This window comes from Alosa sapidissima, chromosome 17, assembly GCF_018492685.1.
Source record: "Alosa sapidissima isolate fAloSap1 chromosome 17, fAloSap1.pri, whole genome shotgun sequence".
Classification (NCBI taxonomy): Eukaryota; Metazoa; Chordata; class Actinopteri; order Clupeiformes; family Clupeidae; genus Alosa; species Alosa sapidissima.
Genome location: NC_055973.1, coordinates 16959132 through 17021817, shown reverse-complemented (window position 1 = coordinate 17021817; position 62686 = coordinate 16959132). Strand labels below are relative to the sequence as shown.

Below are 62686 nucleotides of genomic sequence, written 5' to 3'. Positions count from 1 at the left end.
GTTTACTTTACAGAAAATTGTAAACAGGCTACTGTCATGCAGTTAATGGGATATTGTGCAGAGTTGGGAAGTTATGGTGGGCTAAGTTGATGTGAGTACACACACAGGAGAAATTATCTCTGTTGAGTAGCCTGATGGTACACACAGTGCACGGCCGTACACCTGCAGGAGCGCCTGTATGTGTTTCATGACAGTTGTCAAACTGCCTGAAACTTGCATAATTACACTACCAGAGATTTGTTGTTTATACATCTGCCAGACTTGTACCACTATACACTATCTAAATATATAATACATATTTGGACAATACAAAGCATGAGTATAGCCAGCTGCGGATGAGCACTAGCGGGTGTGACACCTAATAGTAGGGGGTCATATTGTGAATTCTATCCTAGGTCTTCTGTTAATCCTTGCAGGGGACAAATGAGCATGCATCAATCACTAGTGCCAGCATTCCCTGTGGTTATGAGACAAACATTAACCTTGTCATGGCCCCTGGTGTACTCAGGTCTATACCTAAAAGGAAAAGTGTATACTGTTTATTTCTTTATATTAAATATGTAATTTTTCCCCCACAAGGCATTCATGACTACACTAAGATACTTAAGGTTATTGTTGAAATAAAACATGTACAAATCATGTATTTCTGTGCCTGTTTGGGCTACTATAAGGAAGCTAGTTATTTTCAGACACTTGCTGCTGCTTTTGTGATCTTTACTTTACAACACAGCAATAGCTATTGTATACCTCTTTATAGCACTTTCAGCTATAGCTAACACTTTTCCAAACAATATGGGATGCATTGGTTACTGAGTATGACATGTGGAAATGTATGCCACAGTACTACAGACTCAAACCCTGATTGTTTAGTCAACATGGACACGATCACTAATAAAAAGCCTTGGTAATGTCTTCCATTCTAAATGTGGTGTAAATATGATATCATATCACTCTGAAGCATAGGTCAAGAATTAATCCTAATTCACTGATAATATTTGCTAGCTAAACACAGATGTGCTACTTTCTAAATATGGAATACTGTTGTTGTCAGCAGTCTCCCTCAGCCACACCAACACAGCTCCACAAGATGTAATCATGCTGCCTCGACATCTGATAAGTTCCACGTTATCAGTGGAACAAGGAAACAAAAAAATCACTTCAAATGCCCTAAGCAAGAATAAAAGCGAGAGTAATTTTGTGGCCGTAATCAACAGCAACATTTGTAGAGATACAGGCATGGAAAAAGAGGAACAAGGGAAAAATAGTGAGTTGTGAATGAGGAATAATGGAACACTTAGAAGCTTTCAGCACCAGGGAAAGCCAAAATGAGAGAACACAGCAAGTATGGAGGAGAGATAAGACAAAACACGGTCTAAATCTACTCTAGATGTCAAACCTTCGTTCTTGAATGTATATACATTCTCTTTCCTTCACAATTCACAATCAGACAATTGGTTTTGAACGTTTTTACAGCAAGTTTTTACATGGCACATTTTAGAAAGTCACCTACACGTACAGAGAAGCTACCTATAGAGAAGTCTAGGAAACCCTAGGAAAATATTTAGTTGAGGACTGTGATCATTTATATTTATGATGTATCTGTATATGTGATTCATGCATTTTGAAAACATTTACCACAGAAACCTTCTCAAACATATTCAGCACTGTTTTACTGATTTTGAGAAGCAAGCACAATCCTATGTCAGTTCTTAGACTGTTAAGTGTTCTAGATGTTCAATTACACTTTTGATGTGAGGAAAAAGTATAAACAGAACATAGGCTATCTGACTTTATAGGAAACATGAAAATGATCCAACTCATAGGCCTATGCATCATTTCTGCTAATGGTCAACATTTGTGGGCCTAATCTTTGAAAATAAACGTATATGAGTAAAACAATTGTAGCCTAAACTGAGAAAACCTTAAGACATCATTCCTTTACAACCACTCAGTAGGATGCTTTCCTATCCCTGAGGACAGCAAAAAAAGTTTTCACCTGTTTCTCCAAAACACCAGAAGAAATAGGGTGATTCTGTGTCAAATCATATAAGGTTGTTGCTGCACCATCTCAGATTTTGTTAAATTCTTGTCTATGGGTCCCAAAACCAAGGCCTGTAAAATATTTCTGTTCAAATCCATTGTGACATTTAGGGTACTATAAACTTTTTTGTGCGCTTTTGGTATCAGTCATTATTTTTTTCTTTCCATACTATGTACTAAGGGATAACGGCCGCCAAGGTGTCCTGTTATACGGAATTAATGGACAAGGGCGAGGGGCAAAAAACTCCCCGACGCGCAGCGGAAGGGAGTTGCCTCCGCCCCAGTCCATTAATTCCGTATAACTGGACACACCTCGAAAGCCGTTATCCTGCTTATCACCCGGTTGGCACTTTAAAGCAAAGGAAACACGCGGTTCCGTTTAAAAAGAAGCTCACTAGTTCAGCTTGTTGTACAACTTTCGTTGGCCCTATAACAGCGATAGCATGGACAGTTGGTTTATTTACAGTTGATTCCATTGTTGCGAAGCTTGCAACCAAAGATTCTAGAGCGCTGCAACCGTCGTCCTACTATGGTTGTTATAGTTACCATTCATAAGCATTGATATGGAACGGTGTCCTGTTATTCAGAATTAATAGCCACCCCACCAGCCAATCAGAAAAGAGTATTTCTTCGCTCCGGGTGATGCATTTTATTAATGTTGTACCAATATTTGAGCTTTCCGCATACAATGGCATTGAAGATTTTAAGGATCAAACAAGGAGAGGTTGTATTTTTCAGTAATTTTTATAGTTTTTTTTTTTAATGGTCCACTCATACCGAAAACATTTTGGGTAGGCCTAGGCCAGAGCCATAGAAAAAGATTTTATCTACCGCTCTGGCCTAGGATAAGGCATGATAAGATCATTTCCGAAAGGGTCAAACAATCAAGGGTGAAAAACTGTATTAACATTGGAATTTAACAAAAATATTGTACAGGTCTTAGTTTTAGGTTTTAACTAATTGATCTGAATTGGTTGATGTTTCTCCTATAGCCTGTGCTCACCTGTGCTGCGTGCATATACCTCGGCCATAAGGCTGTCGCGGTCGTGGGCGCGCGTGCATGTTACTCCCCGGCCCAGAATAAGGTAGGAACGGCCCTGTCTAAAATCAAAAGATTATATCACTGTGCGTGTGTGGTAACGTTAACTTCTGATCTTGACTCACTGCAGAATGCAGCGGCTTGTTCACTGCACTGGAGAATCCAGCTAAACAAGTTAAAGAAAGTCAATATCTCGCAAAAGAAACTCGAGATCTCATCTCGCAAAAGAAAGATCTCGCAAAAGAAAGTCGAGATCTCACAAACCTACAGTAGTCAGTGTTTGTCCCCAGTAGCCTACATACCTTTTCTCAGTTTTTTTTTTACCTTCGTTTTTTTTTTTCATGTCACCTCCCGGGCTCCACTAAATATTAGGTAGACAAACGTTGAGCAAAATCTGACACGGTGTCGCAACATAGATTGTGTCTGGTGGTTTGACATGGAATAACCCAATGGAGTAACGAGGATAGATTGAGAAGAAAAATAGTGTATTTTAGAGATCTTCAGCTTAATTTAAATCGGATTTAGGCTAGAGGCAAGGAGGCTAGCCTAGCCTACTTCGCAGTTGGTGAGGTAGGCTAAAAGGTCAGAAGTGGCGCTAATATCCCGCACAGAAAAGAAGCGGAAAACTCAGAGGGTATTGTTGTGCCTTTTTATGATAACTGCTATTAAACATAGAGGAGAAGAGGAGAATGATCTGTTGTGCAAAGTTACAGGAATAGCATATAATATAGACTAGCCTACTTTTCAAACCAAATTGACGCTCGTATAGCCTACAGGCCGTGCTAGAATAGCCGACCTAGCTCTGATTTTAAGTTCATTTCTACGAGACAGCCTGTCATGGACGCTACCAGACGAATAGATGAAGGATGGACGATTGCTGTTAGAAGAGGCCTACTAGGCTACACTAACCCTGTCATCACTGGGATTCGACAACCCCCCGTGGTCACTGGAGATTCTGCGCCGGCTTTGCAGCGGACCACAGGTAGGCTGCATGTTGTTCAGCCTCACCTAACGTTATCATTGTTTATGTTTTCCGACTACGTTTAGAAATGCTTTTGTAGTTGCAGGTGTGGGCTTATAATTGATATGAAAGTTATCAACTAATAGGTCTAGTTTAGTTTAGCCTATCTGTAATGTGGAAGGGAAAGATCTGAATTCACAGTTATTTTTGTTGGTAAGGTAATGAACTTTAGGCTACTCCTTCATTTTGGTGATTTTGCCTACACTCTATTAACATATACAATAAGAACTTTAGGCCTACGTCTAGGCCCCTACTTGTTTTAATATAGGCAATGCTACGATACAACCTTTAGTAGGCTACACGTGATGCTCTACCAAATGGTTATTAAAGGCACACTTCACCATTCTTATTTAATGTCACATTTAGAAATGAAATTAAGCTGTAAGGTCCATTCACACTGAGCTGGTGCTTAGACTCTGTCCTGGGTCAAGTGTCTCACCATGCCATAAACAACTTAAGCCAATCAACTGTTGCATTGTATAGGTATAGATGTTGAGCTAAAATATCAACAACCTTTCACCTATTTAAAATGACTGCTAGGCCTATTTTATTTTTTTCTAAATGAGCTTTAATTAATGAATTAATTAACTTTAATTAGTGTGTTAATTAAAAATAATCAGCATACCATTTTCCACTTTGTCCATCTTTAAATTCATATGTGGCACTAGCATGCAACTGAGAATCAATCACACCTCACCCACAGCACCACAAGCACTAGCATGTAAATAAGAGCCAATCACACCTCACCCACAGTACAACAACATAGTTGCATTCAAAAGTAGCAAAGAAACTGGACAAATACTAAAGATCTCTGGACATTAACATGAGTCACCCCCTTTCTGCGAAAAAAGAAAAACAAAACAGTGAGTAACAGACAGATAGCTCAATAATCAATACATGCCCTAAGGCTATGAGTTCATGCATATGTTTCATGCTGAAACCAAAAAAACTCTATAAAGATAAAGATCACTAGAGCTAGATTCCCAGTTAAACAATATAGTTATCAATATTCTTAACTAATTATTAAAATGTAGAAATATATTATGATTAGATGACTAATTTATTAATAGTGTGACTAACAACTTGTAGTAGAGGACTGCCAATCATACCAATGAATGACTATCCTAAATCTATCAGTTGGCTAAAATAATCCAAAGAAATGTTTGCAGTGGGAATAACCAGTGTACACACACACACAGAGACAAACACACACACACACACACACACACACACTTTTGAAGTCAACCTTTGCTCTGAGTTATCGTTCGTGTGCAGCCCTGGCTTCATAGTGAATCAAAGGAGAGGGGTAAATAAATGTGGAAGGCTTTCACTTCCAATCATGTCCTTGCTCTACGAGATCCAGCCAACAGGCCTAGTGGATTTACAGGCCTCTGAGCTGAGGAAGCAGAGGCTTGGAGCTAATATGCAGTTTCCCAGAACTCCTCAGTTGATATGTTTTTGTGTATCTGTGGTCTGCACAAGGTAAGCTTTACAGAAACAAGTGAAATAATGATACTTGTCACATTAGAACATTTTCCGCTGCTTCTGAATTATTTTAAAGAATTCCGATTCACATTCATTTCAGTGTAAGAGGGTATGCTACAAAACATGGCCTGGTTGCCAGCTATATTTTACCTTGCCATAGGTTAAAATAAGGTGACGCCTTATTCTTTGTCAGCAGAAACATGTTTACCAGTACCATTGTAGTTTCTCTGTTGTCTCTTCACATCACAAGATGCTGTCAACTAAATGGTCCCACTGTCACTGCAGCCAGGTGGAATACAAATCCTCTGAAGAAGTCAGCGCTAGATTTATTTGCAGATTTTTATAAATAGCCAAGCATATGTGTGCACTGTAAACAGCAGATCAAATTTTTTATGATCTCTAGTGACGTATTTACTGCATACTGTCTCATCATTTTAAAAGTCCAACACTGCAACGACACAGGAGCCTTGATCTTCAGGGGTGTCTGACATCAAAAGGATTAATAAGTCGCATTAAGACAAGGAGCTGTATGTAATGGTTTGATGCGTCCCAATGTGCTTATTGATTAATAAACGCTTGCCCGAGTTTCATTTTGCAGATATACTACTACACGTCAACAGTATTCTGCTGCTGAAGCTACTTTTCTGGACAAATGCCTTTCGCCTTCGGTGCTCCAATCTCCTTGCCATTGTTTTTATGTACTTGTGGGTACCTCACCCCCCGTGCTCTCTGCTTCTTCCTGATTACCTGTCTCTCCACTAGTATGTAAACATAAATCACCCTTGTTAGAGGTGGGGGTTTCCATAAATTCTCAGGGGAAAAAGACAGTGTGAAGGGAATTATGTATTAGCTGCATTTCTTGAAAGGAGGTGCTATTAGGGAGGCATTATCTGTGCTATCAAAGTCAATCCACAGCAGTAAGAAAAACTGGATCTGTCAGCTGGTCACAGTTTTACACACAGGTTGAAATGTGCCTTTTATTTTATTTTAACATATAGATCAGTTATGTGACCACATAAATTGTTGTACACTTGTGTTGATTTTCAAAAACAGATCATTTTTTATTTTTGTCTATAGGTTTTTAGACACTTGCATGAGGAAGTGTTAATTATAATATACTCTAGAAACATTTAACTTGATTATTTTTATTCAGTACAATTAGCATAACTTAGCACTTAAACATAACAGTCATAATATAAGGGAGACCAGGAGAACATTGCATTAGTATTATTTTCTCAAATGCCACAGCCTTTTAATTTTTTTTTACTTTACTTCTTACAATAGCAACCAATCTATTGGATGAGTGATAGCCATGGGTCATGTAAAATGTGGTGTATATATCAGTAATACATAATTTATATTCACCATGGTCAGGGAGGAAAGAACAAATGAAACCCTCATAGCCTTGCATTGCTTATAGCTAGCTAGTCAGCCAACTGTGATATCATTACAATGCAGTGTCACATACCTAATGTCTTAGTGCTATTGTCGTTTCAACTGTAGTGTGTTGCTTCACAAGATATACATGATGTTACACTACATGCAAGTGAAGTTTTCAAATCATAGAAACTAATACTTTACAATGCATATTACGTCAGTGTTGCTAATTTTTGCAGATGCTTGGAATAAATTAGCTTTCAAACTATCACAGTACACCCCTGATTTAAATATATTTTATGCCTGATGAGGTGTTTCCTGAGGTTCTATTGATTGCCATGGCCCATTTTACATTTCCCTTTACAAATATTGCACAGAGCACTGTCTGTGACAGTCACACCACTGACTGCTCTTGGCTTGTCATGCTTCTTCTCAACTTATTCCACACTTCTCTTTCACCATGCATGGCTCAGTGGAGTGAAAGCATGCATTACACATGTCCTTGTGTTCTAGTCTACTGGCAGGGGTATACTTTAGGGTGAAATGTGTTTATTGCTTTCTTTCTTTTTTTGGAAGACGCACATGCCAAGTCACTTGGATTAACATTACTGGCTGATGCATAGTGTAATAAAAGACTGAATGATGTTGACTGTAAAGCCCTCCTACAAAGAAACTGATAGCACACAGAGACCAATCAGGAGGCGATCCCTATCATTTTCTCTTGCCACATCTGTCAGTTGTTCTCTCTGTCTCTTACACTCTTAAAGGAATTTGTGGGATTGCGTGATTTGTAGGAGGTTGTATATAGGCGGGAATCATGGAGCTGCTATCAGTGTGTATAAGACTCCGAGAGCTTCTTTGAGAGGTGGGATGTCTGAGGTCTACTTTCTTCAGGATGTATATAAAGCACTCAATGAGAAGTAGTTTTGGCTGTAGTGATGTAGGGCTAGGTGCATTTATCACAATTTAAAGAACCACTGCTGTCCAGTGCTAGCAAACCCTCATTTGCTCATACACATAATTCACTGTCTTCGTATGCTCTATTGGTTAACAACGATTGACCTTTGTGCTTCGTCTACACTTAGAATCTATGTTCTAGATGGTCAGACCCATTTGTCCCTTCACTGCACACCAGTGGGAAAGATAATTAGACTTCAAATGAAGCTCTGTCTACTGTGTCCAAGATAGAACACTATCTAGAATAGGAGGTCAATGACATTGTCTATCTCTTATTTACAAGATTCTTTTTGAGGTTTGAGATTATGATTTTAGGTCATTGAAAGTAGATTATAGCAATACAAAACTACAAGCTATGAGCAGCATGGTCAATTACTGTATATCTGAAGTTTAGCTGAAATCATTACCATCAACTGAAACAATACTGAAATGGAATAGTTTAGAACTAACACAGTCTTCTTCTATTTATATCTCAGTCAGTTTGGTCCAAGCAACTGTAGGCCTACACCAGGGGTTTTCAATGTTTTTCAGGCTGAGGACCCATTGGCTGAGTGAGACACTGTGACTCTATTGTTATATATTATAATAATAATAAATGTATATCATACTTTGCTTATTTAATCTAGTCAGTGACACACACACACACACACACATACACACAAGGATTAAGGCCCTTTCACACCATGTCGAAATCACGCTGGTAGTTAAATACAAGTGTTGGATGAAATTTGTTGTGATGAAAAATTAATCAAGGGTGAATAAATATTGTCCTCGGTGTGAAAAGACTATACAATTTAGAGTCCGACCGATTTATCGGCATTGATCGATTAATTAGGCATTTTCCAAACTATCGGAATCGGCATTTATAACGGCCAATATTTTAAAATCCAGTAAATGAAAACCGCATATTGAGCCTTCATTTTCAGTATTGGCTTTATGTGGTTTGTCCAGCAGAAAACGACATTTCTACCACTGACATTTCTACGCTACTCAGACCACCATCATGTGAGGAAGAGCAACCTAGTCTGTCAATCATCGCGCCTCTTCGAGTTAAATTGTTGGATCATTTCCAAACGGCAGAAACTGACTGCTCTTTGATCACAGAAATTAAACAAACCATGGCTAGGGATCTTGACCAGTGGTATGTGGACGTGCAACAAGTCTTAAAACAGAGCCTCTGCTTTCGATTCACAATTCAAGGAGCTTCCCGTCCTTTGTGAAGATGAGAGAAATTCAGCTTTCCGCTGTCAGCTTTCCACTGCCTCTCACTCAAGAGGCTTCACAGCTGATGGATCAGAGGGTAAGTCAATCTTTTTGTCTGTTTATGGTGATGTATTTAAAAATCTAAAAACATAGCCTAGGCCTACTGCATGTCTGTTAGCTATAATGTGTTATACTGTGCGGGTGTGTGTGTCCACAGAATGACCCAATGGTCCAGCAACACCTCCTCACTTATCTCATGACCATACTCCTGATAGGCCAATTGATCCTAATGATGCGTGCAAGGCTGAAAAATGCTCAAGGTATGTAGCTTACATATTAAAAGTAGGCCTACTTTTGATTTAATTATATCTATAATTATGTTCTTTTGTACAACCTAATCAAGTCTTGTTATTATTATTATTATTATTATTATTATTATTATCAAAGGTGCTAGAAGATCTGTTTGGTGATACTTTCTGCAATCAGAGAATCAAAACATCCAGAGAGCAAGCCCATGATGAAATAAGTAAGTATAAGTATATGTATACTCTTTTGATCCCTTGAGGCAAAGTTGGTGTCTGCCTGTATCCCAATCTGTGAATTAGTGAAACACACACAGCACACAGAGAGGTGAAGCACACACTAACCCAGAGCAGTGAGCTGCCTGCTACAGTGGTGCTCGGGGAGCAGTGAGGGGTTAGGTGCCTTGCTCATGGGCACTTCAGCCGTGGATGTGGGCATAGGAGAGCAGTGCTCAACCACTTTCCCAGCCCTACCTGTAGCTTAGGGAAGCTAACAGCTTTCTATTAGGATCTAGTTTGTTAGTTACCGTTTTGTCATAACTCCCTGATGCATTTTTGCATTTAGAATAGCCAGAGCGTGTATATCTCAATCGGAAAATTAAACAATATGGGGTGCCTATGGACTAGGCTGGGTGAACCCAGCCTGATCTGCCCGCTATTTATTTTTTGATTTCTTAAAAGATTGAGCTTGGTCTGATGAAAGCCAGACTAGCCATGGACCTCAGTTAAACAATGCAAGGGAACATGAATCAGCCTATATTTGCACGAACAATAACGGACAAAAGCTCTTCAACTTTGGCCCGTTAAAATGTGTATGAACAGTCTAGCGACGCATTTCATCAAGGCCCATTTGGACATGTCAGTTATTTGCACCACTGGTTAGATGTAAAACAGCATTTCGTTTCAGACTAGGCTACTGTTACTTAATTTGTGCATTAACAATAACGTTTCAGACTACTGTTACTTAATTTGTGCATTGACAATAAAGTATTACATGAACTAAAGATGACACAAATCTTATGTAGAAGAAGAAACATTCACAAAAAATCCATCCATCCAAAAATGACCTTTGTTTTTGATAGCTGTTGAAAACGGCATGGAACTGACAGAGATGTTTTTGTTTATAAATACATAAAAAATAAATAAATAAATAAATAAATAACATTATGCTGATACCTTTTGCTTTTCCCAAATACAATGTAGCCTACAGGTGTACTGTAAGTGACCTTTCATCAATCTAGTTGCAATGGATGAACTGTGATGAACTGCCCTACTTGTGATTGTTTAGAGATTTTAAAGGTTTTATAACAATGCTACATCTTCTTTGGCTATTCTACAATCTATTCACCTTTTCAGCACCAGTAGGCTACTTTCTGTGTAGCCGCACACACACACTCAGGCATGCCAAACAAGCATACACAAAAGTTTCAAGAGTGGGGGATGGAGTAAAATATGGAGACAAATTGGAAGTGTGATTTATTTTCGCGGAACGGATGTACAGGACTGAGCGGCGGTCATATTTTGTACCGCTATGCGGTACATCTAGTCCTTTTTAATAAGCATCAAGATCAGTGCAATTTTAGTCATACTAACCTTAATTACCCTCAATTAAAAAATGATTAAAAAAAAAAAATCGCAACTATTTTTGCAATTTTCACTACCTCTCGCAATTTCTTCGCAACAAACAGCTAAAAACACCGCAACTTCCATCGCAATTTTTTAGAAAAGTTGTCGCGAAATCAGCCATTTTAGATCGCAACAATCACAAAAAATCCTCGCGAAATCCTGGAGGGACTGTGTATTGTGATTGCAGTGATTTACACCCCTACGCTAAAATGTAGAAGTGGCGGTACTATGTACTGGTGAGTACCGGCCCACTTCGAGCGTCAAAGTTTTACCTTTTGTATTTTCACAGTTTATATGACTCTTAAGACTGTAAGCTGACATGACTTGTGGCTGAGAAAACTGTTATGTGTGAATAGTACTATTTTCATATTGTCATGTATATCGTTATTGCAAAAAATATCAGGATATATCATGATATTGTTTTAAGTCTATATCCCCCACCTTTACCAAGGGTACAGATTTCAGTGGTACAGCATCACTTTGTCCCTGTGGTAATCAATGCCAAAGAGGGAGCTAATGTGACATGATGGCAGCAGACGGGCTTGTGTCCTGTAGACCTGATCTGACGGTCTAGATGTATTCTACTATATGATGGGTACTGGCAAGCTGGATCTAACTGTAGACAGCAAAGGCATACCATACAAATATCACTATCATACCATACAAGAGGCGTTTTATTTTTGAACATGCTCACGCACGTTATCATCACCCATATTGACAAACAGGGTTGCTTCAAGGTCAGATTGCAAAGCACCAAATCTGTCATTGTTTCTCACATGATGTCTAAAAGAGCTAAGGGACAATTTAGTAGTGTATTCATAGAATTTAAGTTATATCCAGTATTACTTGACTGTTGTATTCTTGGAATTGACCCGAAAGAAGCTCAGATCAAAAATTCAAAATCAACGTTTTTTTTTTTCCTTTTCTGTGTAAAAAAGGTTTTAAGCATCTTTAATAGTCTTTAATATGCAAGTGAAAGTGCAGACAGAAACATTTGGAGAGAGAGGCTATGAATCATGTAGAGTGTGCTGCCAGTGGCACAGCTACCTCCACCACCATTATTAGATACTGCACCTACTTCTGTGTCTTTGCTTGACATACACCTTGATTCTGAATAGTAATGAAGAGGAGAATACTGAGGATCTGATCTTATCAACAACCAAGTGCAGGATGGAATCCAGGCAGGAGATACTAGTCTGGGACATGATAATTCACTAATGTTGCCCTCGGACAGAAGAAATCAGGTCAATCAGCCACGAGAGGGGAAGATGAAACCGAAACTTATTGTGAAAAACAGTAGCAGCAACACCTGCAAGCATCAGAAAATGCAGTTGGAAAAATGCAGAAATTTACAGCAAAGGTAGACCCACATACTTTGTTTCCTTACTGTTGATGCTGTTTATTGTCAGTTTGTAAAGTTTAGGCAAAGTAGGAAGTAACGTTAGGAATCTCTGATAAATGTGATTGATAAGGCTGAACCAATGATTTCAAAGTTAGTGCCCGTAGCGATGCAAGTGTTGGAAGGGAATCCCAATCATGAGTCACTAGACTCTATTCAGTTTGTGAATGAGTTTGGATTTTTCCAGGCTACTTAATTCATCAATCACAAAATAATTGACAGATTAACTGACTTAGAGAAGCCATTTGTTGCAGCTCTACATACATTGTGAAAGACACAATTATGTTCTATACAATGTTTGCGTTTTTGTCCTCATGTACACCTAAGCAAATTTAAGTCCATACTGATGCTCATCCATTCAAACCAGGGTTGTTTCTTGTTAATGTTTTCATTTCCTGATCAAGGGAATTCCATTTCAAATTGAAAGGAGGCCTCTCTGGAGAGACAGAAAATTCTTAATTCAATAATTTGAGTAAGACGGTACAATAATAATTGTAGAACATTGGGACAGAAACATTCTCAGTCAAGAAAATGCTAAAATATTTTTTTTAGGCACAACTGAATGTTTTAATTAAGCCTGTTAAACACAATGAAACCAGCCTACCTCAGAGAATGCACAAGAAAATACAAAAAATAAGACGATACAAAGAAACCGTGAGGTTGGCAGAGTGCTTGAAACATGATGCTTCAAACATTCTGAAACATTGCAGGCTATAACCTTGCTCAGGTATTACATCAGTCATCCTTCCCCCAATGTGTGTGTGAGAGAGAGAGAGAGGTGCTCAGCCAGCTCAGCAGGACAAATCATCCCAGTCCTCCACTGACATGCTTTCAGGCGTGACTGAGCAGCGGACAGCCCTCAGTGACCTGGTTAAACGTGTGGGTCTCCATATCAAGCCTCAGCTCCACATTAAGGGCTCTATCGTGCACTCGGCGCAATGTGGCGCAAAGCGCAACACAAGTCTTATTCATATTGTACACCCAGTCAGTGATGAATTTTTCGCTATGCGCTCCACTTTTATTAAACCTTGCGCCCAGGGGTGTGGCTATTAACGACATAAGGTGTGGTCTGGTGCATGAAAACGCTATCTTACACCCTCTAAAAATAATTACGTTTACGTAAATCATAATGAATTACTTTTAACATTGCTATGCACAGCCGTACGCAAGTGTTATTGTTAAATAAAGATAAAGAAACATCATCATCATCATCATTATAGAATTCATAGCAGTTACATACTTAACGACAAAGCTGTTAAGGAATTGCACAGATCCTAACATCGATCCTAACATTGTTGTGGTCCACATTTGATTTTTGATTCACATCATGCAACAATTATATTTGTAAGAAAAAAAATAGAGGGCTCTAACTTGTAAGACACACAATGCACCAGGTAATGTGATTATACTGGCGCGCACAAACTATTGCTAATTTGATTATTAGGCAAAATTAACCCCATGCAAATGATCTTACACATTAGAAGGTCAGGAGTTCTCAGTTACTGGATTCCTTTGAATTACCATTGAGTTACCATTTAGACTCCAGTTAGAATACATTTTACTGTGTTTTGTAACATCCATACTTATGGTTTCTCTGATTACTGAAGTGAGGTGTTGAACAAACAAACCAACAATATGAGGACTGGCCTGGTTGTATTTCTGTACATTTATATAGATTCTTACCCAAGTGAGTACTTGCTCTTGAAACTGCATCTCCACAGTAAGAGAAAATGGCGTCAATGAGGTGAAATAAATCTGGGCTCTTTGCTTTGACAAGAGGTCCACCCCCTGAAGGACACACAGGGGGTCTCTGAGGTGATAAACTCTTCTGATGATTAATACCAAAGCTTCATCACGGTCAGTAATGAACCTAGGCCTTTCATCTTCATAGCCACAAATAAGTGTGACACCTCATAGAAATCCATCATGTGCACCCACAGAGAATTCCGTGACAGGATGATCATATTAGATAAGCAAATCAATAATGTTCATTTTTGTGAATTACGGCTGCATCATCACCATGAACAACAATATAACAAGATCAGATTTCTTGCCATCATGCCATTACGGACTAGTGTAATTTGCACTGGAGAGAGCTGAAAAATGCAATCAAGTGAGAAACTTATGTGGTTACACCTTTGGCCTGATACAGTAGTATCTTACTGAGTTTATCATCTCACTAAATTGCAATATTCACAGAAGCTGGGTTTAAGTCCCGGTCATTTGCATATTCTAAGGGGGCGCTGTGGCACAACTGGTTACAGCACTCATACCATATTTTTGTAAATTTGTATTTTTGTAAAGGTTTTTAGTCAAAGGCTGCCATTGACATAATGCTTTTGATGTTGACATAGCCTACCTAGGAGAGAAGACATTTTCTGCCTCTGCTTCCAATGCCCATCTCACAACATTTCGAAACCAAATTCCGCAGGTTAAAGAGAAGGGGGTCGCAAGACTTGGCCTATGTTTTTTGGGGGGTCGCCAGACAAAAAGTTTAAGAACCACTACTCTACAGTGTGTTCACTCAAGCACAGGTCCCACAGCGACTTGTTGGGATTGATTTCAGGGTTGGGGTTGTTCAGTTTCTGAGTTTTAATAATCATACATATGGTATGTGTGATACAGACATACAATACTGTGCAAAAGTCTCAGCCAACCATTAGGTTTGTTATGATAACCACGTAAATGTATTTATCAATCTCTTCATTAGAATACAGAATGTAGAAACAAACAAACAGAAAACAAAATTGTTCATGTCTATCAGAAAACTTTTAGTTCTTAACTTGATATCAAGACATGTATCGCAAAAATAGCATAGAGCCATTCTTGAGCTCCACATTCCGCTTGATAGATGAATATTAAAATTGCACGTACCTTTTTTAATGGCACATTTAACTTCCTTCATTGCCCACACTGAAAAGGATTTCCATATATACTTCTCAAGCTTGTAATTACCATTAGAAAATATTCATGTGATGGGCACTGAGATTCAGACAACCTGTGGTTAAACTGTATGCTGTGTTCAAAGGGAACCGTGAAGCGCTCAATTACGATTCAATGAACAGGCCACAGTGTCTCTTCAGTCTGACTGGTGAATCACTGGATAACAGATTATTTGATTATCCTGGAGGGCTAAATGTGCCCAAATACATTCTTGTTCGTCTCCTTGTTTGAAATGTTTAATGGCTTATTTAGGAATGTGAACACAGTGATACAATATAGAGGTATTTGCGGAGTGGTTGGACATTTTAATTGGAGGGTTTAGACTTGGTGGTACAGTGAAAGTCTTCATCAACAAAATTCAAAGTAACTGTACTCAGATGAACATGCAGAGATAGCATCTGATGTTTGTTCTGCTAATACCCGCTCTTTAATAGTTAGATTGTGCTAGAAGTGCAGTTGATTAAACTTTGCATTGTGTGCTCTGAAAAAAGTGCTTAAGATTAACATAAATGCTACAGTATGACATTAACAAGAATATTATGTGATCTTACGTTAGCTAACAAACTAAAAAATGGACTGCACTGTGCATAAATCACACCAGACGCTATTGATGGTGATATGATGTCATAATCAGATATTACAGTGTCTATTTCTCACAATCTATAAAATATCAAAGAGAATATATATATATATATATATATATATATATATATATATATATATATATATATACACACACACATTAATATATACAATAAGCAGCAGTCAGCAGTTTCATCTGCCATCTTTTCAGAGCTATTTGAGACAGTTACATATGGCTAGTGGGCATCATAAAGGATACAGAGAAGTTGCCTTCAGAGTCTGCAAGCATGGTGGAGAAGCAGTAGTGTTGGTTTACCACAATAGCAGACAGAAAAAGAGACGTTTGATCCGTTTTAAAATGGCACTTGGTGCCATGATGCCCTGTTAGACACCTAGCATTTTATCCCATTTTGAGTCAAGGACTGTACATTATATCATTGAGAGACAGAAACTCCTTAGAAAATGAGGAGAAGGCATGAGATAAAAGGCAGTTTTGATTAATTATAATTTATAAGTGACGTGCTAATTATATGTTTTTTGACAAACGGCATTAAAACTGCATTGTAATTATAAACAACACTGTGCAAAAGAGTAAGTGGACTGGACAAACTCAAAGCTTGTGGGGTCATTAAAACATCAAGGGCTTCATTTGGAGACCTTGTTTACATCCTCTTACTGTGGGCATCTAACGAGGCACTGTATGATGCAGGCAGGCTGATGATGCTCCTCATTAAGCGTGTGGCTTACATGGATTTGAATGGACACAGTGGTCAAACCAAATTATGACATAAGGTTAAAGGGTATTTAATCAAGTATGCCGACAGTATTTCCACTGTTTACTGCAGAATTTTAGTTAAAAACATTGACGGTCGTGTGAATGTGTGGGTTTTTGTGTTTGTCTTTTAGTCTTTGAGAGCAAGTCATTGTTAAACTTGAGCTCATTAGGGAGCTCAAGCAGCAGATCATGAATGCAGAACAAGTGAGGTTATAACATCTGTTTCTCCCATATTATAATTTTGGTACTAATCCATTGGATAGGCATTTGATTGGAAAATCTTATTTAAGTATTCACTTTTTAGTCAGAAAAGAAAGAGGATTTCTTACATGACAATGGTCAAACTTTCTTTGAAGTATCAAAGGAAGAAAACTTTTAATTAAATGTTTTGCTTTTTAAGTACATACATATCTATGATCTCTCCACTAGCTGTAGAGATGATTGTCAGAAAATGTATATTCTGCTTGGTTTGGCAGCTGTCAGATACTACCATTACACACCCCATAGTGCAGAAAGTAAACATTAAAAGCTGTTTTTCCACGCTGCTACAGTATGAAAGTTTACTTAACTTTACTTTCACTTTTACTTTGTCATAGTGTAAAACATGGCTGGACCATGAGGAGCTTTAGGAAGAGCATAAGATATGTTTTAGTTATTAAAAATAGTGGGGGGAACTGTCCCTGTCTCCAGCTGTCGAGATTGAGTTTTGTATTATGTGTTAAAACATGTCAGTAAAAAAACAGTGTTTTTGGCTGTATATGAGAATTTGATTATCAGATAGATTCTACAACCATGTGAGTTTAAGGGAGGAATTGATCTTTGTATATAGGATAGTGGCTATGTCACATTGGCAAGGCTCACTCCCTAGCACAATTTGTATGCGATAATACCATTTATCAAGGCCAAATTTCCCTCAAGGTCATTGCATACAATGGGCTATATTTCAAGCATCAACTAATTAGGACAGCAGTGATCATTTGAAGGGAGTAATGAAGTATAGAAAATGCTGACGTCAGAACTTATTAGGGGCCAGCAAGGACAGTTTCAGGACTGATGATCCATCAGGAATAATAAGAAGAAGATACAATTAAATGAGTAACTAATTAGCAGTTTAAAATAATCTAATAAACTAAATGGGATAATAATTATAGTTATATTTTGAACAAATAATAAATAGTTAAGCGTCCTCCTTCATTTGTCAACTGCTGCACTCTTGGCTTTCATCCTTAATGTCCAAAAGAAGAGTCACAATGTTTTAATTTTAGGTAGGTCTAGACTATGTTGTTTATTTACAAAACATTATCTTGGATTACCTTTTTTAGAATTGCTTTGTATTGGACCATATGAAATTGCCTGTGCTTAATAGAAGATATTTTTTATAAATGTTTAATTATGTTGCTATGGTGTGCTCACAGAGAAATATAGCTTTTTGTACTTTATCTAATTTATGCATCTCATGAATGCACAACTCTAAATTTATTCTCACTGGGCTAATGGCATTCATTAACCTACTGAACAGTAAATGTTTGATTCGAATGTGAAATTTATTTCTTCAAAGGTGGTTTCATTTCTTTTGCAAATCACATACTTCAAATAAGCCATTAAATGCTATTTCACTTCAAAAAGTACAGTTTACATATGCTAATGAAGTCCTTAATCAGAGAAGCCTTATGGAAAATGCCTCCCTGCTGATTTGATTGGTGAGAGATACTGAGTGACATTTACTGGGCGGGATGCAAGGGGCTCACACTTGGAAGAGACAGCTGTGTAATTGCAACTCAGAGGGAATCAGCCTTCAAAACTCCAAAGTGACATCGAGTAAAATGCTATAGTTCCCAAGTTTTCATTCAGATGTATTAGAATTGACTGGCATATCCATAAAAGGTATGAACAGTGGAGAAAATGTTATCTGGTGATCTTGCATGGACATTTTTTGACATGTCGATGTGATTATTGGAATCAGCAAATAAATTAGACTTGCAACCTGCCTTTATTTCAGTTATTCAAATTGTTTGGAGAGAGTGTGGTTCAGTTCTTACTCTTTCAAGGATTAAAGGTTGTATCAGCGATTTCAGGCCCAAAAAAGGCCCAAACATAAATGATCACATTCATCTAATCTTTCCTAACGTTCCGCTAGCTGTCTGCCCCTTAAGCAGACCGTCATAAAAACGTGTCTCTGTAGGCAGCCTTGGCTCCGAGATCTGTACACAAAAACAATTGCTACCAACAAGGGTTGGCAACCCACTCAAAGGAAAAATAAAGTGTTTCAACCAATAACCGACGAGATGTGTGCTTAGGAGAGTTTTAATTGCACGAGAGGGAGGGGGAGGGAGTAGCGAGCTAGCTCTCTGTTTTGTTTGAACATCGACAGAAGTGACGTATCCCTGCTATCGCTAATGCATCCTTTAAGTACTGCCATGTGTACTGAGGAATTCATGAGAATAACTTCAAATTGTTATCATCCATTTTGTTTAACATTAACAGCACTTGGAGCTGGTCACGTCAGCTTCAGAATTGAAAAATAAAATCCTTCACAACATTGACAGCAATGGATTTGACCTGACAAAGTGTCCATCGTATCCTTGTCCTCGAAACTTTGTCACAAGTACATCTACACTATTGTAGAGAAATGTAGCGAGTTCTTTGTCCTTTTCCTTCTCATTTCCCCTGCCCCACTTGTTCCGTGCACCTTTGCTCCTGGTGTTTGCCCTCCTCCTCTCCCTTCCCTCACTCCGCTCTTGCTGGAACCCACACTCTGGTACACACCGTAATGCATATGTCATGATTCAAAACATCATGATGGTTATGAAAATAACGGAGGAAGGGAGGTGCGCTTGATTAGCCTGACGAGCCAGACCCACATTAAGATGTAGGGTCTGGGTACTCACCATTCGCAGTGCTCAGTCCGAGGGGGCGGGATAATCGGTTGTCTTTCAAATTCCCTCTGCACGCAATAGGAGTGCTGAGTCTTATGCGTTTTCCCACCAGCGGAGCTGAGTCTTATGCGTTTTCCCACCAGCGGAGCTAGTTGGCTAGTTCAAACTTTTGCCAACTTAAAACAAGCTTAACTCGTGTCACACTGTTGGCCAACAGCATCATCCATCTTCTTTGTTTTCAAGTAGCAGGGAATTTAAGCCAAACCGTTGCAACTCTGCCATCAATCATTATGTTAAGCCCGCCTAACGACTCTATACACGATTTGATTGGCCTGATAGAAGTTTAATTTTTTGAGCTCACAAGCCAACGGAGAGTTGCTAGACTAGCCCTGGAAGCAAATGTAATTTGCTGCCGCTAGGGTGCGTCTAGATTTCTAGGCTGGCGCTTGATTGGTGTTAGTGGCAAATAGCAAATGTGAGGTTCTGATGGTTTTTAACTGGCAATGTTGTGCTATAGAAGCTGTTCTGACATTAGGAGATTAGCATGCAGTAGCCAGAAAAATTGTGGGTTCAATTCTTGGCTTCCACCGTTGTGCACTTGAGCAAGGCACTTAACCCCAAATTGCTCCAGGGACAATGGAATTTGTAATATAATTGACATATGTAAGTCACTTTGGATGAAAGTGTCTGCTAAATTAATAAATGTAAATAAATGTAAATTTAGGTCTGGAAAGTCAGGAAAAATATGCAGGCCTAATTATTAAATACTGTTTTCCAGATTAAACCTTAAATGTGGTTACTGTTTTCCAGATTAGCAAAATTATGGAAACTCTGGAGGTTTGCTCAATACATTTTCAGAAAAGGCTATAATACTAAAATTAGACACTTGTTTTAAAACTAAAGTAGCTTATGAATGATTTATCAGTTTGAGAAAAGGGATTTATTTTTTTGGACCCTGTTACCATTTAAAAATAAACCTTAAATGTGGTTATTTGTAACATGCTATTGTTTTAAAGCCAAATCACTATGGACATCAATGAGGGGTTTGAGGAGGAAGATCCTCCATACAGTAATTATGACCGCCGCGCAGCGAAGCGGCGGTCATATAGGTTTAGTCAGATTTTTATTTTATTTTTTTCGCATGTCCAAATTTCCGTTAAGGATTCCCGGGACACTGAAAGACCGGGGTAGACGAAACTTGGTGGGCATGTAACCCCACATGGATAGCATGGAACCATCGTTTTTCGTTTTGATCTGTAGCCCCCCCGCTGGACTGCACCCCCCGAAAGGAGGGTAGGGCATACACAGTTTTCTGTGAATATCTAAAGAACCGTAAGGTTTAGGAGGACCATTTTTTCAAGGGGCCATGTCAACCCATTCCATAACCACTCATTTCATGTATAGCGCCACCTAGTTAAACACAAAAAAGTAAAAATGAGGTGTTGTAATCGCAGGTATCTGTGACCTAACATAGTCAAAACTGCACAAAATTGGAAGTGTAGGATCATTATGACACCCTTTGAATGCACGCCAAGTTTCGTGGAATTCCGTTCATGGGGGGCCACACAATAAATTAATTTATGTTACTATACACCAACTGGCCTGTAGGTGGCCGGAGACAGTTTTCTGTGAATATCTCGAGAACCGTAGGGCCTAGGAGGTCCACCTTTTTTTTGTATGTTGGTCTTAAGGGGACATGTCAACCCATCCCATTACCACTTATTTCATGTATAGCGCCACCTAGTTAAAAATTAAAAAGCAAAAAATTAGGTGTTTTCATCACAATATCTCTGGCTGACATGGTCAAAACTACACAAAATTGAAAGTGTAGGATCATTATGACACCCTCCGAATGCATGCCAAGTTTTGTGAACTTTCATTCATGGGGGGCCTTACAATAAAATAATTTATGTGTACATTTAGTGACCGTACACCAACAAGGATTCCCGGGACACTGAAAGACCGGGGTACACGAAACTTGGTGGGCATGTAACCCCACATGGATAGCATGGAACCATCGTTTTTTGTTTTGATCTGTAGCCCCCCTGCTGTACTGGACCCCCCGAAAGGAGGGTAGGGCAGACACAGTTTTCTGTGAATATCTTGAGAACCGTAGGGCCTAGGATGACCAATTTTTTCTGTATGTTTGCCTCCAGGGGCAACCCAGTACCCAGGCAACCCAGGCAACCCATAAAGTTAACCCATTCCATGTGCACACATGTGCATAAACAGATACACACGCACACACACATACATTCACAGTAATCATACATATGACACATACTCACACAGTAGACATATGTACGCATGCATGCACATGCACAAACACACATACGCAGGCAAACACACAAGCACGCACACACACACACACACACACACACACACACACACACACACATAAACATGTACACGCACACATGCACACAATTCAAGAATTTCTCAGAATTATGAACAGGCAAGATGGGGGTGGGGTTGTATAAAATGAATTTTACATGTGAAATCTATGAACTAATCATCTTTTGGTACTTGTTGTCTAGCAGATACCAGTGAGAATTGAGTGTGGATAATGCAAGTTAGTTAGAATCATATAGGCCTTTCAGCGTGATTTATTTTTGTGGAAAAATTGTGCTGGACTGGGCGGCGGTCATATTTTTTACCGCTCTGCGGTACATCTAGTTTTCAATTGTGATAGGGGGTGCTATTGGCATTTTGACCCAGGGGAACGATTTTCGTTTGTTCAAAGTGTTCAAATAGTAATCTTAACAGTGATTTACCAGATTAGCAATTCACTTTATCTATTTGTTATTTTTCTTTTAAGTTTTAGGGAGGTTGTTCCTCCCTTTCCTCAATGGAGGAGCCTCCTCTGACCAGCCAGTGGCGTAGTTCAGTTGTCCACACCATCTCGACCCATCCCTGTGCGACAAACATAAATCCTCTTCTCATAGGGACTACCTCTACAGCCCAAGGCCCAAAAACAAAAAAAGGACAATCACTATTATAACCATGCACAGTGACAACTAGCATTCCTACATATCTCAACACACACACCGACCAAGCAGAGAGGGAAAGAAGAACTTACACACGACACAATCATTATTACCATGGACAGTGACTATTTGCGTAATGCACACAGCCTAGTACGATCAAAAACAGAACGCAAACATATCCATTCAACTGAACACACCACGTTCCCTTGCAGAACAACAATGGCCTCATCAATGAGCCAACAGACACATAAGTTACATGATGGCACAGCGGCCATTTAACCACAACCTGATAAGCCGATCGTTTGCCGTAATAAGCAAAAAACAAAACTTGCCCGTCAGAAGTGAACTTGCGTGCCTTCTGCTCAGCAAACTCGTTCACTATTGTGGTGAAATCCAGTTTCCTTGCTCTGTTATTTTCGATGGAGAGTATGGCCAATCCACTCAGTCGCTCCTGACCCATGGCACTCCTTAGATAGGTCTTTATCAATTTTAGTTGGCTCGGGAAATGTGGACTTAAGTCCCTGTTGTAATGGTCAGCAAGGCGCTGTGCATGCTCATACAGGGCATCATCAGTTGCATTGTTCAGAACTGAGGGATGGATATCCTGGAAAAGTTTACTGGTTTCACGGAGAGAAACGAACCTCTGCAGTAGCTGATTGATGATTATGTCCAGGCTGGCATTAAAGACATTGACCCTGAAGTGGCTCTCGGGGTCACTGAGCCTCTCATCCTTGCACAGCTAATCGTAATGCCATTTCACTCTCCTGGCTCGAACTTGCCTGAACTCACAGCGCACTCCCCACTTTTGCAGCATCTTTGCATTGCAACATCTGTGAAACTGCATGAATGTTTTCAAGTACCTTTGTTTGTTGCACAACAAGCAGGATAAAACTGAAATTCTCTTGAATTTCTGAAAATCTTTGCCTTTAAGGGCAAAGATTTCTTCTCATTTACCAAGGCAATTTTGGTTAGGGCTTTCAAAAAGTCCACAAATCGATACCTCAGAGCAGAGAGAGCATCATACCTTGAGGACCATTGCCTGGGGCAAAGCCACTTCAGGGTAACATCTGAGTCAGACAGGAGTGACCACCTCTTAATACTTTGGCTGAAAAATAAATAAAGTGACTCAACTGTGTCGTAAAATGTGCTCATTTCCATAATCTCTTTAACGGAGTAATTTAGTGCCAAATTGAGGTTATGGGCAGCGCAATGTACATATATGGCAAGTGGCTCTATCTCCTTTATCCGAGCCTGGACGCCTGAATAGATGCCACTAATATTAGCCGCACCATCGTATCCTTGTCCTCGACACTCTGTCAGGTCAAATCCATTGCTGTCAATGTTGTGAAGGATTTTATTTTTCAATTCTGAAGCTGACGTGTCCAGTGTTTCTTCGAACCCCAGAAAGGCTTCCCTAATCAAAATATCTGTGGTTACATTGTTGTCATCTCTCTCGATAAAGACACATCTATACACCCGACTCAACTGATCTTTTTTCAATATGTCCTGCGTGGTATTCATAATTATGGAAAAAAATGGCGCACTCGTATTTTCTCTTGGATGTTGGTCTGCACTCGTTTGGCCGTTAATTGAATGATCTCATTTTGGATTGTAGGGCTTAAATATTTCAAAGAGCCTTCTGGTCGCTCAACTAGTTTTCTCAACACTGGGTCATAATGTGCCAACAGTTCTGTTATACTAAGAAAATTCCCACAATTGGGATCTCCACATTTCTCCCTATGCCCACTGAAAGGCAAGTTGCAAGTGGCCAGAGTGATGGTCACATTAACAATGCTTTCTAGCACTTGCCTCCAATGATTGGCAACATTTCTCATTTCCCTCTCCATATCTTGATCAAATTGGGCAGTCGTGGCCCACTGGTTAGCACTCTGGACTTGTAACCGGAGGGTTGCTGGTTCGAGCCCCGACCAGTGGGCTGCGGCTGAAGTGCCCTTGAGCAAGGCACCTAACCCCTTACAGCTCCCCGAGCGCCGTCGTTGAAGCAGGCAGCTCACTGCGCCGGGATTAGCGTGTGCTTCACCTCACTGTGTGTACACTGTGTGCTGTTTGTGTTTCACTAATTCACCGATTGGGTTAAATGCAGAGACCAAATTTCCCTCACGGGATCAAAAAAGTATATATACTTACTTATACTTAATTCTCATGTTTTTCTTCCATTGATCATATATCACACATGCTTCAACATGAAACTTGCATTGAGCGTGTGACTCTATTCTGTCGCTCAAATGTTGCCAGTCTCGCACACCTGTGACCCATGCATTATTGTAGAAAGCATTTCTTTATTCCATATCTCATCGCTCTACCACTCATTTCGGTCGAGTCACCACTGTCCTGTCAATAAAGGCTAGATAAACTCAACTTGGACTACCTGAAATTCCCATATAACATCACTAGTGAAATATAAAAAGTTCAAACATTCTGAAGTTTGCCATGAACAATGTTGTCTTTTAAGAATGCTAAGACAGGAACTAAAACACATATTGCTGCAACAGTTAAGATCAGTCAGAACTGATTGAACGTATTGTAGGCGGGCTACACTAACTGAAGCTTTCAGTTTGCAGATCTTAGACATGTCATCTGCTGGAAACATTAGGCCTATTTTTTGGTCAAAGTTTTCTCCATGGATTCCTGGTCAGAACCCCTATTGGAACAGATTAAAACTTGGGGCATGTTGAATTTTGTCCAAAAATCCAATATGGCCGCCGTATTCCAAAATGGCACATTTTTACACCCTATTCCAATGCTATGGGGACATTTCCAGTAAAAACAGTGTCATTTTAGCAAAATACATATTTACAGAGGTTAACTGATGGTTTTAAAACCCTAAGTATTTTTCTAACCATTTTAAATCATTAAAAAAAATCATAATTTTGTCAGATATTTGTCAAATATCAGAAATCATCAAATTTCCTTCAAACATAAACCTCTTACAGGTTAAATACAGTTCAAATAAATTGGGTACCTTAACTTAAACAGATTAAAACATATGGCATTTAGACATTTTCTCAAAAACTCAATATAAATTCAATAATATCCCCAAAATGGTGAATTTTTGGGTCTACACTATTTTATACTATTGTATCACTCGGCTAGATATATTGTTACTTTTGCTATATTAATAATAGTAATATAGTAAATATATTAAAATAGTAAATAGTAGAGCTGCTGAGAGAAAATGATGTAAATCCAGAGATGGAAATTATCTTAGTAACTATCATCTTTTTCATTCACTGTTACACTTGCAAAAAAGACATTCTATCAGAGCAAGATTGAGAGCGAAACTGACAGTAGAAAACTTTTTTCAACTTTCAAGTCTCTTCTCAATCCTCCACCACTGCCATCAGCTACTTCACTGTCAGTAGATGAAAGTGAAAGTTGCTTAACCCTCCTGTTGTGTTTGTTTTATGTTTACTAGTTTTGTATTCCCGGTCAAAAATGACCGCTGCATTATAACTTGTTATAAATCCACAGTAACACACATATTATCATCTAATGTTGTGATAGACCTTGGTATCAACTTGTGTTCTATTGGATATAACCAGTTTTAAACTTCCATTTGGTATTTATGGCCTGCAGGCCTCACTGACCTGAGCTCATGCAAGTCAGAAAGGGGAAGATTCCATTGGGGAAAGGTTCCAATGCGGGGCTGGCATAGAAGTGTGTGTGTTTAAATCTACAGAAGCACATACTGTATACAGTCCATCTGATCAATAAGTATGTGCCTGGACTCAATTTTATACACTGACCATTTTTTCACCCATTCATTTGTAATGGCCGGTCATTTTTGACCGGAAATACACATGGGTGTTCTATAAAACAGTTTAAAAAAGTTAAATAAAAACACTCATTGTACACAAAATTACAAAATATCAGAATTTGTGTGTTCAGATGCCCTTTGTTAACAAAGCCAAGAAACCTCACGGTAGTGAGAATAAGTTGACAATGTTTTTTAGAGAGAAGAATTGTCAATCGGTCATATTTTACCGCAAACACAACAACTGTGAATTGTTGGACTCTTTCTCTCCTCTTGAAGAGGTTTCTCTACTGCTTCAGCAAAGTCATCCAACAACATGCCCTTTGGATCCTGTCCCGTCTATTCTTCTGCAATCTATCACACCTGCTGTTCTGCCAGCAGTCATGCATGTGTTCAATACTACTACACTCAGTTCTGGAATAGTTATGTCTTTGCTAAAAAAAACGAACTACAGACCTGTCTCCCTTCTTCCTTTCTGGTTGGGTTTGGAGTAGAGCCCGACCGATAAAGGATTTTGAAGGCCGATACCGATACAAATATTTGTTGATTTAAAAATCCGATATTCCGATATATCGGCCAATATATATATATATATATATATATATATTTGTTTTTTTTTTCAGAAACGCGCAACAAAATTTCCCTAACATTAGTTATTTGTAGTTATTTATGAGTATTGACTAAAATAATATGATGCAAACTTGCAAACATGTTTATTTTTAAATAATATTGTCACAGTGGAACAGAGGAACATCGAAATATAGGCTATTAAAGTTTTGATAAATAAAATGTATAAAAATAGAAACTTAAGATATGAAACTTAGTCTTTTGAACAAAAACACAATAACAACAACAACCAAATCAAAGTTACCAGTATTAAAAGACTTGGTACCCAGTAAACAAAATAAAGTCCTGGTGACGTCCCCTAAAGATTCCCTGGCGAACGTCACCTCCTCGACATTGTGTAGGGTTCCCTTTACGTCCCGCGGACCTCTGTTCGGGAGGTCTAAAAGACGTCCACGAGACTTTAAGAGGACGTCCTGTAATGGTCATTTAGTTGGACGTTATTTATACATTAACGTTAAACTCAAAATGTATGTGCTACATAATTCGCAGACATGCTGAATTATGTAGCACATACATTTTGAGTTTAACGTTAACAACCCTTTTCCCAATATGTCTACTTTGCTCATAGACGCACAACTTCATAAACTGTATGATATGTTGCCTTAGACTACGGTAGGCTAATGCAGCTACTGCTAGAGACTAGATAGATAGATACTTTAGTCATCCCCAGATGTGTAACGTGAAGTTGTGCATGGATGTGATGTCTCCGTCCTGCAGGCGGTAGCCAGAGCGCTCTCAACTCCGCTGCCATGTGTGAATAAACAAACGTCCCCCCCATGTCCCCGGTATAACGTTATTTTCCGGTCCTTAGGAGGTATTTGAAATGACCAAATGCAAATGTCATCCGAGGGACCTGACGGTGACGTCCCCAGAAAGTCCTGCACCGGACGTCACGCAATAACCAAACGATAACTTGCTCCAGACGTCAATAAGGTCACCGGAACGTCCGCTAGAGAACATGACATTCGGGACCAATCGGGGACGTCGTGAATGTCGGCATAAGGTCCGGGGGACGTCCCGTGTTTGTCGGGTAAGCTTCACAAATATAACTTTGAACTAAGACTTAATAATTACAAAAAATAATGATGACATTATTACTATCATCATTTGTATTATCATTAAACAAGATAAAGGTCACTCCTAAATGTTTGAGTGTGCGTGTGTAATATTTGACCTGTCGCTAAGCCCCGCCCCCCATTGTTACCGTGTAAAAAACTCAGACAAACAAACCAGACTTGATTAGAAATACATTGTGGACAATGGCAGCTGACAGTATATGAAAGCAGGCTTTGAGGACGTTTTGATCGATAAAAGGATTTGCTTTCCTCCAAAAGCTATTAAAAGGGACTTAATTATGCTATGGAGGGGTGTATTCAAAACGTTAGAATACATACAAGGTGACAAGCAGTTGTGGCGAGTAGCCGTGCAAATCACCGTGCAAAACCCACTGAAGTTAATGCTAGCTAGCTAGCTAGTGGAAGACTGATACTAAGATATGTTAGGTTACGTTAATATTTAATGTAGTAAGACTATAGTAGTTGGTTAATGAACATTTTCATCTTGGGATTTAAGAGGGAACCTGTGCCCACGTTGTTGGCTTAGTAACCTACATTACGTCGAGCTGTTGCAAATGCGAGAGACGTCCTGTAGGCTACTGTTGGTGAAAATATACCCCGTTTTCTAGCCTCTCGGGGTACCGGCTAGTGTAGTTAATAAACCCCATAAATAACCATTAATTTGTCATTTTATGCCTGCTCCCTGTTGTTTCCTATGGAGTTGTCCGAACAGATGTCCGAGTCCCGTTGAGGCTGGCCTGTCATTGGCTCATCAGCGTTCTAAGGGTGGCGCTTAGCAACAAGTCAATTAGTCCCTATTGCCTTATAAGCTACCTTATAATTACAATGTCAGCTTGCTTATCCCTTTACCTGCACTTTTAAAATTATTTCCATCAAGCTACATCAAACCATTTTCAATCATCAGTTGCTGCCTGCCTTCTAAAACCTACTATTTAGTGATCTAAATCCATTATGTAACTCGTTAATGCTACGGCTGAACGACAGTCTGAAAGGCACACTTGGCGTCATTGGATTTCACACGTGTAAAAGAAAAGCTAACTTTTATGCACAAGCTACGTTTTGCACAAGCTACGTTTGATACTTTTTCTCTATGTCTAAATGTTCACTCCTCGCACGTCTAACTTGCATTTTACAATGCAGGGACTGTTACTACAGTTATACTAGTTATAAATACAGTAATCATTACTTTATTTAGGCAGAATAAGTTGTGGTTTCCAAGCTCATTAATGTTAACGTTAGCGGTCTTCATGATATTCATGGCATAGCTAGCTTTGTGGTTAGCTAGTCTATGATGAGCCATAATTTAGCAATGGATAACGTCATATTGCAAATTGTAAAACATACACTTTCAAAATAACAGGCCGGGGAGAGATGATATGTCTCACTGCTATAACTGTCACGCTATTAAAGAAATACATCTTCAGTCACATTGTCAAAAGTTAAAAGGACAGACAGTCAACTACACTGTAACAACGTAACATAATTCCTAGCTAATTCCGCTTCACTCTCGACTTATTTAGCAAAACTGGACATTGTTTTCACGAATTTTGTCATGCTTATTTGAGTTAAGAGAACTGATGGGGATGTTCTTTTAATTGTTATTCAAGCAATGTATGTGACCAAATCACCATGAACACACTTCACTGATGATCTCACTCGCGGATAACTGGTTCTCTCTGCCCGACTCTGGCTGGATCAGCAGGTTGCAGGATGTGTGGCACGTTATACACGAGTGTTGCCAGCAGGGACGGTGTAGAGTTCCCTCTGGTGGACAAACTATACAACGCCAACACTCATGACATGGTTGAAGGGTGTTTCGTCCGTTTTTATTTTATTTTTAAAATATTCATTTATCGGCCATTATAAATGCCGATACCGATAGTTTGCCTAATGCCTAATATCGGCCGATAATATCGGCCCGCCGATAAATCGGTCGGGCTCTAGTTTGGAGGAAGTGTTCTTCAAGCAAGTCTATGACTTCCTGTATCAGAACAAACTGCTAGACCGTATGCAGTCTGGTTTCAAGAGTGGTCATTCTACTGAAATTGCTCTGTCTGTGACTGAAGCATTGAGAGTAGCTAATGTAACCTATTTATATTTACTGTTACTGTTTAATCTGCATAGTTCAGCCCTGCACACACCCGGACTCAATCCTGTAAACAGCAGCACCTCAAATCAGGAGTCTGCTCAGTCATCAGTATTAATTCTACTAGACTTACCTGCAGCCTTTGATACTGTAAACCATGACATTCTCCTTTCTACACTGTCTGAACAGGGAATTTCTGGAGGATCTTGACTGGTTTGAATCCTACCTTAAAGGGCGTTCTTTCAGTGTGTCTTGTATCAAAGTATCATGACCTCACCACAGGTGTGCCATAAGGATCAGTATTAGGGCACTATTTACACCACTTCCATGGGTGAGACCATTTGTTCCCATGGATTTGACTCACTGCTATGCGGACGACTTTACCTGTCTTTACCACCTGAGGACTGTTTCCCATCAGATTTCTGCATGCCTGATATTTCAGTCTGGATGACAGACCGACCAGGGGCGGTTCTAGGGGCAGGGCCCCATCTGAAATCTCATTGGCCCCTGACTGGCCCCTGTACCGTCAATCATCAATAAGTGTCAAACTTGTTGAGAACGACGATCAGAGATGCAATTCCATTCCCAAACAACTGGTGGCAGTAATGCACCTATGAAGCTTGAAAGCTGAAGCACACAGTGAACTGTAAAGGAAAGAATACATTTGGCTAACGGAAGTATCAGCTAGAATTCTAACATGAAGAACCCATAGCAGCGTTTCATGCTCCATAGAAGTTTCTTGGTGAGTCACAAATCTCTATGTTGGTTATCATCATTATGTGAAAGGGACGTTTATTTGTTGCTGTCACAATATGTTAAGTTTGTCAATTAAATTACGAAGCAGCAGCAAGCTTGTAGTGAACTGTTAACTGACTTAGTCAGTGAACTGTTAACATTAACTTAACGTTAGGTTACTTGAGTTGAGGTTTGATTGTTATTCATTGTTAGCATGCTGATAGATTTTATGTATGGAAAGGTAATGTATGAAGTGTTTGAAATGGTGTTATATGAAACGCAGAGAAATTGACATCCTGTTTGTTTGGGTCCGAAATTAATAATATTACATGCACTAGTGCGCCTTACCAAATGTAAATAACGTTCGATTTTTTTGCTTGAGGAAAAAGTTTGGCAGCTGCTAACATGAACATGAGAATACATGCCTAATAGCTAACGCTACGTTTTTGTAGTTAATGTGAGCTATCATTGCAAAGTTATTAACCACTATTCTGAGTGTTTGATTCATGGGCTTCGCATGAATTCTGTCTCAAAGTGTTAGGACAAGGAGAGTTTCATTCAGATAAATTGGTTACATTTTCTACTCTATTCACTCAAGCTTTATATGATTTAAAAAATAATAATAACTGGTTTTACAGTTGCCAGACGACATGCTGAATACAAGCATGGATTTTGTGAAACATGTTTGTGTTTTACCTACAGACTGGGATGGCGCAGGAGCTGGTGACTTCAACCCACAGTCACCAGGCATAGCTGCTCCTAATGGTATGATGCCATTTCCTATTGCCACTATAGTGAGCATATTTTGTCATTCATTTTAGAAACGCCAGGTTGACAGTGGGTTATGAAAGTTAATAACAATTAAGTTACTCAAACTTGTTTCATTTTCTTCTCTCCGGTCATTTCCCATTCTAGAGCAGATGGTTCTGTGCAACCTCTCCTAAACTGGTATTCCGCAAGATGCAGCACGGAAATAGGAAGAGGCCACTCAATGACTTCTGATACAAAGACTTCAAATGGTAGGAATATTCCATCTTTAGTGTTTTGCTACCCCTTCCGTAGTTTTTTCGCTTTCAAATGACCCATCGTCAGTCTTCAAAGCAGAATCAGGCTTTTCTAACTGGAAGCAAGACGGTGGCTTCAAAGACCATTCCAAATCAGACCATTGTAAAAATAGTTGTTGAAAAAATTGTGTAAATATGATGTAGTTGTTGCTCACATGCTGTGTGTGTGTGTGTACTGTGTGTGTGTGTTTGTTTTAATGTACACAAACTGTCAGTGAAGGTGGTTTCTCTTTTCAACAAAAGGGGAAAGAGTTAAAGTAAAACTTGTTTAATTGAACAAAAAATGTGTGTATGATGATGTATGATTTCTGTTTAAAATATCAATGTATTTCCACTGAAGTGTCTGTTATATTTTAGATTTATATTGTGTTTTCAATGCACATTATAAATAAATGGGAAAATTGTTAAGAATTGTATTGGCTTTTTTGTTTTTTAGCATTTAGCATTCAAGTATTTGAACAAGGTAACACTGGTGAAATGTATGCACCTTACTGCTGTGGTGTAGTCTAGTTAGCTGTAGTGGGTATACTGTGATCAACCCTAAATATTAATACCTATCCTTGTCTGTTTTAAGTGGGTATACTGAGATGGTGATGCTTTTTAAGTGGGTATACCAGAGACTTCTAATGAGGAGACACAGCACTCAAAAAATCCTTAATAGAAATGCATAGGGGCTAGTTTGTAACGGCCGTTGTCTACAAATATCCCACCCCTTCCTCGGCAAAACGTCAACATGTGAATACATTGAGTCTATCATGTGGTGTGATGTGAATACATTGAGACAATCATATGGTGTGTTGTGAACTTGCCGCTGGAGCAAGATTGGTGTCGTGAAGCCTTGTGCACGCACATTTCTGCAGAATAGGATGCCCGATGAGTGCCCGACTTTGGGTATACTGCGTATAGTCCTGCATATCACGTAGACTACGTGTCTCTGCCTTACTGAACAAGGGATTTTCTGTGTATGGATGTTGACCGGTTCTTGGCCCCTCAGTGTATGATGTGATCCTAGAACCGCCACTGAGACCGACACCTTCAACTTAATCTCTCAAAAACTGAGCTTTTGGTGTTTCCAGCTAAAACAGCTATTCCCCAACAGATTAACATCCATCTTGACTCCTCTTCACTGACCTCAACTAGATTGGCACGTAACTTCGGCGTCATAATTAATGACAGACTTAATTTCTTTGAGCATGTAGCCTGAATTGCAAAATTATGTTGGTTTGTCCTTTACAACATTCGGAAGATCAGACCTTATCTGATACAAGATTCCACACAACTTCTTGTGCAGGCCATGGTTATCTCCAAACTGGACTATTGTATTCCACTGGCCTGCCTGATTGTGTAGTAAGATTGTTACAAATGATTCAGAATGTTGCAGCTCACCGGGCCTTCAATCAGCCAAAGAGGACACATGTAGCTCCTCTCCTACTCTACCTTGACTTACTGGATCTGCTTACGGCTATCTCAATTCTATGATCCAGCTGTAGGCTACATCCCCAACCACTCACTGGGGTCATCTGATGAGCATCTGTTGTGTCGACCAGCCATAAACGCTAGGCCCTAATTCAAGACTCTTTTCCTCAGTGGTAACTCGTTGGTGGAATGAGTAGCTCAGTGCTCTCCTTCTTCTGGCCCAAAATCTCACATTTTGGGGATATTATTGAATTTATATTGAGTTTTTAGGAAAATGTCTAAATGACATTTATTATTATTTATTATTTATTTATGTTTTAATCTATTTAAGTTAAGGTACCCAATTTATTTACACTGTATTTAACCTGTAAGAGGTTTATGTTTGAAGGAAATTTAATGATTTCTGATACTTTACAAATATCTGACAAAATTATAATTTTTTAATGATTTAAAATTGTTAGAAAAATACTTAGGGTTTTCAAATCATCAGTTAACCTCTGGAAATATGTATTTGATAGAAAAGGACAGTTTTTTGCTAAAATGACACTGTTTTTACCGGAAATGTCCCCATAGCATAGCAAAAAGTGTGTAAAAATGTGCCATTTTGGAATACGGCGGCCATATTGGATTTTTGGACAAAATTCAACATGCCCCAAGTTTTAATCTGTTCCAATAGGGGTTCTGACCAAGAATCCATGGAGAAAACATGACCAAAAAATAGGCCTAATGTTTCCAGCAGATGACCTGTCTATCTGGTTTAATTTAGACTGGTCTAATTTTTTAAAATGTGCCATTTTGTGAAGCAAGTTCCATTGTTTTTAGTGGAAGCTAATAGTTTCAGCATATGCTTTGTTAACGGAGCGCTACAGTTGTGCACACGGTTTAGCCTGGCTGTTAAACAATAGAAGAATATTCTAATGACTCCAGTTTGATACACTTATCACGTACAATCACCTAATTACTTTGTAATATAAGGTCTTGATTAGGATAGCAGTGACTGAAATATAGAATCTATTTTGCCCTATCATTAGGCAGATTTCTGACTAATTATATTTCATAATTAATGCAAGGACAATCTGATTTGCTCTGATTATGGTTGTGATTACTGATTTCTGATCTGCATAATCTGAAAGGACCTACAAATATTGAGAGTGCCAGCACTAATAATGATAACAATAAGTAAGAAAAAATAAATTGAAATGGAGACCCTGGAGTTCACCTTACACATCATCTGCAATTGACTGGATAGACTTTAGTAATCTTTTACACTATTTATCAGAGGTTTGAGCTAAATAGCTAAGACAAAATAATGTGTATGTGAAGACATAAGAACCAGCCATGCCTAAAATGTTTGCTAGAAAATGTTCTTGCAGTGACATTGCGGCATATGAGTGATCCACACTGCATTCCAAGTGTCGGATCGCCTCCAGAGCTCTCCTGCATGTCCAGGGCCTTGTAATGATTTTTCCGACAGCTGACTAGTCCAGTCCGCTCACGTCAGTCACCAGATTTCACTAGATAATGTGCACCGACACAAGCCCATCACACAACCCATTCACCTGACCTTGCAGAGCCAGAGGAAATGCTCCTTTCTCACCTTAACTTATCTGAGAAGCTCTCCATTCAGAATATCCATATCCCACATCTTTCCTCATGCAGCAACACACACACACACACACACACACACACACACACACACACACACACACACACACATACTCACACACACTTTGTTTGTGATAGGAGCACAGTCACCACCTCTACTACTGCACTTTCTAACCTCCATTGTTTCATGTGGACAGAGACTATTAGAGGAGTACTGAAACCCTTCACAAACCATGTATTATGCAATTAATTTTCATCTGGTGAACAAGCGTCTGCATACTCATCTCAAACTTTCTTTTTGGAAGTGCTGTTTTGTCCCCATTTTTGTTGTTCTTTCCTGGCAACATGTTCCACAGGAGCTCTTTGATGAGGTCTTGATTAGAAGTGTTGGGATTCTCTCCCTCTGCTAACTTTTCTGTGTAATTTTAGCGATGGCATTAGGATGATTTGATATAATTATCACCTAATTACCTGATCAAGGTGTCACATGGAGGAGAGCAACAACAGGCCCTCCAAAGGCTCCTACTGATGTTGATCTCTAAATGTATCAAAGTGGCTATTATTAAGCCTTGGTTTTCTTGCACTATAAAAAAAGATATGAGGGGCAAATTAAATATATATGTGTTAGTATAAATGTGACAGTGCCCCATAAGTGCATACTGTATTCACACATGACACAGGGCATAAATATTAAATCAGTGGGAAAGAAAAGAAAAAAAATGTAAAGACTTATTAGTGATAAGTGAACTCTCATTTGTTTTTATTCTGTATAGAAACGCAAATAAGAACTCCACCATGAAAAGGTCTTGGTTCATGATTCCTTCCTTTTTTAGCCCATTGCTAGTGAGTTATTACATTAACCTGAAATGTGGGGTTTATCGCTTAATATTTAACACTTTTGGCAGTCATTATTGCATATTTTCCTGAAAATACAAAGCAATTTCCCTTTTGTACCTTACCTTGTCATTAGACATTTCTTAAGAATTTAAAATGAATTTAAAGATGGTCAATTATAAATGAATATGAAGGGTAAATGCAGACCCAGAGAGCTTTGATTATTAAGATATCTCAAACAAGTATTGCTGATTGCCATGCTGTGCCTCAACAAGACACATGAATAATATTAATGATGATAAAAGAGCTCAAGGGAGACCATTTCAAGAACTTACCCAGTGAAATAACTCCACTGATTTCACAATTGCTTTACATAGATTGAAGTAGGCTACTATTTGAATAAAATATCTTCATTTATCAAGGTAAGTGTTCTTGCCATATTAAACACATATTTGTATCATCTGAATACAGTATATCACATGATTTTTATTTTTGCAATCCTATTCTTCCTTTAGCATATAGATATATTGTATGAACTCTTGAGACTGAAAGAGCCTCTTCTGTGTGCAGCCTTATTTTCTCATCCTGGGTATACTAGTCTGTTCCCCAGGGAGATGACTCAACCCTACTCTTAGGGATGAGTGAAAGACAAAAGCCTTTCTGAGGTGCTTCAAACTGACAAGGTGCCTGCCTCCTTATCAGTATCTGGACTGCAATAAAAAAGGTGGTGGTATTTGTCCTTTTTGATGCAATAGCTATGTCTACAACTGTATTTCTGTGTGTCTTTGTGTATGTAAATCCATGCACACACATCTATGAGGGGCAAGCTTATTACGTAGCATCTTTTCATGAGATTGTTCACCCTGATTTTACTTCATAATAAATAACCAAAAATGCCTGTTAATGGGGTCATTTACCCCAACCCTGCCATCCTTATTGACAGTGCTGTTATCCTGTGGCAAACGACTGGCATTTACTGAATCAATGGCTTGAGTTATGGAGAGCAGCAGAAAGCCCTGTCCCCTCTCCATTCTTCTCTATAACAAAAGCGGAAGCACATTAAAAACTAGCATTGATGGGTTGTTGTGAGTTTCAGTCAATGAGCTCTCTCCCAAGTTGAAATTAAAAGGCTGTTAGAGGGAAAATTGTTTTCACTGGTCATCAGTCACATCCTGAAAGGCCTTTTTCAAAGAGATTAATTCAAGGCGAAAGAGTGAGGTGGGGGAAAGCAGAGTAACAGCATGGCTTTATAAAATATCTAGGTGGTTAGCTGGTGGCGTCATGAGTTAATGGACACTGCCTTACCTTGACTAAGTGTTATTGCTTCAGTCCATAATTTCATCTTGGAAATGGGCGATGGAGAGGATCTTCCTGATAGTAATTGGGTATTGATTTGAAAATAAACAGTAGCAGGATCCCTGACCGAGCTGACAGACCATCGTTTGGACAGAATCGACAATAAATAGTCCTATGGTTCATGGGAAAGTTATGGATCAGGGTGGTAGAGTCAGGAGGTCTGTTCAGCTGCAATTTTTCTTCCAATATATATTGGATTTTAGATAACCCATTTACGTGGCTTGTCATATAAAACCTAGTTTTGAAGGATGAAAAGTTAAGTTCAGCGTTCACTCTTGCTTTCATTTGTAACTGGTCCCCACAGTAATCTTCACTTGCTTTGAGATGATATTTGTGATTCACGATTTAATGATAATGACTGGGCATGTAAATGCAACCATTGCATATAATGTATGTAGTTATGTACAGTTGAAATAACACTGTATTTTGTAAAGGAGATCAGTGGGGGAAAATGTACTGCAAGCAAATGTTTTACTACCATCTATGGCTCACAAATGCCTGTATATCATTTAGTTAGTTAGTCATTTATGGGCCTTTGCAGACTTTGGCAACAAGCAAATGCACATAGAAAAATGACCCCATTCCAAAAGTCAAAATATTTGTATTGCATGAATGTGTAAAGTAATATTCGACTCAAAAGCTGTCGAAATACGGGTTGGTTCTCAAAATGTAACAAGGAAGAACTGGCTCCACACTCAGTATTGGCACTGGGTCCATGCTGGTGCAAAAGAGTTATTACTCTTTTATTTGCTATTAGTTGCAAAATAAATGTTAAAAAAGAAGGGAAAGAATTTATTTTGCTAAGAAGGAAATCATTTGGATATGCATGAAGTTTGTATGAGTCTGTCATGTCAGTTTCACTATTGTGTGCATTTGCTGTTACATAATGTGTTCACTGAGAGATAAAACAAACATTCCAAATATTATTGTTCCTGGAATTCTTCAACAATTTAGCATTGGGAAAAAAACATTAGCTAAAAAAACCTGCTGAAGAAAAGAAGTAATGGTGCATGTTGGAATGGAAACTGGTATAAATGGCTCAAGATGGGCACTGCACCTGATAATGAGGTGGAGAGTTCCAAGCTGAAAGATTCATGCCTATACAAGACTTTTCTTGATGCCGTGACATTAGAAGCCCCATAAAACCCATGACATAAAATACTGACATGGTTACTCACCCCTAACACAATGTAAGGCCTTTTTTGAGGCAGATTTAAGACACCCTGACATGAGATGGAATTTCTGATTCCTGGATTTTTATATGGCTTTTAAATTATAGAAAAAGTGGATAAATCCCCAAGTTCTCCTTCAATCGGGTCCCAGTATACTGAAATTACTTGATTCAGCTGTGTGGTAGCCATGATTTACTCTTAAAACCAACTATTTCCAAACATTTTCCCTTTCCTTCCATTGAGACTACAACATCCTGTTGTCTGTGACAAAAAAATCATTCTCCCCAGAACTAGGCATTTATCAACACAGCAGAGGTAAGCAAGTGGCTCTTGCATAGCACAAGATGGTGTAAACATATTATGTGTGTTTGTAGGCATTACCACATCACCATTTGGGCTTCAATTACACTGCAGTGGCTATGGCCTCTCCTGTGGTGAGGAAGGGTATAGTGAATTGGTGTACCGTGGGGCCAGTTCACCTCCCTGGCCCACCCCCCTGAGAGTCACTTGGTCCTCTGGAGCGTTCACATATATTTGTTATCTCCCAACGAGACTCTGGGCCCTGTGGGCAGGAAACACTGCAGAGGGGAAACTAAATGATAGAGTACAACCAGCCTCTTTGCTTTCCACACCCAAGGGCACTCACCAGGTAAATAGGTTTTTAAAGGCTGGATCAATAATGATAAGTTGTGATTAGGATTATTATGTTCCAAATTAGCAGCCCTGCGGGAATATCACATGTTAGTGAAGTAAATTAAGTAATTTTGGCAAGGAGTTACAAGGACAAAATAATGGGAACAGGTTTCCCACTACATAGAAACTACCACAGCAAACACCAGACTAGGAATTTCTATTGAAAAAGTTTAGCATCTAAAAGAAAGTTTCAGTCAACCAGACATGGTGCAAAGCTATGATGAGCACCTTTGATTTGTTTTGTAATGGTAGTTGCTGAACTTTTTGTCGAAATTTTAATGGAAACTCATAATTACAAGGATACAAGGAAGTTTATTGTCACATGCATATAGTTACTGGAAGTAAGAAATGCAGTGAAATTATGTCTGGTGTCAGCCTATTTGTGCATTAATGGGGGGGGTAAAGAGTGCAGTAGAAGAGGGGTTTACTAGATTAAGTGGCAAGGGCTGCATAAAAAAGGTGGGGGAGGATTGGAATTGGGTGGGGGGCACCAACAAGGAGCACCCAAGAGCAACAGGGGCAAGGAAAAACTCCCTTACCAAGGAAGAAACCTTGGGCAGATCCACGGCTCAAGGGGCTAACCCAACTGCCAGGGGTCTTGGTGTGTGTGTTGGGGGGATGACAGGGGAGATGGGATAGTGTGCTGTGTATGTGGGGAGAGGGCAGTGTGCAATATGTGTGTTGGGGAAGCTTCCTCATGAGACAATGTGCTGTGTATTGGGGGGGGGGGGCAGTGTGCTGTAAGTATGTTGGGGATGTGTGTTGGAGAAGCTTCCTGATGAAATAATGTGCTGTGTATGTAGGGGGGGGGAGGGGGGCAGGGACTTACTATTGCAAGCAGAGTACTGTATGATGTATGTGAGTGATGACAGTGAAGATGTGTGTGTGGGCGGGAGGGGAGTGGAGCAGTGACTGTGTGTGTAGTGTGTAGGTGGGGGCAGTGTGCTGTAAGTATGTAGAGGATGTGTGTTGGAGAAGATCCTGAAGACAATGTGCTGTGTATGTAGGGGGGGGGGGGCAGTGTGCAGCAAGTATGTAGAGGAGGCTTACTGTAGCAAGCAGTGTGCTGTATGTATGTGAAGTGATGACAGTGATGATGTAAGTGTGTGTGTTGGGGATGGGGGGGGGGGGGGGGGGCAGAAAGGCTAGGCAATCAAGGACAATTGAACGTATAGTCATTTTTTGCAGGGTTTACTAAACTTTTACTTCAGTCTTTTTGGAACCTAGAAAACGACATGCATTTTTTTTGTACAATGAAACTTTTTTGTACAATGAATAAGGGTGGGAATTGGCAAAAATGTGACGATTCGATACTATTGCGATATTATATACACGTTCCGCATTCTGTGCATGACACCGTTGCCTCTGCATGGGTTGTAGCCTAACATGTGAGGGAGTTCTCCCCTACCAAAAAGAGTTAGTAGGGTCCATATAGTCCGTCTTTTCCAAAAAGTTTTCTCAGATACGGATAGCCAGCCCGTCCCTAACAGTAGCCATAAGCTTCAGGAAGAATGGATAGTAGAAAGAGGCCAGGAGAGATTGAAACGGTCAAGTAAAATGCTGCTAAATGTGCCAAGCTTCCAGATTTTTTTTTTTTTTGAAGACAGACAAAAGTGGCAACTGGTAAAGAAAGATAGCCTATAGGCAATGATTATTAGCAATGTAATTATATGTAATTATTGGGCTAATATTGGATGTTGTAGCGTTGTCAAGCTATTTGCAACCAACATATTAAATTACTTAAATTTGTATCCGATTCATAGACTTTGCAGTATGCAAATATTGATAACAAAACTGAAGCTTGATCTGTGTAGGCCTATGCAGTAACAATTGTAGCCTCTGAGCAGCAGATCAACCAGTCGACCACTGAAAATGATGAGTCCAAAATTAGTGATGAGGAGGCCATGACTACAGGGACAAGTAGAGAGGATAAGTTATTTAATGTAAGAAAGAGCAATTATGCTACATGATACACCTATGCCTTGTTTGCTGGGTGTAGTAAGGAGTAGGCTAAATCACCAAACAACAATATAGCCTACCAATGCAAAAAACATGTAGCCTAAACATTAGTTCAATATGCCTCTTTGTGGAAGCATGGGATAGGCTACATTTCCAAGGCTTGCTTTCTTTCTTTCTTTCTTTCTTTCTTTCTGTTTTTGTTAACTTGTGGAATAGTGGAATATTTTTTGTTAACTTATCAGTTGAAGTGAATTATTAGATAGATAGATAGATAGAGATAGATAGATAGATACTTTATTGATCCTCAAGGGGAAATTCAAGGGTCTCAGTAGCATACAGACAAAACACACAGCATGCACTTACAGCAGAAATGGTAAACATAAGTATAAGTATAAACATATAACTAAACTCCACTGTACAATAAAGACAGTAGAAGATAAGACAGATAAGAAAACTAACAAAACTAAATACTAAATACACTATATAAGTTAAATTAAGAAAGTCCAATGTGCTTGAGGGTGATCAAGCATAAGACGCTTGTAGTGACAGGGCCGGGACTGGTGAGGTGCTAAAGGGAGTGAGTGTCATGGTGAAGGTGCAAACAGTAGTCCAACCATAGTCCTTAGTTATGTGTGCCTGGCAAGGTGCTCAAGAGAGTGAGTGTCATGGTGAAGGTGCAAACAGTAGTCCAACCATAGTCCTTAGTTATGTGTGCCTGGCAAGGTGCTCAAGAGAGTGAGTGTCATGGTGAAGGTGCAAAAAGTAGTCCAACATTAGTCCAACAGTGCAAGAGTAAGGTCTAGAGACCAGCATAAATAATATAGACAAATAGGAGAGTAAAGTGTAATGTAGACAAGGTAAAATAAAAAAAACTATTTCAGTGCAAGAACAGGTTGAGGTAATAGGGTTATAGCCATACATTCATTCAGTATTGTATCAGAAGCCTGACCGCAGCCATTGATCATGTGTGCTAATATAGCATGAAAAACATTGTATCAGTAAAACAGTAGTGAAAACATTAGGCTGTGTACAATAGTAAAACCGTAGTAAGCAGTAGTGGGCAGTCAGTACTCAAAAAACATGGACATGGAGAGGGTGGAGAGGCAGACAGACTAAGCAGAGAAGTCTATCTCTCCTCTTCCCTTTAGTGAGGCATTGAACAGTTCAATGGCCCTAGGAACAAATGACTTCCTCAGCCTTTCAGTTGTACATGGCAGTGAGCGAAGTCTCCAGCTGATCAAGCTCTTTTGGTTTTTGATAGTGCTGTAGAGCGGATGACATTCATTGTCCAAGATGTTGATCAGTTTGTTTAGGGTCCTTTTGTCAGATATTGAAGTGATGCACTCCAGTTCAGCTCCCACTACAGAGCCAGCCTTCCTTACCAGCCTGTCAAGTCGCCCAGCATCCTTCTTCTTTGTGCTTCCTCCCCAGCATACCACTGCATAGAAGAGGGCGCTGGCCACAACAGACTGATAGAACATCCTGAGGAGCTTGCTGCACACATTGAAGGACCGCAGCCTCCTCAGGAAGTACAGCCTGCTTTGTCCTTTCTTGTAGAGTGCATCAGTGTTGGCTGACCAGTCCAGTTTATTGTCCAGGTGGAGACCCAGATACTTGTAGGTGCTTACCACCGCCACATTGACCCCATCAATTGAGACTGGTAGCAGAGCGGGCTTAGACCTTCGGAAATCCACCACCATCTCCTTGGTCTTTGAAGTGTTTAGTTGAAGGTGATTGAGTTTGCACCACTGCACAAAGTCCTCCACCAGGCTCCTGTACTCCTCCTCTTGCTCGTCCCTGATACACCCCACAATTGCAGTATCATCGGAAAACTTCTGCATGTGGCATGACTCGGTGTTGTAGCAGAAATCAGATGTGTACAGGGTGAACAGGACTGGAGAGAGCACAGTTCCCTGTGGCGCTCCGGTGCTGCAGATCACAGTGTCAGAGAGGCAGTTCTTCAGTCTGACGGTCAGGTCAGGTAATCTGTAATCCAGGTTATCGGGTGAGCGTCCACACCCATCTGCAAGAGCTTGTCTCCCAGTCTGAGGGGTTGGATGGTGTTAAAAGCACTTCGAGAAATCAAAGAACATGATTCTCACAGCACTTTTACCCTTGTCTAGGTGAGAATGTGTCCTGTGTAGAAGATAAGTGATGGCATCATCCACGCCCACTTTCTCCTGGTATGCAAACTGTAACGGGTCTAGTGCATTGCGTACCTGGGGTCTGAGCATACCTAAGACCAGCCGCTCCATTGTTTTCATCACATGTGATGTTAGAGCGACAGGCCTGAAGTCATTAAGCTCGCTGGGGTGTGGTTTCTTGGGAACGGGGTTGAGACATGATGTCTTCCACAGTGTTGGAACTTGTCCGAGATGTAGACTCCAGTTGAAGATGTGCTTCAGTGGTTCCCCCAGTTCAGCAGCACAGGCCTTGAGCAGCCTTGGACACAGTCTGTCAGGCCCGGCTGCCTTACGAGGATGGAGTTTTTTTCAAAGATAACTTACTTGGTCCGCTGAAATTATGGGGGGGTGAGGGGAGTGGAGGGTGAGGAGGAGGAGGGGTGCTTCTGTGAGGGTTGTCGTGTGGCTAGAGACTGATGGCCATTGGCTGAAGCCATTGTTGCCGCACTGCTCGTGGTCACCATGTGGGGGAGAGGTGCGATAGCCTGATCAGCAGTGATGATGGAGAGGGGGAAGGGAGGGGAGGGGGGCAGCATCTGAGGTCTGTGTGTCTGATGGCTGTTGACTGAGGTCGTTGTCACCTCTTTGTTTGTGGTAGCCATGTGGGGGAGGGGTGCAATATCCAGTGATGGTGGGGGTGAGTGTTGCACTGGTAATGAGGTGGGGTGGGGGCTGGGCAATCGAACCTGTTGTCTTCCTTCTGTAGTGAGTTCCCCCTGTACTCGCCTCAGCTCTGCCATGTCCCCCTCCTTAAACGCCATCTTTTTCCTATTGAGAAGGGTCTTGACATTACTGGTTATCCAAGGCTTGTTATTTGGATAGCAGCGTACAGTCCTTGTGGGAACAACAATGTCCATACAGAAGTTCAGATAATCAGTAGTGCAATGTGTGACCTCCTCTAAGTCCTCTCCATTCAGTAGCACACTCCAGTCAGTGGACTCAAAGCAGTCTCTCAAAGCCTCATCCACTTCCGGTGTCCACTTCCTGAAGGTGCGCGTGGCAACTGGTAGCCTCTGAACTTTTGGCTTGTACATTGGCTGCAAATGAATGAGGTTATGGTCCGACTTCCCTAGTGGGGGAAGGGGGGTGGCACTGTAAGCATCCCTCACGTTTGCATACATGAGATCTATTGTCCTGTTTTTCCTAGTTGGGCAGTCAACAAACTGGTAAAAGTTTGTGAGGGTGGAATCCAGTGTAATGTGGTTGAAGTCACCAGAGATCGCAAAGAAGGCATCACTGTGCTGAGTTTGGAGCCTAGCGACTGTAGAGTGAATGACGTCACACGCTGTGTCCGGGAGGGCTGGAGGCGGCACGTTGACACAAACAACAATGGCGTGCAAGAACTCCGTCGGCATGTAGTATGGTCGTAGACTGACCGCTAGTAACTCCACATCCTTACAGCATACAGTCTCCTTCACTGTAACATGTCCGGGATTGCACCATCTATTGTTTATGTATAGCACCAGTCTGCCTCCCTTCTTTTTGCCAGAAAGTTTACTGTCTCTGTCCAAACGAGCTACACTGAAGCCGGGCAGCTCAACGTTAGTCCTCACTTTAACTCCCGCTCTGCACCCCCGAAAGCACCACAGCTCCTCCGGGATGTTTACGTGAACCCTACTAGCATTCCGTCGTATTGCAAGCAGCAGCTCCTTGTGTACACAAGTTTGTTGCCGCTGGAGCATTGTAATAGATCCATTGCCATAGGATAGAATGAAAACACTCCTCAAAGTGCGTAATCCAAAAAAGTTGCGAAGTAAAAAAAGTAAAAAGCAAACAAAAGACAATAAGAAAAAACACAAAGACACGGAGCTACCTCGACAGGCTGCCTCTCTCGATGGCGCCGGAACCGGAAAGGATTATATAACCTTTACACATGTGTTGCTATTATATAACCTTTACACATGTGTTGAACCATGGTACTAATAAAAACTACAGGATAGTAAGAGCTGAAATGTTGCTTCATTTATCCAATTTCCACCACCATGGAAAATGTGGGCCGGTCTTGGGCCTAAAACTCCCGGGCTGATAAGTGGCCCAGCTCTGGCCCTGACAGTAGATGTCATTACACTGACGCTCCACTCGAGCTGTCTGAAGAGTCTTCCATTGCATAATAGTCCATTGAATATTGCAGACGCAATTTACAGTGTTTTTTTGTGATTTCTAGCAAAAAGCATAATGTATTTATTTATTTATTATAGCTATCAAGAAGAGAGGTCATGTCATGGATTTTTGTGAATGTTTCTTTTTCTACATATGCATAAGTTTAGTCATCTAGTTCATATGATATTCAGCTTTATTGTCAATGCACAAATTAAATACCAGTAGTCTAAAACAAAATGCCGTTTTACCCAGTGGTGCAAATAACTGACATGTCCAAAAGGGCCTTCATGAAATGCGTTGCTAGACTGTTCATACACATTTTAACGGGCCAAGTTGAAGAGCTACTGTCCGTTATTGTTTGTGCAAATAATATGCTGATTCATGTTCCCTTGCATTTTGCAACTATGAGGTCCATGGTTAGTCTGGCTTTCGCCAGACCAAGCTCAATCTTTTAAGAAATCGAAAAGGAATCGCCGGCAGATCAGGCTGAGTTCACCCAGCCTAGTCCTTGGTAGGCGCCCGATAGAAATATTGTTTAATTTTGGGATTGAGATATCCACACACTGGCGCCCCCCCCTGCGACGTGTTCGCCCCCGGTTTCAGAGCTATTCTAAATGCAAAAATGCGTAGAGGGAGTTACGACAAAACCGTGACTGTTAACAAACTATAAGCTATATAAGGTATGCCCTATGCTAGGCCCATTACACAACATAAATTGTCACTAGGCTATACTGGCGACCCAAGTAAAATCTCCTTTGGGAAGCGGACTTAAGCTGCCACCTCTTGGCGAAAAGTTAATAGTTTTGCATATCAGTAGTAATACATTTCACGCAGCTGTGTGAATCACGGAAAGCGACACTTCTAAATGGAACCCAACCCCCACTGTACAGTAGCTCAAGGTCTGTGGCTAAAGCAGCCATAATGAAAGCGTTATCATTGTTTGGATACTTCACACACACGTGTTTTTTAATCGCATAGACTACCAAGCTGGAATCAAAGCACATCGACTCCCCTCTCACTAGCCTGGAAACCAGACTCTCTGACTTCGCAGAGAGTCTGGCCTAGATCCATAGGCATTTGTTTATTTTCGGGTGGGAGGGCACAGTTTTGAGGTTTAAAATCATTGGAGTTCCTTTGAACTGCTTTGAACCAATGACTAACAACCGGCGTTTCGTCATACAGAGAAGTTTCTCTGCAGCACGCCCATAACAAGCACGGGTGCATCTTATCAGCAAACAATCACACGTTTCATCTGCGTAACTCTCGCCAAAATGCATCATATAGTGTTTTGTGAATGTACCCAAGTCAAACTTTCATATAAATGCATAAGTACGTCCAAAGCGCCACTTTTAAGCTTGTATGCGTTGTCGTTTTCAGGTGAAATTACCTTTTGAATGGGATTCCTATAGGGCTACTACTTTTTTGATACAATCGCGTCAAAATTGCTATTTTTCAAATACTATGAAGGCTCGACACAAAATGAAACTTTGATCGAAGTATCATCAGTGTCTACACATGAACTCGAGCATTGAGAACATTGTTGGTGTACACAGAGTTTACTAAAAGAGAGGTTTTGAACAACTCGCTTGTTTTTTCTGCTCGCTGCCATCTTGCAAGGAGTGAGTTGTCCAAAATCTTTCTTTTTAGTAAACTATGTGTACACGAACAATGTTCTTAATGCTCGAGTTCATATGTAGATACACTGATGATGCTCCGATCAAAGTTTCAAGTTATGTCGAGCCTTCTTAGTGTTTGAAAAAATAGCGATTTTGACCCGACCATGTAGCCTACTAAACTACAGTTTGACTCGGGTACATTCGTAGCCTTTAGTGACAAAATCTATGACTAAAGTTTAGCTGACGATATAACATCCTACTCCACTGTGACTTCATGACACTCCTGTTAATAGGCTAAACTATTATTTACATTTGCTCAAAGATTTCATAAGTATTAAGTCATTTTCGCTTCCTACGTTGATGTATTCCAAGCGATCTGCTTCAGGGGCGGGGACGTAGTAATTGAAACACCATGCCTGGGTACGTAATCGCTCTCAGGGACGCCCACTGTTCGCTGGTTGGTCGGCTGCCCAACTGCCGAAGTAAACGAGCGTGAATCAACCTATTCCAGACGGAGTACTGTAGGGAAAAGAAATCGACCGGAAGTACGTAGACAGGCCAAGGCCAGGCTACCCTCTCACACCCTAAACACGCACTTCGAACAAATAAAAAGCGTCTCAGTCTCACGGTATAGCCATAGGCAAAACTTGGCATACCCCCTGATAATGTCAGGTTAATCATACACATAAAATTTGGTGCAGTTCTGAACATCTTAACTGAAGAGAGGGGCGATTAAAGCAGAATGATATTTCATTTTCATTTTTTACCGGGGGGGGTGCAAATCACAAATGAGTGATTATGGGCTAGGTCAGAGGTCAGCAACCCGCGGCTCCGGATCTTTGATCCCTCTGATGCGGCTCAGCTTTTGAAAATAATTAATGAGTATTTAATTAAAATGTATTTTATTTTAGTTCGTCGTTCATTTTCAAAAATTTAATATTGTAGGTCTAATCTGAGTAATTTAGCCTATATAACCTTCCACCTCACTTGACTCCGTAACTGTAGCCTGCACAACATTGTTACATTCGCGGTTCGTTGGCAAGTCAATATCAAACAAAATCACCAATTTCCCTCCATTTCAGTCAACGAGAACACTTTATTATTGTTGATGTGTGCGCTTGCTGTAGGCTAGATAAGGCAAATGTCAAAAAGGAAACGTCAGCGACCACAGCTTGCGAGCGCGAACACAAGCGGGCTGAAATGGGAAAGTTTCCATCCGAAGACTGATTCTGAAAACGTGAAATGAACTGCCCGTTATATATCGCACACTGCAACGAGTTAGCATTGCTGTGTTAACCCTGTTCGGTTCCACTTGCATGTGAGAAATCTTTATCACATATAAAGACAAACCTGCATGCGCTCACATTTAAGGGCAATTTCGCGCAAAACTGTCACATCCATAACGCCAACACAATGCCATGGTATTTAGTTGCCGTTATGGATATGACAGTTTTGCGTGGAGTTGCCCTTAAATGGTGACAGCCTCAATTCTTGCATGAAACTTCACCTCACTGAATATGAGCCAGCCAGACTCCAAGGCCATCACCAAATATAATCTCTGGTATGCCTAATGTTCAATTTCGCCAATGACATGTCAAGTGTTGTGTTAACTATGATGTTACTTTACATACCAAAGGACACTGGAAAAATAGGGGGTGGTGTTTAGCCTACAGTACATGGGAAGCCTAAGGCCTATACTTCTGTCATTCCACTTTACATTTCAAGTTACTTACACATTAGGCCTACTTTTAAAACGAGTAGAAAATGTAAAAATCCTCTGTTGAATGAAAGTAACTGTATGTTAAATATCCAAACTGTTTTTTGTAACCGTCTTTATGTGGCTCTTCTGAGATTAAAAAAAAAAAAAAAAAATGGTAAAAGTGGCTCTCCAGGCAAAAAAAAGGTTGCCGACCCCTGGGCTAGGTTGATGTGGGCCCTTGAGACCAACATACCATAAAAATGTCTTCATCCTCGGTGCCACGGTTCAGGTAGTTTTTCAGTAAGTCTAGTGGGGCTACATACCCACCAAATATATATCAAGTATCGTTGACCAAAAATTCAGGAAGTAGATGACAAGGAAAAAAAAAAAAAAAAAAAAACTTTGACAATCCCTATATGGCCGCTTTGCTAGCGGCGGTCATAATAATGAATAAGCTCTTGTTTAACATTCAAGCTCATACAAAACACTTTCTCCCACCATCCTTTTTCTCCTTATAGTAAAAAAGGTGGCGGCTCAAAAGGCTTGAGCACTTGCTCTAGTTCCTCAAATGGAGTCCATTGGTCACTTCTGAGGTCAAGGTAGTGCTTATTCCTGTATAACCTGGATCTGACAGGGCTGCAGCCACTGGTCATCGCTGCTTTAATAGGCGACTCACCAGCATAGCTAGCGAAGCGGTCATATAGGGGTTGTCAAAGTTTTTTTTTTTTTTTTCCCCGTCAAGGTAAACACTTTAGTTTACCGCAGAGAATGTCTAAGGGTAGGATGATTTTCACATGAAATGTAATTCCCATTTCTTCTTGAAGCCGAAATAAATCTGAGAATGTTTATCGGACATGCTTAGTTATATCAATAGCCTAGGACCTAATACTCATTTTACTAAATTGTGCTCTCAATTTAGTAAATCGTGCTCACGATTTAGTAAAATGTTCACACAATTTAGTAAAACATACACACGATTTAGTAAAATGTGCATGCGATTTAGTAAATTGTGCACACGTTTTACTAAATAGTGCACTCATTTTACTAAATTGTGCTCTCATTTTAATTGTTGTAAATTGAGCGCACAATTTAGTAAAACATGCGCACAATATAATAAAACGTGTGCACAATTTACTAAATCGCATCTACATTTTACTAAATCGTGTGCACGTTTTACTAAATCGTGTGCACGTTTTACTAAATCGTGCGTACGATTAAACGTGTGCACGATTTAGTAAAATGAGCGCACATTCTCTCGATACACAACAATATCTTGCAATGACACCTCCTGGGCTCCGTAGTTGAGTGAGGGAGGCCAATTTGATTATTGGGGTAAATCAATTCATTCTCCACATTCCATAAAAGATGGGGGCAGTATACCTCCAGAAAGTGAGTTGGTCTACCCTAGAGTAACAACCGAGACACGTGTATTGCAGTTTGGCTGGCGGTTGTGTTGCCCGCATAGTGCCTCCCATGGCCGAAACTGCTATTATGACACCTGTCGGGCTGTGGCTAGTAATTTAGCATGCATACCATTTTTTTAATGACATCATCACCCTTATTTCTTCTCATTCTTTTGATGTGTGTAGCTCATTTTTTTTATATTTTTACCTCAATTCTTACATATGGCACCTTTAAGACCACAAAACGTCTCAAAAAGCATCAGAGCTAACATTCATTCCCAAACACTAGGCTACTTCAATCCTCTATTTTCAAAGGTGTTTCAAGTAAGGAAGAGCATGGCTCAAAGTAAAGTAACTAGGGCTGAGACGACGTAATTGACTACATAAATTTGTTTGTGTCAACTTGTCACAGTGTAGATTTATTAACTCACCCGTGATGATCTACATCTCCATTTAAACTAGGGCTGTCAATCGATTAAAAAAATTAATCTAATTAATTACATACTCTGTGATGAATTAATCTAAATTAATCGCATATATAATATTTGCTGTGAAAGTATTTTAAAAGTTTAAATTCAAATGAATCATTGAATAATCAGCATTAATGACATTTCACAAACTCTTTTATTATTATTTTAATAATGTCCATAATAATCTATGATATGACCTAATATGCTGAGGAAATAAATTCAAAAGTGCTTCGGGAAGAAGTTTTTTTTTCATATACAAGGTATTTCGAGTCGATTGCCAAGTGTGCTCTGGAAATTCACAATTTCGTCGCCGTTTAAAAAAAAAAAAAAACATAGTCCAGTATTTCTTTTGAAATTGAAATGAAGTATGAAGTTGTATGGACTGGACTATGTTTTTTTTTTTCTTTTAAACGGCGACGAAATTGTGAATTTCCAGAGCACACTTGGCAATCGACTCCTACGGACTTTCCCCTAAAGTAAATGTTCCAATCAATGATCTAGACATTTTCTTCTCTCTCCTTCTTTTTACAGTCTAATGGTTACTGACTACAACGGCTCGGGGTCAAAGGTCATACGGAATCTGTTAATCTGCGTTTTTTTTTTAATCAGTTATGTTTTCTCAAATTAATTAATCGAAATTAATCAGTTATTTTGACAGCCCTAATTTAAACCAAATGTTTTAGAGCGCACTTTGAGAGATGTATCCAGGGCAGGGCTGTAGGCTACCTTTTGCACGTGCTACAAAAATCATTCTGTGCGATGGATGATTTACCAACATTACGTCTGATACAGTTTTGCCTATGGCTATACATGTGTGAGACTGAGACTTTGTTTGTTTGAAGTGCGTGTTTAGGGTGTGAGAGGGGAATCGATGTGCAGCTTGGTAGTTGTAGTCTATACGATTAAAAAGCACGTGTGTAACACTTTCATTATGGCTGCTTTAGCCACAGACCTTCAGCTACTGGGTCCCATTTAGAAGTGGCCACTTCATTCACGCTTTCCGTGATTCACGCAGCTGCGTGAAATGTAGGCTATTAGTCCTACAACTTTTCGCCAAGAGGTGGCAGCTTAAAGGAATTCTCCGGAGTAAAATGCACTTTAGATCAATTTACGGATGATTGGGTGTACATACGTTGAGTTGACATCAAAATCATGTCATCTGGATGTGTTGAGACTGAGAAAGTTCGAATTTACGCTGCTACAAAACGCTATTTTTATACCTCTTCTACAGTTCCAAACAACATTACACTTACGTGGTAGTGAGTAGAGGGTCCCTAAAGCCAAACCGAAGCATCCTGAGGTCTTTATGTGGTCGGATAGAGAGTCCAGAATGAATTTCATCAAGCCAGTACCTTTCCGGAAATGTTGCTGCTGCAGCTGCCATCTTTAGGGGAAAGTCCGTAGGAGTCGATTTTTTTTTTTAAACATAGTCCAGTATTTCTTTCGAAATTGAAATGAAGTTGTATGCAACAGCAAACCCTAGCTTACTAACAGGTTGGAATTTTGAAATGTCACGTGACGTGATGTCTCGCGTGAGGTAGCCTCCTGTTGGCAATCACGGCAATCACATTGTACAGTCACTCAAAGAGCTGAAAACAGTGTTGTAAGGCTGAGTGTACAAATCCGCTTGGAGCTCCAGTGGAATTTTGATTTTGCGACGAGGACTATGTTTAAGAATGTCAGCTCGCAGCTGTAGGTTTCGCTGCCTTTAGAGCACAGCAGCGTATAGGCCATATCTTCAAGTTTAGCCTAACCAAACCTCCAGTTTAACTGCCACAAGTTCATGTAATAAAGATCTCATCGAGGAAAAACATGATGTATTTTTGTATTTCCATTGCATTTTTTATTTATAAAAAGTGAAATAAATAATGAATTTTAATATAAAAATATTAATGATTAATCGATAGTCGATCGTTAATTCTCCCGACGATCGACTAAGAAAATTTATTTGAATGCCCATCCCTAGCGTTCAGGCCCGGGTTACCTTCCTGCCAGATCAGCAAAGTGAAAGGAAAGGAGCGACAACATCTGCTCCAGAGAGAAGTGTGTGTGTAGGCATTGGAAGAGGTGCAGGCCAGCAGGATGATGGGACTCAGTCAGCAAGGTGCCTGGACGAGATGAGAGAACACACTGAAGCGGAAAGTCACCTGGTCAGATTTCTGGAGGGCTGACTTTAACTGCTTCCTGATCCAATCAGTATACGCCACCTTACAGGGTTCGGTAAACCTTCACACATGGGGCAAGAATAAAACACCCGCTTTGCCATCTGTGAGCAGGGAAAGGGTCCTTTCAGCATTTTGTGAGCAGCTGTCCAGTAGCCTTGTTTGATTGCTGCTCCCACTGGCACTACTGTATGAACAGGTGCTCAGGGCATTTGCAAAGGTGGTCACTACAGCCATTCAGACCAACAAACACCATCTCCTTTCCGAGAGCCAGGGAGAAGCCCTCTTCACTTCAACCGCTGAATCCATGCCTGCTTTCTACAGTCCCAGACTGGCAGCTGAGGGTGGATCTTGGCAAATAACTCATGTTCCCTAACCACAACAACACCAGTTGCACCAGACATGGTTAACTTCTCAGATTCCACCAAGCAGGTGGTCATATTGGAATCAACAGTGCCCTGGGTATGTACACATGAAGGAGGCTCATGATAGGAAACGTGCCAAATGCAGAAGGCGTGGTTGGCGGGCCTTGACAGCTCTTGGAATCAATTGAACATCTAAGAGGGGGGCCATACGTTCAATCACGGATGATGCAGAGCCTATTTCTAGGTTGTTCCTATTTTACCGGCGGGATAAATGACTGTTGCGCTCGACGCAAATCTAAAATTGGGTTGGTCTGAAGTAGCTACATTACTCATGGATGTGGTTTGGACGTAACGAGCAATAAACCAATCAGAGCGTCATCTCACACTCCCTTTAACAACAGGCGCGCTTGTTCCATAGCGGACTATTATGATGGCGGATTTGCCAGGCGCAGCCAGGAGCGGTTCACAGCGTTATAAGGACTGTTCAGTTGGAAACAGTTTGCTATTGGTTTTTCTTCTTGACAAAATGTAATACAGAAATGTCTGATATTTTTGCAATGTAATCTAACGTTACCTCACTATAAACGATGCAGCTCTTCTGTCAAATAAGCTCTCCTCTCCCATTTGGGTTAAATGGCATCAGCATGCAGTTCAACATCTCGTCTCCTTAAGTCCTCTAATATTTCCTAATTTATGTCAACACATCCATGATTGGAAATGTGTACGCTAGATTTATGCCTATTTTTTCACATCTTAATGGACGCCACAATGATTTCCCTTGTGTGGTAATATTTTTCCTTGTAATTATGTATGGTTTGCAGAAATGGGAACTACTGTGTCCGTATAGATGAGAGGAGCAAAGTGTGTGTTGTGCAGCACATGCTACATTATGGCCAAGCAAGTGCTCTTGCAGGTGTACTATGGCCGTACTTTACCATCAGTCCACTCAACAACAAGAAACAATTTCCTCTGTGTGTATTCACACCAAGTTGACCTAACTTTCCAACTCTGCACAGTATCACATTAACTGCATGACAGTAGGCTATTTACAATATTTTCTGGAAATATTGACTATCAGCTGAAATAATTATATATATACTATATATAATGCTTAGGCTGATGTTAAAGTGCACACAATGTTTAAAGCCATACACAGTGGTAAATTGGAACAAAACTAAAGGTAATTTTAGCCTTCATAGGTTTGTATAAAGTTGTCAAAATTAATAGGTCGTAATAAGGTGTTGTTGTTGTAAAGATATTGCATGTAGATGTTGTACTATATAGGCTACTTTTTTGGTGACGAATGCACAACCTGGAAACGGACAAATATTATCAAGGCTTTGAATATTTCCGTGTGTGCACGGGGGTGTCTGTAGATCGGTGTGCATAGCATTCATTCCTGCAGACGCCCCTGTACCACTGACTTTAGACCAGGATTTTCATGGTCTGTGGCGGAATTGTTTTCTGAAACGGCAAAATATCAACAGGGAATGTTTGCGCAGGAACACGCTGCCTCTTTTCGCTGAACCGCCCCCGTGGGCGCAATTGCATTCCCTAATTTACCGACGTGTGCCTGTGGAGGGAAAATTCCAATATGCGCTGAATCCCAAATAGGAAAGACAAAAGTGCCAGTATACAATCAGTCAATTGTGCTTGATTGCACGATAGGGCCCTAACACCTCTCCCTCACTCTCTGGATGTTTCATCTCGTTCTTTTCCAGGCCCCTCACTTTAAAACTCTGCCTCCTTTCCAACCTCTACCAAATCCTCTGGCTCTCGCTTTACTTCCTGCTCCTCAGCTCTCTACCTTCCTCATCTGTCTCTCTCTCTTTTTTTATTTCCATTGCAAAATAGGACATTTCCTTTCCTGATTCAAGTAGTGACTTAAGTTACCCAGAATATTTACTTAAAATGATACAGTGATAGCTCAATTTTTTAATGTGCACTGAAATGTTTTTTTTTTAATGTGTTATTGCAATACAAATCCCTTTTAAAGAAGATCAAACTACTTGATTAACATCACAACATCCTGTAGAACATTTGAATGGTATGTATATTTGCTTTGATGAGTTTACTGCTTATTCATAAACAGCAAGACCAAAACGTGCTTAAGCACATGTTAAATTAATTGAATATGCAGTTAATTTATTGGAGTTAACAAGAGTAACACCGTCATATTTGCAACAATTGACCACACAACTAAATGAAAGTTTTGCTGACCTTCACCTCATTGTTGTAGTCCTTGCTTTGCTAGCTACTTCCCTTTGTCATTCAAAGTCACACCAAAGATTCTTCAGATTAAGCTACTGCTACTTTCTGGTCACATAGATGTGTTCAGCAGTGGATGTACCGGCATGTGGCTAGAATGTCTAGCGTTCGTAATTGACACTACAGTTTATCTATACTGTAGATGCTCTAACAAATCTGCCTAGAATGTTGAGTCACATTTGCTTTTTGCATCAGCGCATATACCATCGTAAGAAATTAATAATTTTATTGTCTGTTCAGCACAGGGCAAGGGGCCAGGGTCAGCGCTACGGGGGTACTGTACCCAGTTGTACCCCCTGTCGAACCACTGAGTCTTTATATTGTCAGTTTTCTAAGATAACATTTATTTCCTGGCCTTGTCAAGTCTAGGTGAGTTGGTGTGGTTGTAGAGAACCTCATTTTAGCATTGTATGACGCATGCATTTTCTTATTTATTTTTTTTCTAATCTAAAGAAATGTAGAAATACCATAAAAGACAACTCTACTTGTGAGCTTGATTGTTTGAAATGATAAAACTTCTCTAGGTTTTGGCACATTATGAAGTGGATTTGAAGATGGGGTATCAATACACAGGGAATACTCAAGACATTTTTGTAGAAAAGTCGTGAGGATACTGATGTGGCCAGACCGCAGTGTCACACATGGCCGGAGCACATCGGTAATGGACCTAAGAATGTGCACACTATCAGCTGCAGAGGAAGGAGGGAAGGGAAATGAATCACACACACACACACACACACACACAGACAAACACACACACACACACACACACACACACACACACACACAGACACACACACACACACACAGACACACACACACACACACAGACACATACACACACAGACACACAGACACACACACAGACACACACACACACACACACACAGACACACACACACACACACACACACACACACACACACACACACACACACACACACACACACACAGATACCAGATGAAAAAGAGGGGAAGAGAAAGAAATGAAGAGGGTGGTGAGACCAGGTTGGAGATGGAGTCCAAAGGGAGGAGTGAAATCAGAGGAACAGCTGTGGAAAGTCTCGAGGGAGGCGAGATGAGGGAAGTCCAAATGCTGTATCGGGAACAGCCTGACAGAAGGTATAATGCACAAGCTTCACACCGAAAATGAATGAAGGCTTGCCATGGAGGCACCACATGGCAAAAAACGAACAACTCTCATTGATTTTAAACTATTCTGCTGTAATTACTACATTCAATACTCCCATGGCCTATTAGCTTATAGTCAGGCAAACTACCTGTATTTCTGTATCTTTCCACATGAAAAAATATAATTTGCATCAGAAGTGGGATTCTGTTTGTGTGTGTCTGTGTGCAGGGATGGATTACTGCACGGGCTTACCCATACCCTGAAGCCCAAGCCATTGCATGGAATCATTGCCTCAATATCAACATCAGGATGCTATGAATCTGATTTAATTAAAGTATTGGCCATCCCCAAAATGCACCAGAATACAGAACCCCCCCCCACACAAAAATGTTTCAGCAATGTTCTTTTCCCTGACATGACAGATGTACAGTATTTGAGTACACAGTATGACTGCCAAGCTAATCGGCTGGAAGTCTGCAATGGAAATAAAGCTGCCATTTTATTTACTGGATGAGACAGATTCAGTAGGTCCTTTACTGACAAAAATAGTAAAGTGAGTAAAGTAGTGCAGATGGGTAATTGTAAACAAATTGTTATATCAGAAGGTGGCATCTTTGCTTCAAGCATTTCTTTGTTTCTGATGTAGGAATGGCTAATGATAGTAAATCTGACTCCAGGACTCCCATTTTGTTTTTTGTTTTGCCTACCCTTGTCCTGACATCATTATAATACTCAGAAAGAGTACTACTACTTTAGAACATCTAAACAGTTTTTCACCGGTGCTGAATATTCCAAAAAACATTCCCCAAAGCTATATTTCTTCACCGATGTACAGTCCACTAAAATGTATCCTAAATATATTTTGTGTTTTGTAAATACTATTATGCTTATTACCATACCATGCCATACCTTTTTATGTTATGTATTTTTTATTTATTTTTTTGTAAGTAGCATGGTTTGCCAATTCATAGTGTGACAGTCAGCACTTCATCCCAAGTCTTAAGCATGCTGGACAGAAATGCAGAAGTTTGCGCTTTTCCTAAGCTTTATCCTTACATAGTTATTCTGAGATCTGCTGTTAAATGTGTCCCACACTCTCACTCCATAAGCCTAAGCCATCATCTCAGTAATACCACTTCAAGAGCACCTCCAGAACCACCATTCTCCATTTTACACACACATGCACATACACACACACACACACACATGGGGAAAGAGAGAGATGTTTGTGTTTATTCTCATGTATGCTCATGGTTTCTTAATTACTACATTAAAGAAAGACCCTAGGTTTTTGGTGCCAAATGATAAAATAAACTCAACAAAAGAATACCAAGGAGTGTGCGAACTTTTTTCCTAAAAAACTTTACTCCTATCCAGACCTAATATTTTACTGATGTACAAACATACGTTTAGTGTCTGCTACAACAAGTACAACTAAACATTTGTAGGGGTCCTCCCGAAACATATACACACTGTATGTAAAACACAAAGTTGTTTACATGCATATGGATCTGTAGACATGCATGTCTACAACAATGTACCACAACATAAATGAACCAAAAATGCATGTATGGTGCACTGTTGCTGTTTGAAACTTATATTGGCTTCATATTTCAAATCATTTTATAGTTAGGCATTTTGATCACCTAGACTAGTGAAGGTCATATGAACACATGGATCTGTTTTCATCAGCCTTGAATGTCTCCCTGAAAGTGTTTTCAAAGGCGTATTCAAAGCAGACACCGAACAGAGTTCAGTCAGTTGGAAATCAAAACTGGCCCAAAACTCAAAATTACCCCAATAAAACCAAGTGAAGTAACTGGATCTAAATCTAAATATATGTATCTCTGGCATGTGAGTGGCTTCTCTTTTGATATGTATGCATTGGCTCATACATTTAGAGTGGTTTCTCTGTTGCGGAAGTCAGATCTCATGACTATGCACCATATTATCATTACTTGTTTTTATCCCCAGAAGACAGCAGATTTTTGTTAAAACTCATTTGTTCTTTTGCATGAGAAAAGTCGAGACAGGACCAATTGTCAAAATGTCGGTGTCCACTACTCTAGCTCATCCAAAACAAACCAGAAAAAAGACTCAAAGTGCTAAATACCGGAATTTTCCTTTAACTTCTGAGGCAAAGTCAGCCGTCCAGCCAGTTACAGTAACATGATAGCCAGATACCATATAACACTGGCATGAAGGCCGTATTAGTTCCTGTCATTCATGTGGTCCTTTGTTTATTTTGCCATGTGTCTCTGTTTCCTGTTTCTTGTCTCCATCCCTCACCTGAGTGCTAAGTTTCCTGATTGTTAGTCAGATTAGCCTAGCCTAAGTAATCGAATGTCAAAAGCGGAGTGTGCCGCACTCATGTCCGTGACGGTAGTGTGGGCACCCCTTCAGTCCCTGTCTTTGTAGTTTCCCTTGCTTGTCCATTGTGTATTGTCACATTGCCCTTGTATTTCCCGTGTTCCCTGTATCTTGTATCCTTGACTTGAGTAGTTAAAGATCATTTGTATTTGTACATCTTGTTGTGCCTTTGGGTCCAACCCCTGCAAGCTCAATACCCAACATAGGAACATTGTAAGTACCCAAATGACCCAAAAAAGACTTGGGGCCCTATGTCGCCGGTCTAAAACGCATGGTCTGTAGCATATGGTTCAAGGTGTGTCCAGTCCACTTTTGGTTTTTTGACAGCGGAATAAGTGATGAGACGCCAGGCGCATGGTTCAAAGTTGGTCTTATGTTTCTTAATTAATCATGGGTGCGTTTTGGGCATAACCTCTATTAAAGCGAGTGACATCTGCCATTCCCTTTTAAGAGCAAAGGAGCTCCAAATCAAATGACGTGTTGGTATTTTGACGACGAGTGAGCGCATCACTGCAGAAGGAATCTGCTTGCACACGAGAGCATGTATGCAACAGCAGGATTCCACTAAAGCTTGCTTTGTGTGTGTGACAAGCAGAATATACAGTACACTCTGATATTTCTCCTTCCTTTCTTCTTTTGGCCAAAACTTGGTCCTTATGTGGCTTGCAGGCAACACTTATGGTGGTCCTGCACCCCTGGTAATTTTTTTGGGCTTCCTGGCATTTCTAGACAAATATATTTAATATTTTTAATGTTTAACATAAATGTATAAGTCAAAGTCGCTCCTACTGTACATGAAAGGACTAGAGTTCCAGGACCCTTTCTTCTGTTTGCTCTGCTTGTTGTTTTCGTCTTCTCTTCTTCATCGATTTGGCAGACACCACACAAGTGCAGTTTGGGCAATGTAGTAGCCCGGGCTCAAAGTAGCCCGACACTTTGGTAGTATAATGAGGGTTCTAACATAAAACGAGGCATTGACAAATGAAATGTATGTACAGATAGTTTATTAAAAAGGACTGTATACAGACAATACCTCGAGTCTTTTGCCGGTCGGCGCCATCTTGAAATTAAGTCCCTACGACACAGATCTTGCGTGTTTTTGATGGAAGTACATCATGTTGTAGTGACTGAGCCTCGCAAAATGTTTTAAAATTAGCAATGTTTTTACCATGAGAAATGCCCTGTTGCTACCAGTATTAGCATTTTGGAAGCGGGAGTAGTGTCATTATTATTGTTATTATTATTGTTATTATCAAGGGAGTGATGTTATTATTGTTATTATTATTGTTATTATCAAGGGAGTGGTGTTATTATTATTGTTATTATCAAGGGAGTGGTGTTATTTGTTTGGCTGTTGAGCTCAAGTATCATCAACCTTTCACAAAACTGAATCGAAGACTAGATCTTTAAGGGACTCTTCCAAACCAGTGTGTACCCCTTATTTTTCCATTCTGTTTCTGCTGAACGAAGGTGATGTTTGATTTATTGTGGGTCACAAGGGTATCGATGAATTCTTTGTGTCATAATTAAACAGGTGGAGGAGTCTTGGGAAGGGAAATCAGGATGTGTCACATTAAATCACATCAGTGATGTCCTGCAGGCCTTTGGGTTCCTGACCAGATTAGTTCATATGTTGGAGGAGATGTACATGACGGTACCAGTTAGACACAGCCTTCTCAGCATGACAAAATCTATTCCACTCTGCATTTATTCCATTTATTTTGGCCTATTATAGCAGGTATTCATTGTCAATGTTATGTAGCCTACATAGTCAAAGCTTAAACTGGTTCATTGTAAATAAATACAGAAAATGTACATCAATACGTTCCATGTATATAAGATATATACATCTGGAGTATTTCTGATTAATTACAATATGACATCTGCAACAATTAAGAAAGAAAGAAAAATACAAGCTGTACATATTAAGGTATTAATTGTAGAATTACATGATGTTGCATCTTTGCTATATTGTTTATAAATATAATAATAACATAATATTAGTAGTAGCAGTAGTAACATTATTATTGTAATTAAAATGATTGGTGTTGTCAGCATCAACATCATCATAATCATCATCATCATTGTTGTTGTCATTGACATCATCAATTCTGATCATGTCAATTCTGCTGGATTATTGTGTTTCAAAGAGACTTAAAATCAACTGTGGGTGACAAGCAAATGGCACCAGTACCTTTTTACAAAAAAATGTAATGAAAGTGGCTCTGTCAGTCCCAGACAATATGTGACGCAGCATACAATGCAACCTGGTGATAAGCTGAATGTTTTTGAACAAAGGTGACCTTTCAAACTCATTTGCACAAAATGCTTACCTTTATTTGCATAATTAACTATAATTAAAATGTTTCCTCATTCCTTTTTTGTCCTCATTATGATACCATAGAAGCCAATAGCTTTGTTTGTTTAATCTGTCTGCTACACAAAAGCAGTTAATTAAAGATCAGGATGAATATTATCAGTGATGTAGGAACTACACAAATATCAACATCAAATGTCGTTTGGGCTGGAGGATAGTTAATCTGTTTATGGAATCTGTGCCTGAAACAAATGAGGCTAATGGCAGAAAAAGAAAATGCACCCCTCAGAGATTAAGTGCATGTAAAGTTAGAATGAGTCAGTCAGGTTCAGTAGCTTATTATGTTATTGATTTCAGTTCTAAAAGATTTATTCACTAGTGAGTACAAATAGATTTGGTAAATACTGCTATTACTTGATGATTCATACTAACATTCATTACTTCTTGTGATTCATCTGTACGAAAAAAAAAGAGTTTTCAATGTGCATGGGTGTAGAGGGTCATACAATTACATATTATAAGATGTAATTTATCATAGATGTGGGTGGATAAAGTGAATTGTCATTGAAGTTGTGGAAAAGACCAATTGAGAAATTAGCAATGAAAGTTTTAATTTACATTATACATTCTTGTGACTGTTTTGATGCAATGGTGAGCCTAGTATGGCGCGGCGCTACACCAACAGAGCCTAATTGCACTTTTCAAATGTGAAATGATGAAGTATGAAGGGTGATTATTGAACAAGTGCTCTCTGAGGGCTCTTTACAAGATTATACATGACATTTGTGACGTGCGCCAGCCCTTTCTTCCCAATACACACAACTTCTAGATTAGGCCCCAGCTAATGCAAAACTCCCAGCCTCAGACTGACAACTCCAGCAGCTTAATGAGAAATTTAGCATGAAACTGAGACTGATTATCAACTCCAAATTAGCCATAATGTGAGTAATCAGACGAGATGCCACATTGGAGGGAGGAAAAATGCTAAACAGCCCAGTGATCTTCCTCATGTTAATTAAAAATTACCTGAAGCTCATTATTGAATGCCTCCTTCGAGGGAAGAGAAAGCAATTGATGCATTGACTATTGTTAGCAGGTGTATGGTTGTTGTTGTTTTTTTCCATTGCCTTAATGTGAAATATAATTCTGATAATATTATTCAAGATCAGAATTGCATACATGTATTGCTAAAGCTGCCTGAATATCATCTGTGTGCATTTGAGTCAGTATGGACGAATGTGCATCTTCATAAGTCTGTGAGTCTCAATGCACACCTGATATATTTCAGTGGCAAACTGGACGTTGAGCAGGCTCTTCACGTGTCTAAGGGTTAATCAGGAAATTAATTTATCTTCTTAGCTGCAGAAGTAATTAAGTCCGGACGACAGCAGCATCACATAATCGCATGAATAATGAGAACGAGGCATGCGTCCGCACTGGCTTATTAAGACAGAACGACGGGCACGTCGAGCAGGAATAATACCTGATGTCACCCATGGCACAGTTCTATCGCTGCTGCACTGTGTTAAGGAGTGTCCAAGAGGGAGATTCAGCATATTTGCCTCGTACACCTGCAATGCAAGCGACCTCG

General features: G+C 39.9%; 1 long non-coding RNA gene across 3 annotated transcripts; it reads left to right on the top strand.

Moving 5' to 3' along the window:
* The first annotated feature begins 2642 nt into the window (after positions 1 to 2642).
* On the top strand, positions 2643 to 12296 carry LOC121688329. 3 transcript variants are annotated; one of them, XR_006024556.1, is made up of 7 exons: positions 2643 to 2764; positions 3033 to 3125; positions 3911 to 4061; positions 9120 to 9219; positions 9340 to 9442; positions 9570 to 9648; positions 12169 to 12296. It is a non-coding gene; the product is annotated as an uncharacterized LOC121688329 (long non-coding RNA). The 3 variants fall into 3 exon arrangements; XR_006024557.1 differs by lacking the exons at positions 2643 to 2764; positions 3033 to 3125 and adding an exon at positions 3428 to 3713; XR_006024555.1 differs by lacking the exons at positions 2643 to 2764; positions 3033 to 3125 and having other exon boundaries at positions 3727 to 4061.
* Positions 12297 to 62686: the final 50390 nt, after the last annotated feature.